This window comes from Aulonocara sp. 'chitande type north' Nkhata Bay, linkage group LG15 (assembly GCF_057382095.1).
Source record: "Aulonocara sp. 'chitande type north' Nkhata Bay isolate Kocher_YH1m ecotype deep benthic linkage group LG15, A_spYH_male_GT1.1, whole genome shotgun sequence".
Taxonomy (NCBI): Eukaryota; Metazoa; Chordata; class Actinopteri; order Cichliformes; family Cichlidae; genus Aulonocara; species Aulonocara sp. 'chitande type north' Nkhata Bay.
The window spans coordinates 34483920-34556008 of record NC_141358.1 but is presented as its reverse complement, the minus strand read 5'-3'; the positions used below and the strand labels follow the sequence as shown (position 1 = coordinate 34556008).

Genomic DNA, 72089 nt, shown 5'->3' with positions numbered 1-72089 from the left:
AAAAAGGAAACTGGGCCCCGTGAAACCAAGCTAGAGTCACCGACAGAGGCAAAAAGAGAAAGAAAAAGCAAATAAAATAAAAAATTCCCCTCCATACTTCCGCACACTACTGTGAAAATAAACAAACCTCGTTATTCAATTATATTTCTACCTTAAACATTCTAGTTTATGACAAAGACGTAAAAAAAAAAAAAAGAGGGATGAGGGGGGGACGTCAAACTTTTGACACAATCCTCCTCCAACGAGTCTACATCTGGGCCAAGTTTCATCTCTATCCGCTGCAATATTCATCGAAATTTATAGAACAATTATGTGTCAAGGCTTGCTGTGTGCCTTTCACAGTTGCACTCAAGAGCAGAACTCGGGCACATCAGGGAATAATCCAAACGGTGATTTTATTAAACCACAACAACATACAAAATACCACGAGCAACAATACAAGGAGGAGGGGGGGGGGATCAAGCCTTCCACTTAACTCATTCACTGCCATTGACGTCTATAGAAAAACTTACGTTGACTGCCATTGACGTCTATAGACGTCAATTGAAAAACTTACGTTGACTGCCATTGACGTCTATAGACGTCAATTACGTTTTTCAATGGGAGGGGCTAGAATACAACCTCAGGCAACTTGAAAAACTGAAGCCCACCAGCAGTAAAAGTAGACCTGCAAGGAGGTGCAGGGTTTGCGCACGTAAGGGATTGCACAGTGAGACAAAAATGTGGTGCAAGTCTTGTTGTGTGCCCTTGCATCCCGGAAAGTGTTATAATGATTACCACACAAAAGTGAATTATTCATTGTGAATAAATGTTTCACTATGTACATTTTATTTTTTCATATATTTGTAAATAAATTGTTTTGATAAAACATAACCTTTCTCAGTGTTATTTCTGTTTTATAGAAGTGAAAAACTATTTTATATGTTAGAGGTGTCACAAAGCAAGAAATATTAGTGTCAAAGGCACTTTTCTGCTTGAAATGTATTTTTCACAAAAAGCTCGTTTTCTCCCTTTTTTTGGTCAAAACAGGCATTTTTGGTGGAACCCACCTCTCTTCTACAGCTGATTACTAAAGAATGGAAAATGGTAGAAACAAGCTTTTTTTTTTGGATGAAAGAAGAGAGTCTGTTCTTCATTTTGGTAGGTTCAGCGTTTATATGATCATAACACACAGTTTTCTGTGGCTCTTCAAAAATGAGTAAAAATGCTCAAAAACCCTGGCAGTGGGGAGTTACCTGATTTGAAAATGGCTGGCAGTGAATGAGTTAACAGGGAAATCATACTGTTAGTGTGAAAACACCCAGAAGGAATAACATGATCAAAAAACAAAAACTCAACAACATATATACGCCAGGTTATTAGGGACATGAGAAACACCAGGGAACATAGCTGAACAGAATCTTACTAACGAGACAAGGAAAAGCAAAACTAAACACAACACACACAACATATACAACATATCAAATAATAAAATTGACAACATAAATAAAACAGGAAGTAATAAACATAGACTAGGACTAAGACATATGAACTGAGTGGAAAAAAAGGGACACTTAGAAGCACAATGAAACAATATTATAGTGAAAAGACTAGAGACAGCCCAAATATAATCCACATCTAAAACTCCAAAAGAACAAGTCATAAGTTTAAGTTAGAATGGAAACGTCCTAAAACTGAAAATGCAGGGTCAAAGACCCAGGACATCATGTTCATGTTCTTTTATGATATTTATTGACTCAATGTCATAGTGTTTAGCTTATTTGCATGACAGGTCTAAAGTTCCATGGCTTTGAACAGCCGGAGAATCCAATTCCCAGCCCAGAGCAGCTAAACGTAACTTTTAACATTCTGTCATTCTGCTTCTATATCAAAAATCCACTTAAAATAGTCAAAAAAAAAGAAAAATATTATTTGTCACTTTCTGATAAAAACACTTAAAGTTAAATGAAATTATTCAACACTATATACATTATTCACAAGGACACAAAGACTTCAAAATGATAAAGAAAATGTTAGAAAACCCATTTGTTGTCTTGACAACGTACATTCATCTTCACACAGAGAGCGGTCCCATTCTCCAGCCTCTGCTTTCCAAAACTGCTCTGTGTTCATCTGGAGGCACTGTGTGTGAAACCACCTGGAATAGCTGTCACACTGGATGTTCAAAAAAACAAGTATCTTATCACCTCATTTTAGATGACTATATTGATTAATCTGCCGTTAGTAGGTGTTGGACACTGTGTTCCTTATCAAATATTCAAAAGCCAAAAAAAAAAAAAAAATTACATGCAAGCTAAGGGTGAATTTTCCCTTTTGCTCACTTACATCACTACGAAAAATAATAATAAAGGCAAGTATACAAAATAGACTTTCTAAAATAAATTCCTCAATTATAAATAAGTCTTACCCATTTGGTGATTGAAGGCCCTGGAATCGGTGGTTTTCGAGTAGAACACATGGAACAATTGTTCTCTGCCTCAAACACTATTAGAAATATCTTTAAGTTAGGAGCTAGGACATATTAACATACAAGTGCTTTCTTTCTGCTTTAACAGTTCACACACCTGAGGCTTCCAGTATTTTTGTAGCAATTGCTCCACGTTGCTGTACCATTGCCTTCATCGTTGTTCGAAATGTAAATTTGATACTTGTCCACATCCTCGGTGTGGCATCCTTCACATACAAAAGCAGTAAATGTAAATTAGACTATTAAGCAATATCACAAAATAACCACCACCAATTACTTTTTGATACTCAATTATTATTACATAGGCCCACCTACAGTACTTTCCCAGTCCACCAATGGACCCTGGCCTACATATTTGGGAAGCACTGCTGCTCTAATGGAACATTTTTATTTATTCACTATACTACATTTACGGTATTTTTGAAAACACAGAGTCACCTGTGCAATACACAGCACAACGATCAAAACCTTTTTCACATATGTGGAAAAAAAAAAGGTTAAGTCATTCAGTCACATCCACTCTGTGATGGCTGTATAAAAAAACCTTCTCCACTTTTTAAAGACTCAGTCATCAACATGTTTTTCACTTCTACCAAAACCTTACTGACTTTGGAAAGGGTACTGCGAAATTTAGCTGTAGAGTATGAAGTGATTGATGAGGTTCCAGTGGTTTCACCTCACTGTGGTGAACACCCTTTTATCTGTGATGGAATCACAGTAACAACAACTTCTGTTTCCTTTCTTTTCCACAGCGCAGTGCCTATATGCCTACTTTTAGAAGATATTTAAAATTTCTGTCAAGTAAAAGTGCTTTCATTCTGTTTTATCATATGGAAACACATAAATTACTATACTGTAACATACCCTCATAGAAACCTAAAATATTTAAAGGCCAACTAATGCATGTATGGTTTTTGTGCACAGCATTGTGACTTTAACAATTTAAAGTTGGGAACGTGTCACGAGTTTCGTGTGTTTCATTTTGTATTCCGATTTATATTTAAGTCCACTTTGTTATGCTAAGGATTTATTCTATAGTGCCAAGGTTGTTCTTTTTAGCTTTTTGATTATTAGAGTCCCTCTTGTGTTTTTGCCCTCTGTGTGTCTGTGTTTATCTTTGTTGCGAGTTCTTGTGTCTCGCTTCCCTCGTGTTTCATTCTCTTCCCCCTGCCTGTCATGTTTATCGATGTTTCCCCAGTCATGTCTGTGTGTCTGTCTGCATCTATGTGTTTGTGTTCCCGCTACTTCCTGTTTTACTTTTGTAGTCTCCTGTCTGTGTGCACCATGTTTTGCTTTGCTTCTTTTACTTTGAAGGTACCTCGTCTCATGCGTTATGTTTAGCTTTCCATTCTCTGTCTCGTTGTGTGTAATTGGTCCCAGCTGTGTTCACCATCAGTTTCCCGTTCCCTCATCATTGTCTGTGTATTTAAACCCTTTGTTTTCTTCTGTTCAGCTTCACGATCTCCCTCATGCCCGCCTGTGTGTTCTTTTCATAGTTTTCCAGTTTGGTTTTGTATTGACTCGTGCCAGCAATAAAGCTGAGTTTTTTGAGTTGAAGTTTCATGTCCTGGAGTCTGCATTTGGTCTTCCCTTCCTGCCTGCTGCACACAGATCATAACAGAATGCTAATTTCCTCAATTTGACATCTGTGTAACCTACCGCAATGAAAAATTAATCAGCAGGGGAAATCTATTAAAAGGAAGACTACTAGAAATGGAAGAGAAATAATTTTCAGCACAAGAGAACACAGTGTTGCACTTTGTTTAATACACAGCTTTCTGACTTAAAAATGCTCAGGTTCTTGTGATGTAACCGTCTCCTTTCTGAACTGTGTATGAAAGACAGAGCTGCACCTCTAGTGATCATTATGTTAGGACTGATCATTATGTTTTCATTAAAGTTTATAATGATTGATTTACCTGTAATTTATACACTGTGTTGCCCTTTCTCTCCTTGTGGTCTTCTCTGGAGGTGGCTCGTATATTTGATCCTTCCGTATCTTCTGGGCTCTATAAGACATGCTGTGACTTTAATTCAAGCAACAGTTGACCAATAAAATATTGTTTAATGAAGTGGTTCTTATACTTTTCTTGCTAGGCCCCCCTTTGGTTTTGTTTTCAAACTACCGTGCAGTTTATTTCGTAAACAAATAAAAGTAAACTGCAATAAATTACAGGTAGCAATAAAATAAACTACTAACTCTTTTATGCTACGCTCACACCTACATGGGTATTTTTTTTATAATGCAATATTTATTTGCTTTTAGAACAAAGGGAAACTGTCTTTTACAGCACACCAAAAACAATATATTAGGTTTCTCGAGAACATTACAGTACATGGGTATTTTTGAAAACGCAGCTTTTTCTGTGTTTGGATCTTGCGTCCACACATAAACAGCGTTTCGAATCACTGAAAACTGAGATTTTGTTTTTTCAACTCAGTTTTTGCGTTTGTGGACGAGGAATACGGAGTTCATCACGCAACGTCAAAGCTGTGCGCCACGTTATTGTTTACATGAGATAAATTTCTACAGTGGTAGATGGCGACAAAATACTGTTAATCTTAATATCTGCAGTTTTTTGTTTTTTTTACACACACACACACACAGTCCCTCTATTTAGAAAGACAGAGGCGTCATGGTGTAATTATTTTACATGTAGTTGCTTTTTTTCCTGTGTAATAATATTCAACATTGCTATCAATACGTTTTTCAAAAAATACCTCTCTGTGCAAAATGGGTTCAAAAACATGAACAACTGTGAGATACTGTTTGTCTGTAATTTGGGCTGGAGGAACAAATTGTGACGGATCAGACTGATATTATTTGTATCTTTACTGTATAAAGAGCGAACATCTCCAAAATGTCAGGAGTAGTTAGTCAAGAAGTAAGAAGTGTTTATAAACTAACTTTTTGACGTCACACTGTGCCGAAAATCTCAGTTTTCAAAAATACCCGTGTACGTGTGGACGTAGCCTGAGTTTATTATGCTAACATAGTTGTGTTGCTAGTGATCATTTGGACTAGCTTGTATATAATGATGTGCTACATGTAGCACATCATTATATACAAGCTAGTCCAACTTCAATAACCCTACAAAAGTCATTGCTGTTTAGTTTTCCGTCTTTATTTATCCTGTTAGTGATAGCAGAGCTGTATGTTTTAATTTTTTTTTTTTTTTTTTGTTGAGAGAAGTCTCTCAGTCAGAACATGGTATATTACGTTTAGGTGGAAACTATTCTGTTTTCATGGATGCGTGGATGTTAAACTTAATTGTTGCACCTGTTAAAGCAGCAACACAGATCATTTTATTAAAGATGAAGGAATTCAGACAGTTAACTCTCAGTGATGCCGCAGTGTTCGTTTGACTCTGGGACCTGAAGCAGAGTTTTCTCCCAGATTACTCCAAGGCTCCTGACTACGGTAGCTGTAAAGCTCCAACAATCCATCAAGCGGTATGGCTTCATAGCTTACTAAAGTCGTACTAAAACAGATTCTTGAGTGCTGTGTACCACGGAAAATCTGTTCAAGGTCAGTAAGCACAACCAGAATTCATAAGGCACACTGTCGATTTTTGAGAAAATATAAGAATTTAAAGTGCGCCTTGCACTGCGGAAAATATGGTAGTCTTGACATCAATGGAAACTGAATTACCATAATTAGTAAATTCATAAACCAAAAGCAATGATTACCTTAGGTCAACTTCTTAAAGTTGTAGTTGGATCCTCTGTCAGATTTCCTTGTCCTTCACTATCTGCAAATGAGTCACACAACAGTTCTCTGCATGCCCTCTCAATTTCCCCTATAGTTTCTTCCTCCTTATCAATAAGACAAATCTGAAACTGCTGATTTTTTTTTTTTTTTTTTTTAAGTCACTTTTACATTATCATGGTAGTCTCAACAATGACATCAGCACATGCCCTGGTAGAAAAGTTGTAGATTCCAGAACTTATTGCCGGGATTGCAATTGAGTACAAAAATACATATGCCACAATGAGGATATACACAAATGTTTTAAATGGAGGTCCAAATGCTGTTTCTCGGGTATACCTGAGTTTTGGATCAGAGAGAGCGCTATGTCCAGTCTGAGCCTGGCAACCCCCTCCTCGTCAACAGGGTAGAGTATATTGGTCCCTGAAAGTATTTGTTCTGCAAGCTGAACATTGTCTACATCTGTTCATTCAGGTACAATACACCATGAGCATTTTACTTACCTTGCATACAAAGACGCCACAGGATGTTAGGTCCTGCTGTTTTGGATGGGCAACAGTTGAACACGTCCATTTGCCAATGGTTGGACATTTTCTCCTAACCAGAGCGGTGTAAAAAAAACCCAAAAAACAACAACAAATACACCAGGTACTGAATGTTATTCAGTGCAGCAGCCTTATGTAATTCACATGTAGAAAAATGACTGCTGTGGTTAACATTAGCCTTTTTTACTTACCTTGTTACATTCCTGCACTTATCCATTTGTGCTTGTGTTGCCCCAAATGGGTCAACAAAGACAACCCGCATCTCTTTTAGATACATTATCTTGAAAAACAAATGGAGATCATGTTAAACCTAGTAATTTCATTTCAAATTCTCATGGTTGTGTGATGTCTTATGTTGTGAAAGCAGTTTCACCCCGGTTCGTTGATTCCTCAGGCCTCCAGAAAGAACACCGGGACTCAGTCAATTCACAACACTTTTATTAATCCACACTCATTGATTACACCTTCTAGAAGGGAGATGTACAGGACCCCGGAATTCCTCTGCAGATCTCAACTCCTTTGTCTGTTAAACAGTTTTGTATATGTGACCCACCCCTTCTAAGCCCTCTGCCAGGTGCCATAAAACTAAGCACTATGTTTACATGTTTGTGTGTGCGAGCATGTGTGTCATGCGTGTGCGCATTCCTGTGTGTAAGTGCATGTGTATACAGTGTTGGGAAGGTTACTTTTAAAATGTATTCCATTACAGAATACATGCCCCAAAATGTATTCTGTAACGGAGTAACTGTCAGGTTTCAGTTAACGGACTCAGGCGCAGACCGGGACTCCTTACAGGATTTACAGATTTTATTTACACAACGACACCAGGTGATGCTATTTACAAAGTGCTGGAGGGAGGGGAGGGGGGTCCAGGGTTCCGGGGTATGTGAGGGAAAAGACGGGAATCTGACGTCCTCCAAAGGCTCTCTCTCTTCACTCCCCACACTGGGGAAACACCATCCACTCACTCGTCCACGGGATGACAGGCAGGCAGGGAAAGGTCCGGGATAGATCTGTACACAGAGATTATAGTTAGAGGCGAACAGACGGAACGAACTCACAGATCCTTATTTACAATCTACTGAGCGACTGATGCTGATAACTCAACGATCCAGCGACGAGTGACACAGTGCTGCTGTCTTAAATCGGCCTTGTGATTATCCCGATCGGCAGCAGGTGCGTGGGCCAGGGGCGGGAGCCCATAATGAGCATCGCCCCGGCAGGAGAGAGAGAGAGAGAGAGAGAAAACATGTTGCCTAATACAGAATCAGCTGGTGAGGCACAGGGACCATGACAGTAACGGAATACGTTACTCAATGACAGTAACGTATTCTGAATACTTTGGATTACTTAATATCATGCTTTTTACAACAACGTGAATGTACTGTTGCTGTGTGATTTATTACTATTACTGAAGGTCCGCGACTCCGAACTGTAGTAAAGGGACCTCTGACTAATACGGCGGGGTCCCTGTCGGCTTGTAGCCGAAAAATAGCTCTACTTTGTTGTGTGGGTCAACTTTTCTTGCGAGGGACAGAGAGAGGCGTTGAAAGGCTGCTCCAACGGAACTTATTGTTTTCGGAGGAAAACACGAACACGGTGTACAGTCGAGTCTTAATAGCTTACTTACAACTGGGCTCGTCAGGCACTCTTCTTGGCTGCAGTGGTTATTATTATATTTACATGCTTCCAGCTGCCGTTTTTCCTCGATGACAACTCGTACCTTTCCACTCCCCTTTTTCTCCCTCCTCGCGCTCACAGACCCACAACGTGTATGGCAGTCCATTCTCCCTGCAGCACGGACTACACTGCCCATGATGCTACATTCTTTAGAGCTATGCTTGTAGCATTCTGCCTGTTAGCTTAGTAATGAAACCTTTCCATTGCCCAAAGACAGAGGTCATCCATGCTTCCAGCAGGTTATCCACTCCCGAATGCTCATGCATTGTGATGGACAACGTCCTCAGGCCTTCCAGCGCTCGGGTCACAGAGCCATCGGGAGCTGTATTATTTGGAATAAAGGTGCAACACATATCCCCAAACATCGCACAAACACCCCCTTTTCCCCCCAACAACATGTCTAACGCCATCCGATTTTGTACTGCCATTAAAGATGTTGGACCCAACTGCTCAGCAAGCCCTTCAACTGCGTCCCTGGTAAGGTTTGCCAGTCTCAGGACATTATAGTGCACATAATTAATACGATCCACATTCTTGCTAGGAGTTACTGGAAAGAATGCAGAAATTATTGGGTGATTTTCAAACCCTCCAGCAATTTGGTCCACTGACTTAAATTCATTAGGCACACCCCTAGGAACCCCAATGGCATCTATATATGTCGGTGATCCTATTGTAAGGTCAAACGATCCTGGTGACTGTTTGGCCAACACATGGCGTCTCCGCCTGGCTGTCAGATGAGCGGTGCCGGGCTTACCCAGCCGCACCCACTTTCCACCTATTAAAACGAGAGGTGCACCTAAACGTACCATGGCACAGAGACCAGAAGTCCCACTAGGAATTCTGACATACAATCTGTACCCATCACAATAATAATACAAACCAGCACGTGCCCACAGGCCTATGTCGGTACCGGTGTCTCTTGATGCCTTTCCTCTGGCCAGGTACGTCCAGAGATGGGCAGTAACGCGTTACTGTAATCTGATTACTTTTTTCAGGTAACGAGTAAAGTAAGGGTATTACTATTGCAAAAACGGTAATTAGATTACTGTTACTTTCCCGTAGGAACACTGCGTTACTGAAACCGTGATTTTTTTTTATTTTTTTTTTGGCGACAATGTCTCATGACAGTGACGTAAGCGGCTCACTAAAAAGAGCCGGCTCTTTCAGCTCCGAACCGGCTCTTCGGGTTGTTTTGTTGCTTTAATTAATTTATTATTAACAATAATATAAAATTATGCACAAAAGGAATTACTAACGTAAAAAAAAGTGGTTTTATTTATATATGTTTATATATAAATATATGCAGTGGCCCCTAGAGACAAAACACGTACAAACTCCAAAACACATTTCTAGCATGAACTGAACTTCCAAAGCAGAGCTACTAGATCACTTAAATTACACAATTGAAAGCATGTGTGCATTGTTTGTGTGTTTATACACAGGCACTCATATATATTCAAATAATTAAAAAAAAAAAAGTTCATTTACCTGTTACTACCACACACCAAATCCGGTCGTTGGTACTTGCTGGCTTGTGTAGCCACTAGGTAACAAAAGCTCAACACTGCGCCTAGCATCCTGGAGCACTTCTGTTGTGTTTTGTACGTGTTTTCAGTTTTTACGTGTTTTGGAGTTTTTCCGTGTTTTGGAGTTTGTACGTGCTTCAGAGTTCGTACTTGATTTGAAGTTTGTATGTGCTTTGTCTCTAGGGGCCACCGTAAATATACTTTTATTTATTCACTCCACATAAAATGCAATAAATAAATCATATAATACAAAAATCAACTATTCACATTTCAACTTTTAACTATTTAAATTTTCAGCTTTTTCCTTTTACAAATTTAAAGTGAAAACAACACAAAACACTGCAAGACACAACACAATTAAATATAAATTATAATATGAAAACAAAAAGAACATGCACATTCTCTGTCATATGGACCTGCATGAATAAACTTTCTGAATCCTTTATCACCTGCAACCGAAAATAGCTGTGGATGATTACTATACCTTTCTAATGTGACGTTGTTGTCCCTGGCTCTCTTTCTCTCTCTCTCCCTCTGGCTCTGATCCTGTGCTACTGAGTGTAACTACTGCCCCTCCCCCCTCTGCCCAGCGTAAAGCACAAGGCTGGCGTGCAGAGTGAAGCGGGAAAAAAGTGCGAGAGAGAGGGTGAGAGAAGAAAAAAAAATACAACCCACGTGACGGCTCGCGATAAGGAGCCGGCTCGCGTCGTTCACGTCAAAGAGGCGGCTCTAAGAGCCATTTCGTTCGCGAACGACCCATCACTATTTTTGATGTACTGCAGATTATTTTTATAAAATCCCAGGCCAGGAAAATCACCTTCATGTTTTTCTGTGTTTTATCTTCAGCTACTTTGACACAAAGGCATCTGCTGTGATGCTCACACCTTTGATAAAGTCTTGCGTGTGTCAGCTTCCTTTTAATAGATACAAAAATATGTAAATGTATTGATCTGAATTATAATATTTCTGACTGTCAAAATTTCCCAGATTCAAATCGAATCGAATCTAATTAAATCGAATCGATTCGGGACCTTGTGAATCGGAATTGAATCGATTCTAGAAATCAGTGACGATACCCAGCCCTAATTTTCACCTATAAACACGGACCCCGAGACAGGCGCGCCCACGAGTGCGCACAAACACACAGCCTCAGGCGCGCTCCCGTACACACATACACGTTTTTCCAGCCACGTGGGCACTTCCATCTAGGAGGTTACGCATGGCGACACAACATTTCTAAATGTAATAGAGGTATTATTAAGGCATAACTTGAACTCTTAATTTTTTTTAGGGCCCAAACATCTATTTTGGTACCACAATTTGTTAAATTTACAAAATCCAATTTTTGTCAGGTTTTTCTACCTGGTGGGGACACAGCTTTTATGTCTTTTCACAAACCACCACCAGGTGACACTGTTGCACGTTTACAACCCAGAGTAATCAAAGCTGGTATAATGAAAAAGCTTTCAAGTGCTGGTTGGATTTCAGAGAATGGTGTCTGCTACATATTTTCATTTATTGATTTTTATATTGTTTTTGTTATTTTGTCATTACCCCTTGTATTTGTGCACTGGCCTGCTTTCAATAAAAAAAAAATTAAAAAAAAAAGTTTCAACTAAAGAGCTTAGCTTCCCAACTTATCTTTCAGATATACAGTATAAAAAGAAATACTGAAATATCAAAATACCACAAGGGGATACAAAATACTGAAGATTTAATATGTATAATGTGCTCATACATTTAACATTCTGCTTCATGTGGTCTACCCTTTTAAAAAACAGTGAATGTGAGAAGACATTAAGACAGTTTTAATCACTTTGGTATTTTAGACCCCAGCCTAATCAAGACTACTTCAGTACCACAATTTTGCCTTAATTGTATGATTAATGTGGCCAATATTATCCAAATGTAATTTATCAATATTTTTTATTTATTTTAGATTTTGCAGACCCCTACTAATCATTATAATTAGCCTCCCAAATTCAATAATAATTTAAAAAGACACCACCAATCAAAAACAAATTCTCCATCTCATGCTTGCATAAACTCAAAGTATTAATACACTAAACCTAAAGGCACACATGGACTGAAAAGAAAATTTAGTATAAACAAGTATGGTCACATGTTATACTCGCATGGTTATAGAAAGGGTTCACAGACCCTTTAATTCTGTCCACAGCAAATTATATAGCTGCAGTTAAATGTGAGAGAAAACTCCCTGCTCAAACTTAACCTGAACAGCAAAGAAAACAATCTTTTCAATACTAATGTACCATTGCAGTCATGGCTGTGTGTAGATGGGCAGGAAATGGTGGACCCAAAATGCAGACTCACGGAGACGAAAGTGAACCGAAAAAGCAGCTTTATTGCTGAACACAAACTAACTTAACCTGAGAATACAAACTGAGGAAATAGCAGGCAGGATACACGGGCAGAAACACAGCAGGGTGAGGGTACGATGCGACACGGAACTGAGGGAGATGCCGACATAAATACACAGGGGAATAACAAGGAGCGTCAGAACACACGAGGAACACAGCTGATACAAATCACAAAGACGAGGGCAAAGCAAGAGGCACAGAACTTCAAAGTAAAACAGAAAACACACATGTGAAGACAGACTGAGAGACATGGGCTTAACAAAGGGACCTGACTAAACTGGAACAGAGGGAGCCCACAGGCAGGGATGACAGGACACAGAACAGAGGGGTCACAGCATAACACGAGCCCGCAATAATAACAAAGAACACTGGGTCCCCGACCCAGCACCGTGACAATTGCCTGGTTGAAATGAACAATCCTTTTTTTTTTTTTTTCTTTAAACAGGAGAAAATTTTAACTGTAACTGGAGCTGTTTATGTTCCATTTGTTTGACATTAGCTTGTTTTCACTGACTCTCACTATATAGCATTAATTCGGTTTTTCACGTAAAACTTAACTCCCTCCCAACGTCTCTCTTTCAGTGCTAATGGTGAAGTCTCAATAAATTTGAGACACTGTCTTCCCAGGAACCTTTCCAGAGCTGATGTACTCCATTAGTGTCTTCTCCACAGCCTTTATTTCTGCTTCAGTCCACTTCCTTCTTGTGGTTTGTGATGCCCCTGAATAAAGTGGACAGTAACAGTGTTATTCAAAAAGAAGAGCATCAAGTTGGTGTGTAATCACATGACTCCCCTTATGACCAGATCTGATACTTGGAGTATGTCGACAAGTATAACAAAAGCTATAGGTACATTTGGACTATACTTTGTACTTGTTGGTATTCCTCAAGTATAAGTACAAGAAAATGCCCATAATGCATTGCATAAAAGCTTCACCTCTGACATTACCTCCACAGCTGCATTTGTGACAGACTGACAAGTTATAGCGTGAATCCATGATATGACTGCAACCTACATCTGGTATCTTTTTCTTGTGCTTAACCTGCAATAGCCCTTATGTTAATGGTAATACTTTAGCAACAGCAGAGTAATCCACAAGTTAGCAACATACCTGAAGATTTTGTCGATGAGAGTGCAGCAGCAGATGAGAGTGCAGCAGCAGATGAGAGTGCAGCAGCAGATGAGAGTGCAGCAGCAGATGAGAGTGCAGCAGCAGATGACGCAGCATCTGTCACACTCGTGTTATCCTCATCTTCACTGTTTGATGCATCACTGTCAACAGCTACGTTCTCTGGGAAACACAGCAACCATTTGGAAAAAAAAAAAAAAAAAAAAAAAAAAACAACAACAACCAACATTACGACTGCTCCTAAGCAATGTTAAGAAGTATCACACAATAGGGTATAGGGAGAGGAGGATAGCTGTAGTTAAAGCTCTGTATACGTATTTGTCTGAAGGTTGTCAGTCATCCAGATAAAGTTTTCTAGAAACTGCATCAATTGAACTTCTTGTTAGGTTAAAGTGTTTTATTACTCTACCAGAGAGTTTCTTCAGTCTGCAGAAAGTTGGTAGAACACAAATGTATCCACCAGGTGGGTTTCATTTCACACATGACCTGAAAAGGCTTATTACAAATGAGCCCTTTTCAGTCTCCTATTTGAGGCCTCCTACCAATTTTCCTCAGAAAGAAGCTCCTTTCATGAGTAATAAAACATTTGTAGACAGTGTAGAAGAACAGAACTTATCATCCACCGTGCTTACGGACGCACAGTCTTAGCTACTCTACACCAATGGGAGCTCTCATCCCTCATGGGCCATCTGCATAATACTGCATGATTTTTGAAATACTTCGATTTTAAATACACAATTTATTAACACATTTTTTTTTTTTTTTACCTTGTGGATCAAGATTTCTTCCTTTGAAATCTGACAGCTGTCCTCGTTCCATGGCCATAAGGACTTTGCTTATCTTGGCCAGCTGTAACGTCCCCAGTCGGTAATATTTGCGATGCACTCGAATATCATGGCCAAGGAAGTCTGCCAGATTATCCATTTCATTGTCTTTTAAGTTAAGGATCTTGGACATGGTGGCCATGTGCTTCCTTAATTTAGTAGAGCACAACGCTTCTGGTTGTTTTGCTCCACAGCTCTGCGTGATCTGTCGAACAACATCTGACCCTCTGATGTGAGTAAGTGCTTTCGGTCTCGCAAACATGAAAGGATTTTCATCTAATACTTCACAATTTCAGCGAGTGTTCACGAGCAAATCCATTGATGTCATCATATCAGGTGTGAGGAGTATGGGGACTTTTCTTCCACGTTTGCCTTTTACGGAGCCCCGCAGGGGACATGGGAGAAAAAAAAATTAAGACTGACTTTTGCGAGATCTCGCAAAAGCGAGATCTCGCAAAAGTTTTAGCCGCAATCCTCGCGTTAGCTTCGAGCTAACAGGAGGTCGAGACCTACTACAGCCGGGAGGAACACAGCTTTCCCGGCACATCGTGCTTCGACCTCCCGGTCGGCTTCGAGCCGGCGTCCGAAGAATGCGGCTAAATCTTTTGCGAGATCTCGCAAAAAAAAAATCTGACACCATTTTCAACTTGCCATTTTTCTGTCCTTGGAGCACCAGTCGCCCTGTCTCACGCATCTTCTGTCTGATATAATCATGTTTAGTGACATCATGCCAATGCTTATTGAAAAGATGCTCCCCAAATTTCAGTATGCAACTCTGTGCGGACAACATTTGTTATCTCATCATCATGCATGACTTGTACCAATTTCCAAAATTGTACATTGGGACTGGCTCTGCATATTTACATGGAGCCTGGACTGTAGATGTTCCTGGCCTTAAAGCTTTGACCTTCCTGCTGAGATGACATCTCTGCATGTGCCTCCATAGTGACCTTCTCTTGAAGCAACCCTGACAATTAATACAGTGCAAGTAATCACTGGCTTTCACAGGTACACTAGATTGTTGACGAGGTATCAGCGTTCCTCGTCCTTTTTTAATCACCTCATTATGGGCACGGTTCCCTTGATTTCTTAATAAACTCAACTGTATTTTCTGCTCTTTAGACCCTACTTGGAAAGCCATTGCTTTTGCCACTTCTGGTTTATCTTTGTGTTTTGATTGCAAATGGCGTGCCATCTTGCTGAAAGGTTTACAGCAAAACTTACAGTAGAACTTTTTGTTGTACAATCAGCCACCATGTTTCTTCTTCCTTAGTGTCATAACCGTCACGTCAGAACAATCAGGTGAAGAGGACTCTCTGGTGTCATCAAATGAAGCAGATGTGTTTGTGTCTTCTGCAGCATTTGAATTTGAGGAATTGCATTGAGTTAGGGTACACCTTCTCTTCAGTTGTCGGACATCTTCCTGAGAGTTACCTGAAGTAGTTTTCCGTGCTTTTTTTCTTCTTACTTTTGTGTCGTATGATACTTTCTGCAGAACTGTCACTTTCTTCAGCAGTTTGAGGAGCATATTCTTCCTCACTGATGTCAGGACTTGATATAGATAGGCATCCAAGCATTTGTCTGGTAAGCTAAAAAAAGAAAGAAAATAGTTAAATTTTTCCACTCACACAAGCATTTAAAGACCAGAGGTAGTACAGTAGTAGTTGTAACAGCTGTACTGGTATTGACAGTGGTATTAATACCATTTACCGTACCACACATGTCACAACTTAATTTGAACTAGTCATATTAAGTAATCTTTCCTCTGCTGCATCACATTTACCAAACAACCCTGGGTGGCTTTGTCTGGATATGCTGTCATTACCCAAAGACTGTCAATACAGCTGTGGTGTCACACTCATTAACAGTCACTTAGTGTTAGCTTAGAGATTACATTGTCCCAGATGTTTAAAACTAACCTGTTTCTAGGAAATTGCTGAACTTCGTTTTCTTTTTGTATATATACACTAATGTTTATAGAAATTGATTTTCTTTATTTAAATATATGATATAATTTTTTACCTGGACCAATAACCTTTGAAGAACATTGTTTTATGATTGTAAGGTAGAATAATATCTACTCATCTACTGTGTTCCAGGTAAACTGAAGATTTTAGTAGTGCATTGCATTTTAGGATTGTCAGGGGATGAGACTGACAAATGCTTAATTAGTAGGCGACAAAAGCATGACAGTCAGTTGTTGAGCTCCTTTTGTCAAATTCAAAGAAATAATTTTTAGTCATAGCGCATAAACAATAAAATGGGCATTTTGGAACCACCTCACAAGAAATAATGATCCAAACGATCCTATCACAATGAAGAATCCTGTTGCCTCACTACACAAAAGAGACTTTAAAATGTGTCACAGATAAAATATAAGTAGGCTTAAAAATAACATGTATCACCTTTTATGAGAACATACAGAATATACAGTTGATTCATTTTAAGTCATTACGTACTTTAAGCTATTCCTTAAAATCTTTTATTGCAAACTAAATGCAATCATACATTACTACCTATGCAAATGCAATGCTAATTGAATTTAAACTGCTGTTATTACTGTAGCTGTAACACCTTGAAAACCTTTGAACTTGAAGCACTAAAACCTCTGAACTTCAGACACTAGAAAAGACATTAAACATCAGTGTCCCTGACAATATTGATAAATGAGAAACCCCTTGTCTCAAGCTTACAGTCGTTCTATCAAGGCTTGCTCTTAATCCAAGAAGGTGACATGATTGTACAGGATAGTTATTGTAATTTTTTTTTTCACAACACTTAGTTGTTAGTTTTAAATTTGACTGTTACCATCTATTCACTTTGTGCTCTGTGCACAAGAATCTGAGATCTGTTGTGGAGTTATACGAATAAACTTACAATAACACTGTCTGTCCTTCTGAGCTCAGGTACACTTGTATCCATGTCAGAATCAGCTGAAGTGGGTTTAATGATAATGGTACTGTTGCTGTCACTGGACAACTGCTGTTCCATCTGAAAAGTAAATAGAAAAAGATACAAATAACAATTACAGATTAATATAAATTCCAGAATAATTATTGCTACAACACAGATTTGTAAATGTGTTAATGCATTTTTGCAGCAGTTGCTCTAGCAATATCACAGTTGTTGTCAATTTCAGATAAGATGGGTCACAGTTTTGATTTGGCCAGCAAAATATAAACTCTAAACAAGGGTTTGTTTTTGTCATTGTGAAAGGCTCACACTTTCCGGCAGGGTGGAAAGACCTTTCTGAGTATTACACTGTTTAGCATGTTGAGTTATCATAAAACTACTTTCTCCTTGTGCTTCTGCACTGTACATAAAGCACCATTCTTAACCGCACACTTTATTATCAGCAGTTTGACAAGCTGTCACCACAATACACTACTATGTTCACCTTCCTCAACCTAAGCAAGTGAAGAAATAAAATCATACTGTAGCGTATGAAAATCATCTTCTGTGTGACTCAGTGTAGCACATCTAAGCTATACTACTGCAAGATGTAATATACCTAAATCAATAAGTACACATATCAGACAACCTCCTCTCCTTCAGCTCAAACCACTGCAGTGTATTTATTTTCTTTGTTAGAACCTGGAAAAAGTCTTACAAAGCTAAGACAGACACTGCAGCTGAAGCCAGAAATAATCTTTACCATGACAGAAAAAAAAAAAAAAAGGAAATATTTCAGCATTACACCATTTTGTCTAAAGTACATTATTAGAAGATGTAGTAAAACTCAGCCACAGGGGGGTGGGAGTACGGACTCTAGGGACTATATAATTGGTAAAGGGAGAGAGCTGGAAGTCATGATGGAAAGAAGGAAGGTAGATTAATTGTGTGTGCGCAGGAGCCCAGGTGCAAGGGAAGCAAAGCCAGGAGCATTGGAGGTGGATTCAAGCTGTTCTACCAGGGTGTTCATAGGAAGAGAAATGGAGTACGGGTAATCCTGAAGGAAGAGTATGTGAATAGTGTGGTAGAGCTGAAGAGAGAGGCTATGTTGAATGTTGTCAGTGTGTATGTCCCACAGGTTGGATGTCAGGTAGACGAGAAAGGAGTTCTGGAGTGAGTGAGATGAAGTAGTAGAGAGTTTTACTAGGAATGAGAGACTGGTGATTAGAGTAGATTTCAATGGACATGTAGTTGAAGAAAAGAGGTGATGAGGAGTTATTGGTTAGGTATTGTGTTAAGGATAGAAATGCAGAAGGACAAATGTTGGTGGATTTTGCCAAAAGAATCGAAGTGGCTGTGGTTAACTCATACTTCAAGAAGAGGGAGGAACATATTGTGATGTATGAGAGTGAAGATAGGTGCACACAAGTGTGCAGAAGGTGCATAAGAGACTGTAAGGTGGTGTCAGGGGAGAATGTAGCTAAGCGGCATCATATGGCAGTCTGTAGGATGAAGTTGGACGTAACGACAAAGAAGCAAGTGAAGGCAGAGGCAAAAATTAAATGGTGGAAAATGAGGAAGGAAGACAGTTGTTCATGACGGAGCTGAGACAGGCGTTGGGCAGTATAGAAGAGTTACCAGATGACTGGGAAAGTACAGCTGAAGTGGGAGGGCAACGGCCAAGAAAGCGCTTGGGGTATCCTCTAGACAGAGAAAAGATGACAGGAAACCTGATGGTATTGTGAAGTACAGGAAAATGTCCAAATGAAGAGGTTAGCAAAGAAAAAGTGTGATAGTCAGAGAGATTAAGGAAGTAGACATGAGCATTGGGAGTACAGCCAAGAGAGAGGTGGCAAAGAAGAAAAAGGCTTATAGTGAGTTGTATGTGAGGATCGAAGGAAGGACTTGTACTGATTGGCTAGACAGAGATCGAGCTGGAAAGGATGCGCAGCAGGTTAGGCTGATTAAAGACAGAAATGGAGATGTGCTAACAAGTCAAGAGCGTGTGACAGCAGGATGTTAGGGATAGAGTGAGATGGAGGCAGATGATCCGCTGTGGCGACCCCTAAAAGGAGGATCCAAAAGTAGTAGTACAACTGACCTTCGTATTGAGGCTACGGTGTAGAAACAAGGTCCTCTCCCTCTGGTCGTTTAACTTTTTACTATGTGCCCTCTCGTAGCGTTGCTCACATACACTATGTCTCCTGAGTTTCTGGAGGCTAGGCAAGCCACGACTTTGAACCTGCAAACAAAGAAATAAATCAAAACCCTTGTTTTATTGTTTTTTGGTTTATTAGATAGTGGAGAGACAAGACAGAACAAAGAGGGAATGACAAACAGCAAAAAGCCTAGGTACGAAAAGAAGCCTTACTGCTGAGACAAGGCCTAATCATACCTTGTATTTAAACAACTGTATTACAATGAATGATTTGTTTTTAACGTTGTCCTCAAACATTTTAATGTGGCTGACATTTGTAATTTTTTTAAATTAAAATTAAGAAAAAACATAAAAATCAAGGCCACAATTTGATTCCACTTAGCTCTCACATCACAAGATGTACATATCTTGACATAAATAAAATATATGGACCCAATCATGAAAACAAATACTAAGAATATTTATCACATCAGAAATCATGAATATGTATCTGCAGTGCATAAACTAATTTACTACCTTTTATATTGAGGTCCAAACTGGAGGAGTTTGCCTACTTAATCCTTCTACCAATTTAACCGTCTAAACACACTGCAGTCTAACCTTTGCTTTAAGCTGAATGAACTGTACATATTACACATCAAACTATCCCAGAATGTTTATTTTCAACGGCAAAAACATAATGTGTGCATGTGATATTTTCAGCAATCATTCTTAGTCATTCTAGCATGATGTACACTGAATGAATAGTGAAAATTTCAATATTAATGGATTATTAATTGCAATATTGGCTTGACAGCTGTATAATGTGTAGATGAGAACTCAAACAACCCTAAACTGCTCCTTAAATAATAATGTAAAGTGAATATGTCAGCGTTAACAATGTGCAATGTCTATCACAGCTGTTTAAGTGCACAGCTGGTTTACTGGTCCATTTTAAGAACCAAAGAAAGATGACATATCCTACCTCTTTCTTGTGTGCAGGGTTAAAGGCATCTGTCCCATCAGCAACTGCAAAATTAAAAATTTTGACTTGGTTCAAGATGAACTAATAGCAAGTTGAGACTGTCTTTGAGCAATGTGTTTAATTTACAATATATTGAGTTTTGCCTTAAAATAGCCTAAACACTTGAAAGGCTGAATTTATTGGAAAAGAATAGTTGTTGCACAACCTCTACTTACACCAAATTTATTTCTAACAAAAAAAAAAAATATTTCATGTTATTTACCTACAGTGACAGCAGAGTATCTGCTGAAGACACATCTGAATTGTAGCTTTTCATTTCTCTGGTGATTTGCTGTTCTACCTCAATGAGAATTATAACTGCATTTATTTGATATATTCAGGTTTGGAACCAATTGTACAATTTGCAATTTAAAAATGACAGAAGCCAATTTACAGTTTTACCAACAATGAAGGAAAAAAGCAAAATGTAGGGTAATACAGAGCTTTGTTACCTGTGCATTCAGCACTGCCATTGGTAGATGCAAAGCTTGGGCCATCCTCCTATCAGCACAAGTGAAACAGTTAGTCAAACTTTAAGGATCTACATAATCAAATTTCACTGTATTTCAGTGAGCTCCAGTTGTACAATTTGGCAGTATATTGATGTATGTTACTTTGTCATGGTGGTTATCATTACCCACAACATTTCCTAATATTTTCCTGTCTGTGACATCTTTATGAAAGTACAGTCATTGCCAATATACAGTCAAGTGACAAAGCTACTAACTTAAATTCTGATGTATGATTAAAGCAGTACAATGACAGGGGGGGGAAACAGGACGGAGGGCTCAAAACAAACCAAACAAAGAGCCAGAAACAAAAAAAAAAAAAAAAAAAAAAAAAAAAAAGTGCAAACACCGGAGCCCGGAAAGCAACATAACAAAACACAGGCTCACGACAGGCGCAGGCGGCCAGGAAAAACAGTTCACACAAAGGTCAGGGGGCCGGCCCGGAGGCTGACGGCCCAAGAGCCCAGAAAACAGTTCAGGGGGCCGGGCAGGCGGGAGGCACCGGCGGCGACGTAGTTCAGGGGGCCGTCCATGACGGCAACGACGTCCAGTCATCGGCCTGGAAAGCGGCCGAACAGGACAAGCAGGCCGGACAGGACAAGCAGGCCGGACAGGACAAGCAGGCCGGACAGGACAAGCAGGCCGGACAGGACAAGCAGGCCGGACAGCATGGGGACCTCAGGCGCAAACGAAGCTAGACGGAGCGAGGCTGGCGCTGCAGGCGACGGCTTGGGAGCCGCTGAGGCTGGCGCTGCAGGCGACGGCTTGGGAGCCGCTGAGGCTGGCGCTGCAGGCGACGGCTTGGGAGCCGCTGAGGCTGGCGCTGCAGGCGACGGCTTGGGAGCCGCTGAGGCTGGCGCTGCAGGCGACGGCTTGGGAGCCGCTGAGGCTGGCGCTGCAGGCGACGGCTTGGGAGCCGCTGAGGCTGGCGCTGCAGGCGACGGCTTGGGAGCCGCTGAGGCTGGCGCTGCAGGCGACGGCTTGGGAGCCGCTGAGGCTGGCGCTGCAGGCGACGGCTTGGGAGCCGCTGAGGCTGGCGCTGCAGGCGACGGCTTGGGAGCCGCTGAGGCTGGCGCTGCAGGCGACGGCTTGGGAGCCGCTGAGGCTGGCGCTGCAGGCGACGGCTTGGGAGCCGCTGAGGCTGGCGCTGCAGGCGACGGCTTGGGAGCCGTCCCTCGGACCCTCCAGCGGAGACAGAAGGCTGAACGGGCCACTCAGACCCTCCAGCAAGACCAGGTTGCAGAACAGATGCCTGGAAAACTAAACAATCCAAAGAAGCAACTTTGCTAACAGTCTCTGTATTAGCTGGCTCAGGTGAAACAGATTCCTCAGAGTGAAACACAATGTTATTCACAGTGGGTGCGATGTCAGAATGTCCAGAGTCAGAATGCTCAAATGGAGCGTGCAATAAACAGTCACCGTCTCCCCCGAGAGGAGTTTGTTCAACGGTTCTGGAGTGGCGGCGGCCTGAACGCAGTTTCCTTTGGGATGAGGGAAGAAGAACCGGTGGAGAAAAAGAGACCTCCTCCTCATCCTCCGACCACATAGCCACCAGGAAAAAGGCAGGCGAACGAGAACCCGGCTGTTGTGGGGAGGGAGAGGAAGTCCGTGGCAATGTTGAGACAGGGGGAGAGTGTGTGTTGTCCTGGGGCAGCGGTGGGGAAGATGTAGTGAGTGAGAGAGCAAGCTCACCAGCCTTGACTTGCTCTCTGCAGGCAGTAATGGTGCCATCCAACTTAGTGTCCTTAGCAAACTGAGAAAGCTGAGGGTTATGACGAATGGTGGCATCTACTGCACTTAGCCCGACTGCCATAGTCCGTATATCCTGTGACTGGGCAATGCGGTCGAGCAGACTCACCATCCGCATCATCTCGCCGTTGAACTCCGAGGAAAAAGAGTCTGCAGGGTCCATGTTCTGGTTGCGATCTTCTGTTATGTGACGGCTGTGTGCAGGCAGGAAAAGGACCCAAGGTGCAGACTCCAGAGACAAACGTAAACTGAAACAGCTTTAATGCTGAACTCAAACAGAACAAAAGTAAGAATCCAAATAACTTATACAGGCAGACAAAACACACAGCAACATAAACGGTAGATCGCAACACAGAGAAACACAGGGCTTAAATACACAGAGGGAGCAATCAGGGAATGGGTAACAGGAGGGAAACACAGCTGGGGCAAATCAGGCCTAACGAGACAAGGGGAAGCGAAACCAGATACATTAACCTCAGACAAGGACCTTCAAAATAAAACAGGAAACATGACACAGACTGAACTAAAGACACAGACTCGCACGCACTGCAACAGAGGGAACAGAGACGTGGGACCAGGGCAGACACAGACACTGACTGGACACGGGGATATAGCAACTAAGGATGCACAGAGATGCGAACTAGACAAGGGGATACAGGTGACAGGGGAGACAGAGCAACTAGAGAGGACAGAGACATAAACCATAAGACAGAACTCAAAGAAACCAAAGACTAGAAAGTATAAATAATATAATAAACTCAAAAACCCTGGGTCAACGACCCAGGCATCCTAACAGATTCAGGTGTGTTGACCCAAGTTGAGATCTAAAACCTGCAGGACACCGGCCCTTGAGGCCTGGAATTGCCCACCCCTGATCTACAGTCACATAAGTCTAATGACTGTAAAAAAAAACAAAAACAAAAAAACCCTCGACCTTAACATATGTATTTCAAATTTAAAAATGTAGTTGTCCTCTGCTGCCCCTTCTACCGCTTCCGTAGCTGCCGCCATTGTTGGAAAGTGAATTGACTGGGCCGCACTATAAATTCTGGGATAGACTGGACCACGAAAGATACACCCGACCCATCCTTCAAATCCAGGGAAATGAAGGATGCATTTGGAGAAGCCCTCGAATTGGGAGTCTGGCTGTGACGTAATTGGCCTTCAAATGTGGCTTAGGAATTGGGACATAAGGTCTTTATGTATGTGTTGTTGACTCCTAAATTTTTTTGGGACTATGATATAAGACATGTAGCATCAGTTCATCCAAAAGAGAGAATGAGTATATCAAAGTTGTCTGTGTCTCTGTCCAGTGATAAGCTGAAAGTATCTCTCCAGAAGGTCTTCCAAAGCTACTCTGCAGAATGTTATTGAAATGGACTGTAGAAGCACAAGAGAGCCATCACATATAATCATCACTGGCCTTTTGTTTGTCCTACTTCTATACATCCTATAATCTCTTTTTGAAAAGCCTGAAGAAAATATGTCACAGACACAGTAGTGTGGTCACATGTCACATATGTTGCAACTGGTAGTGGTGATGATCCCTTGAATGGATTTCTCACGATGACTTCACAGACATAGTGCGGAGTAGCAGAAGAATTATCTTTACAGATAATTCTTGCTGTCGCATCAAAGGAAACAATGACTTCTTTGCACCTCTAGTAAAAGACTGAAAGAGTGTTTATCCCCTTAGGATGCAGGAGCACGCTTTGAATGACTTCATTTGGAAATCCTTGCTGTCTGTCTATGAATACTTGGCCATCTCATTTGAATGAGGTCTTTTTTTTTTTTGTTCTGTGTGACCATGAAATATTTTAAAGGACATCTTTTGATGGCGCCTCATCCCGACACTCTGCTTCTTGTTCTGGGATTTTATGTTCTGGGATTTTAGGATGAGAATCCAGGTAAAGACTTTGTGGTAATTTGGGTTCCAGTTTTTCCACTATGACATTTCTGGACTCTCCACGCACCGCATCTTGTTTTCAGTTCTTTTGTGTTGTGGCACATCTCACCTCCTGGGAAAACACTTCAGGGTTTTTTCATTGTTTCCCATAGTCACTGGACAATCCTGAATACGGCAATATGCCGTACAAGAAAATACAGGTCCCTTAGTCCTTGACTGACTGGTTTTGATGTTCTGCCTCTTAAATACCAAAATGCAAAAGGGGTGTACTGACTTTATGCCAGTGGCTATAACATTAGTCCACTGCAGACCTTGGAAAAGCCTCCCTTTCTGTGTTTTTTTGCCATTCTTTCTGATCAATGACAAAAAAACCCAAAATGGTTGCTGTGGCAAAGAGCATTTGAAAAAAATCCTCTTCGGCATTACTGTCAGCACTACTATTGGTCGATGAATTTGTATTCCACTCCATCAGTGTGTGGCTGTTTCAGTTCAGCAGAAACATTTTGGACATTGCCATTGTCCTCACTGGCCTCCAAAACATCCTTTAAATAACAGTAGATTTGGCAAATAAACATAGTTTGTAACTAGAGACACTGTGTTCATAGAGGGAAAGTCATTTAAAATCCAACCTGTTTGAGGGAATACAGAGTCATTCTCTTCCTTTGAAGGTGGAGACATGTTCAAGTTGCCAGTGTGAGTGTGAAATAATTAACAACTTAAGAGCATGCTTTGGTAAAACAAGAACAAATTGTTTAAATTATTTAACATAGCATAGCACCTACTGTATAGTACAAATATAATAGATATTTAAATTACAATTTTTATGGATTTCTTTGGTGCTGTTCTCACACGAGCAAGTTCATTCTCACCACAGTTAATGCAGTTATCAAAACAGTTAAGGCATATTTCATAAGTTATGCTCACAAAATACAAAGTAAAGTAAAATTATTAAAAGCTTTCGGTCAAAAATGGAAAGTCAGTCACTGATTTGTCTCAGTGAATGGTGAATAAAAACCCTTTTACTATAGTTTTAAGACTTTTAAACCAAACGATTTCATACTCTAACTCAAAGCTGTCTGAATTTGGAAAGAGTACTTCAAAAATGTATGCCTAATGTAGAGTAAAAACTGCTATTAAATATCACATATTTATTTGAAAACTACAAAAGATGACATGTAGGCTTTTTGTGTAACTGGTGGTGCCATGACATGCATTTGTGACACAAGAGTATGTATATCTCAGGAATTCATGGAAACATGGAGGCCTGAGCTAAAATTGTTTGTTATGATTGTTGACAATTGGTTGGTACATAGTCTGCAAAAAGACAAATTCTAAACTCTTGGAAACTAGTTTCTTCAGCACCACACTGTTATGATGGGTGAGCTGGCTGTATATGAAAATAGTCTTCTGCAGTAGTGAGAGAATGCAAGTAGTGCAATTTCACACCCACAAATATAGAACATAGACACAATTTAGATTTGTTTGATACAAGATTTCAATACTAGGCAGTGCTAAAAGTATTGCTGGTTGACATAATTTACATTTTCTCAAAATTTTTGAAATCTGTAAAATGTGTAACTCCCAAACAGAAAAAAAATTGCTTTGATGAAACAGAAGTGTTGAAATACAACAAAAGAATAATCGCACTTTTTGTCAGGGTATGGCTATGTGGTAGGCAGGATGTAGGATCCAAGCGCAAGACACTCAACGGAGAAATAAACTCAAAGAGGCTGCTTTATAGCAGTTGAATAATTTTCACAAAAATAAACTTAAAACTAAAAACTCTGTAATACCGTGACTGGGAAACCTGGAAACTAGGGACAGAAATCTCAGGGAACACAGAAGGAGAAACACACAGCATGGTGAGGGGACAACGTGAAACTGACAGAGAGAAACACAGAGTTAAAATAAACTGAGGGAAATGAGACACATGAGGGGAGCACAGCTGGGAGCAATCAACATGATGACACCAGGGTGAAGCAAAACTAGACACACTAACATCAGACAAGGGACTGTCAAAGTAAAACAGGAAGAATAACACAGATGTGGACTTGACACTAAACACAGGGAACATGGAGCACGACTGGAGCAGTCGGAGCAACGAGCAAAAACAAAACAGAGTCCAAAAATACAATTCTGGAGGCCGGCCCGAAGGTTGACTGCTCAATTGTCCAAAGCCAAGAAGCTCCGGGGGTTGACCAGGAGGGCAAGTGAAACAGTTCAGGGGGCCGGCCTCGTGGGGAATGGTGGCGACTCAACAGTTCAGGGGGCCGGCCTCGTGGGGAATGGTGGCGACTCAACAGTTCAGGGGGTCGGCCTCGTGGGGAGGGGTGGCGACTCAACAGTTCAGGGGGTCGGCCTCGTGGGGAGGGGTGGTGACTTAACAGTTCAGGGGGTTGGCCACGTGATAAGCGGCTGCAACTGAAGAGGCCAAACCGTGGGGACCGATAAAGTGTTCCAAACCACGCCGCTCTTTATTGATCTTTGCGTCTAGGTCTCCAATAAGCAAGACTATGTCATGGTGAGGGATTTCGCGTAAGGCTTCATGAAGGTGGTTGTAGAAGGTCTATTTGGCAGTGTAACATATACTTGGAAGATCGTGATCTTCGTGACGTTTGTGCGAAATCAGGCTGTGAGTCGTTGACAGACTTCCAGCCTACGAGAGCTGTCCCCACCTTCTTGGACATGACAATGCCTACTCCTCTGATGTGTTCCGGTACTGTGTACCAATTGAATTCAAGCAGCAATTGGGCCAGTTTCCTGCATTGGAGGAAAGTTCTTACATTCCATGCCTCAATTCTTGTTAGTGACTTTGCGTTGAAGACAGAGTCTCGCGTTTAGTCACTAAACGCTGGCCAGTCTAATTTTACATTGGTAGCAATATTAGCTATATTATTTACAGTTGTTGCTGTTTTCTAAAGTTGCATGTACATCAGCTATACAGATACAATGGTCCAGCCATGATGTACTATGCCAGGCTTCACTTATGTATATGTAGCTATCTGGAGGCAGTAACAATTTGATAGAAAGGATAAGATTATTATCTTCACAGAAATGGATTAAGTGGTTAGCAAACCGAGAACTGATGTCTGAGTGGCATTAAAATCACCCACAACATATATACTGTAAGTATCATTATCTTGAATAAATGCATTAATAAAAGCCAGACTACTGAGGTATTCCTCCTCATTTTCAAAAGATTCATAGGGAGTAAAAACATTAAGAATAATAAAGCTATTATTATTCTGTGTATATTGTATACCAATACACCAGTCTACATCCAATCTAATGGGCTTTATCACAGGGTCTATTTTTTGTCCCAGAGAACAGCAACCCCTTCTGGTATTGTGCTTCTGACTATAGTTGTGCTGGGATCAGTTGTTGATTCCCCCCACTCCCAAAATCTTGCATTAAGGCAATTGAGTTTTCCCAAGTCCTGTTTGGACAACCCTGTCTCTTGCAAACATAAAATGTCTGCATTCCGACTGTCTATAACAATCCATCGAACTTTATCCCCTGCACTCTGTCCTAAACACAAGCCACGACAGTTGTAAGATAATCTCCGAAGATACATTAGCACCAGAAGGTGCAGTTATCTCCCCTGCTGGATCCACTGTGCTTGACCGGGCCTGTGTGGTTCATAAAAACACCAGACCAGAGCCCCTGTGGAGCCCCTGGTGGAATTCAGCAGTAACCTTGAAAGAATCGAACCTGCTCTCTATAAGATGCTCAGTAAGTAAGATGCTCAGCTTGGACCTCAGACTGACACTTAAGAGCAGTCGCACGTTGTTTGACCTCAACGTCGTTGGCCAGAACGATTGAAACGAGACAGTCCATGGGCCGGTTGCAGAAGATTTTGCTGCTTGGTGTGATAAGGCATTCCTTTCATTAAATGTGTCAAAAACAAAAGACATGATTATTGATTTTAGGGAGTCTTCTTATAGCCCATCACCTACTATCATTAAAACTGCTGATATTGGGATTGTGGAGAGTTACAAGTATCTGTGGGTTGTTCTTGACCACAAACTGTGTTTTAAACCTCATGCTGATGCCAGTACCAAAAAAGTTCAGCAAAGTCTGTTCTTTTTATCAAAAATGAGATCTTTTAATGTCTTATCTGAAATGGCCAGATATGGCAGTCTCGCTTCTGTCAGTCTGCCCCAGGGCAGCTGTGGCTACAACTGTAGCTGCCTCCACCAGTGTATGAATGTGAGAGTGAATGAATAGTGGTATTGTAAAGCGCTTTGGGTGCCTTGAAAAGCGCTATATAAATCCAATCCATTATTATTATTATTATGTTGTCCTTGTTTTACAAAAGTTTTACTAAATATGTTTTCTTTCTGTATCGCTGCCTGGTTTGGTAACAGGACTCTGAAGAACAAGAATTGGTTGGGACTTTTGGTAAAAACTCCCAGCAAACTCTCAAGGCGTTTGCAAGATGGATTTTTGGCCATTTATAACAAGCACGTGCTGGGAAAGGCTTATTCTATTAATTGTTTTAACCATCCACTTTACAATGAGTTTGACCTCTGGCCGTCGTTTTAGAGTACCTGTGAGGAATACCAAAAGACTCCATATTTCCCTTATCCCCACTGCAACCCGTCTCCTTAATGGCAAATAACTGTCTTGTACCTTTTTATTATTGTTTTGTTTACTCTTATTGTTGCCCTTGCAGCTAAACTACACTCAACAAAAATATAAACGCAACACCTTTGTTACTGCTCCCATTCCCCATGGGATGGACGTAGAGACCTAAAATTCATTCCAGATACACAATATAACCATCCCTCCCAAACAGTGGTCACAAATCAGTCCAAATGTGTGGTAGTGGGCACATCTGCTATATTGAGATAATCCATCCCACCTCACAGGTGTGCCACATCAGGATGCTGATCTGACATCATGAGTAGTGCACAGGTGTACCTCAGACTGCCCACAACAAAAGGCCACCCTGGAATGTGCAGTTTTTTGCGCTATTGGGGGTCTGGGGACCCAGAACCGGTCAGTATCTGGTGTGACCACCATTTGCCTCATGCAGTGCAACACATCGTCGCATGGAGTCTATCAGATTGTCAATTGTAGCCTGTGGAATGTTGGTCCACTCCACTTCAATGGCTGTGCGAGGTTGTTGGATATTCGTGGGAACTGGTACACGCTGTCGTATACGCCGGTCAAGCACATCCCGAACATGCTCAATGGGTGACATGTCCGGTGAGTATGCTGGCCATGCAAGAACTGGGACATTCTCAGCTGCCATCTGCCCTGAACAATGTGAACCATGATTCATCCGTGAAGCGCACACCTCTCCAACGTGCCAGACGCCATCGAATGTGAGCATTTGCCCACACAAGTCTGTTACGGCGACGAGCTGGAGTCAGGTCAAGACCCCGATGAGGACGACGGGCATGCAGTTGAGCGTCCCTGAGACGGTTTCTGACAGTTTGTGCAGAAATTGTTTGGTTGTGCAAACCAATTGTTCCAGCAGCTGTCTGGGTGGCTGGTCTCAGACGATCTTGGAGGTGAACCTGCTGGATGTGGAGGTCCTGGGCTGGTGTGGTTACACGAGGTCTGCGGTTGTGAGGCCGGTTGGATGTGCTGCCATATTCTCTGAAACGCCTGTGGAGACGGCTTATGGTTGAGAAATGAACATTCAATGCACGGGCGACAGATCTGGTTGACATTCCTGCTGTCAGCATGCCAATTGCACGCTCCCTCATTGCTTGTGGCATCTGTGGCATTTTGCTGTGAGACAAAACTGCACATTCCAGGGTGGCCTTTTGTTGTGGGCAGTCTGAGGTACACCTGTGCACTACTCATGATGTCAGATCAGCATCCTGATGTGGCACACCTGTGAGGTGGGATGGATCAGATGTGCCCACTACCACACATTTGGACTGATTTGTGACCACTGTTTGGGAAGGATGGTTATATTGTGTATCTGGAATGAATTTTAGGTCTCTACGTCCATCCCATGGGGAATGGGAGCAGTAACAAAGGTGTTGCGTTTATATTTTTGTTGAGTGTAATTTCCCCTGGTGGGACAATAAAGTATTGAATTGAACTGAACTAGGTTAGTTCACTGAGGATTAGGGTGTTTTGTTTTTCACTGTCACCCTTTAATAAATCACTTGTGTAAAATACAGCTGAGCTCATGGTGTCTGCTTTTGGATCCGAACCTCTCGTGCTGGCCCCTGGCTGTCTGTGACAATGTTTTGCAAAACCCTCTGCACTTCTACATGACAGTCATGATAATTCAATTCAGTCATAGAGCTGAATTAAGCTTTTGACCCTCATTTCATGGAGTGCCAACTCTTTAATGAGCACATAGCAATGTATAAAAATAATTAAAAACAGCTTTATTTAATCCTAACAAAACCCATCTTTCTTTACCACAAGAAAAATGGGGCTACACCAGGCTCTGTGTAACAGTTAACATTATTTCTCTAATTTAGGATTATGTGTATGATAAACTCATTGCTTAGATATTAGTTTTCACAGACAATCATTTTCACTACTCAACCTAAATTTCTCATTTATATATTGATCAAACTTATTTTGATTTATCTTTGTTTCTGAATAAAAATGCTTTATTATGAGGAAATAAAGAAAAGCTCTGTTTTAGCACTCTGATCATTCTTACTCACATTAGGCTGTGATGTAGGGGTGACCAGGGAGGGAATTAGAGAGTCTTGGGGTTAGGCTTGTGCTGCGAAATCCCTGCTGCCACGTGGTTATGAAATTAACCACTGGACGGGTACAATTATGTATATAATACATTATAACTTCTATGTAAAGTGTACTTTTTTGTATGTTTTTGACTTGGGGGTAGATTATGAAAAAGTAAAATACAAACCTAACACATAAGGTTATTCTTATTCTGATTTTAATTTAGGAACAAGCAGAACATCTCTCAATATGTTGCACACTTTCTCATGGTTCTTTGTCTTGGTCGCAGCATTTTGAGTTTCTTGTGTTTTTGTGATTGTTATGCATTATGATCACGATTTAAGGTTCATTAGCAGTCTATGTTTCTGAGTTCCTTGTAATCCCTGTTTAGTCTTCAAGAAGTGAGGGTCAGCAAGGGTTTGTGTGCAGGGACCTGGGTGTTGTCTGCTCCAACCATAAAGCTGGCTGTTAGACTAGTGGGAAGAAACATCGGGAACAACATCTCAGAAAATATCAAAGCACTTTTGCATATAGGGTTCATTTCGACTGATTGCCCAGATGGTTGAAGTTTACATCACAAAATTGTTGCCTAGAAAAAAAATATCAGAAGTGTATTTGCTGACACAAAAACAGTAGTATTTTAAAAGATTACTGACAGTCTGGGTTCCATTAAGTCCAAATGAGCTTTGGGTATTGAGAAATGCCCACTAAACAAATCGGCATTGACCCCGCCTTGTTACTTTGATGAGCAAGGTTGAAATTCATGAACACTGCATCAGCGCCAGGAGTGTCAAAATGTTTGAACTAAATATGTCAATATTTTATGGAAATTACAAATAAACACATTTATTTAATGTTTCAAATGAAATAAATCGATATTTAATGAATTATTATTTTCTACCTTCATTATTAATAAATGAAATATTAAATTAACTGTGTAATTATTTATTTATATCCTTTTGGCACTTGTAGCCCTCCATACACACCGTTCCAAGCTCCTGCATGAGAATGTGCCGATACACACTCCATACCAGTTGGTGGCAATGACAAACTCTTTTGTTGTTTGCCAACCGTTTACAAACAAGAAGAAGAAGCAGAAGCCAGTTTAGACGTAGAAGAAGACAGCTGTAAGCCCGCGCAGCACAAGTCGCTGTGGCTGTACAAGTGGGTTTCTTATTAGAAAATGTTCGTGTGTCTGACAAACGGTATGTGAGCCTTTACATTATTACAGCGAGACAGGATATGAACGTAATTATCAGCGGGAGAAACTTGTTATACAACTTTTAGTATGCAGGGTGTTTACGCTAATAGATGACATGTAAAGTGGTATTTTTGTTTGAAATCAATGTGACTGACGTGTACTAATCCAATTACAAAGAAGTGCCTTTTGTAACTCTCGGGTAGACAGTAGGAGTGTCTATAGTTAAAATCTCTGTCTTTGCCTGATGAGCACCGGGAAGACATGGGAACATTATTTGTTGCTTTGTCGCGCAGTTTTAGGCAGTTAGAACAAAGGTGATAACTTCTAATAGAGCAGTATTGCATTTGAATTTTATTTGTTTCCTCTCTCCCACACGGCTTCTTTAAATGTGCAATAGCTGTGTTGCAATTATGTGTTTAACCTAATCATATTTTCTAACGTTACGGGTTTTTAATATTAATATTAATATTGAGAGTGGGCCACTCTGCTGCCAATAGACCTGTCCACGTTTGTATTCCATGTCTTTTGTGTGCAGCTAGCCAGCAGCTTAACATCTTTGTTTGACTGCTGAGCACGCATAAAGAGAGATCTTTAACTGTGAATGCACATGGATATGGAATATTTAAAATGATGTTTAAGACCAGCACACAACGTGTTTGTAACATTAGTCTTTATAAACGTCAGTTTCATTGTTTATGTTCTTGCAGGGATTCAAATTGTTGCATCATGTTGATAAGCCCGGAACAGGAGGCACTGATTGATCGGGTGTTTGAAACCTATCTGACAGATCATCATCACAATGACATTCTTCAACTTATTGAAGAGACTGAAGATAATGAAGACACTCATCGCCCTCTAGTGGTTAATGCCATGACATTGTTTGAGGCCAATATGGAGGTAATGTTAACACAGGTTTCTGTGTTTGGGATATAGATAAAGTAAGCTCCTTGAGATTTGTATGTCTGTTTAAAAAAAGAAAAAAAGAAGTCATGTGTCATGGTTAAACTCAGAATAGTATTATTATAATCCCGGTTCCTAAAATGATGGGCATTGGAGTGTAAAGTTTAAATAACACAGAAGGCAATGATTTCTAAATCTCAAACCCACATTTATTCACAAAAGCACCTCAAAAACATATCAAATGTTTAAACTGACCAAATTTAACATTTTAAGTTGGGAACTGTAGAAAAAAAGGCTGGAAAAGTAAATGATACTAAAGTGAAGCAATCATAGAAACATTTTGCAACTAATTTGATTCATTGGCAACAGGTCAGTAACATGATTAGGTTTGAAAAGAGCTTGGAGAGCTAATGTTTCTCAGAAATAAACATGGGCAGGGTTTCACCATTCATCCGCCAAACACTATGTCTACAAATTATGGAATATAGACTTTTTATATCTCCTTATAATACAGTACATAATATCAAATAATTCTGAGGAGCAGGAGAAGTCTTTGTGTGACAAGTCTGGAAGCTTGTGATCTTTAGGCCATCAGGTGGCCCTGCACTGTCAGCATGTGCTTAGGAACACTGCCAGAAAACACTATTTGTGAGTATAGTTCATCATGCCATCAACAAATGGCATGTGGAAAAACTATTTGCTTCCTGATTTCTTCCTTTTCTGCATATTTGTCACTTTTAAATGTTTCACATCAAAGTTTTATTTGTCTTAGTTAGGGTATATTGACGGTGGGGATACTTTTTTTTCTGTTAAGCCGGGCTTTCTGGGTTAGCCTCTGTGAACGCTCATATAAAAGGGGTCTTCTTCAGTTCATTAATCTTTTTATACACAAAAATCATCCCTAGGAACACCGTCGAACATGAGACAAGAGATTAATCCTTTTGGGACTTAGGGCACAGAGTGGTTACTTATTAGTTAATTATTATATTGCTGTTTAAACTGGATAAATTTAAACATTAAATGCTACTATCCCATATCTTAATAAAGGAGATATGGTTTTACAGTGGACCAAAGTGAAATTAAATATGTTAAAATTAATTAATTTTCAATTGACTATACAAAGATATTTTACTATGTATAGTTAGAGGATATTGCAATCAATTGAAAACTGATAGCATAGTTTAAAAAACAAAACAAAAAAAACTTATTTTGGGGTGGCGGGGAGTGCTGCTTTTTGGCACCAGATTATTAAAATAAATTGCAAACGTGATATACTAAGATTAGGGCAGACAGCTTGAGTAACAAAACGATAAATCATCTATTCATTTTCTTCTGCTTATTTGAAGTCAGCAGGCCAAACAGGGAAGCCCAAACCTCCCTCTCCCTGTCCTACCTTCCTCTGGTAGGACATGTCCAGCTGGAACAGCTTACCCAGGAGGCAACTGCCTCATGTGGCTCCTTTTAATGTGGAGGAGCAGTGGCTGTACTCTGAGCCCCTCCCCAATGACTGAACTCCTCACCGTATCGGTAAAGGATCCATCCAACCCTCAGAGAAATCTCATTTACGCCACTCGTACCTGCGATCTCATCCTTTCGTCTTTAATAGAACGAACAGTAATATGTTAACAAAATGATCAGGCCCACATGATCAGATTTGTTTCTCAACAATGATGCTCCATCTGGTAAAAAGACAAAAAGTATCTTATTTTATGGCTTAGCTGACATGTCTGTACTTGGGTTTTTTTAATTTTTGCATTTTAAGAAAAATTTTCTTAAAATGTTTATTTATATATTTTTAACAGATGCAGTTAAACTATTAAAAAGGAATTTTCTAAATTGGAATCCAGTGAGCAGTTCATTTTGAAACATTGTTTTTCTTTCTTGAATATTTAGCCTCTAAGTATTTCTTATCCAAACACTCATTTATTATTTTGACGTACTTACACTTCATTATTTAATGTGGATTTGCACTAATGTCATGGTTATTGTACTGTCTTCCCACAGATTGGGGACTATTTCAATGCATATCCCACTGATATCCTGGCTATATTTGATAAAGTATTAAACAGAAAAGCCAAAGCGGTAACAGACGACGGCTCACTCAAACATAATGAAGGGCAAAGAAAACAAGACCAGAGATTGGTCCACACTCTTCATGCTCGCATCACAGGTTAGTCATGCAGTTATACTAGTTACAGCTCTCAATTTGGATTGTGTGTCTATGTCAACCAAAATGCTGTCAAGCCTAAATAAACTGAGTTATAAATCTATGCTATAGATCCGGTCACTCTCTATGAAAGCAGCACATAGTTTCAAAAGCAGTTTTTTTTTTTTTTAAAGATGGTGACCAAGTTTGTTATTGTATTTTTCAGGAAGCTAAGAAAAAGCCTTTATATCAGTCTGATTTTTAAAATATTTAACTGGATAAACTGTTATTTTAATTAACTAGGAATAGTTGCCTTTCTTTGTCTGCATAAAGAGTTTGAGTGCTTAATCAGATGTGTACATTTTAATAAAGATAACAATACAATTTCCCAGTTTGATAGTTTAGCAGGTGCATTCAAATTAAATTAAAGTTTATATTAATATAAAATATTTCATGTTAATGTTATATTAAAAACAAGAAGCACTCTGAGTACAAACCTCTGCCTTGGTAGCTCAATCTCTCTGGGGAGTATTAACTTCCAATTTTAGTTTGTATATGTTCCTTTTGTTTCTGAAATGTAAAGGTGAGGTCAAATGTGATGTATTTAGTTGAAAACTATAATGTGATATTTAGAATTCTCATATGATTTTCTAAATATTGCCAGTTTGACCCTATTTGACCTTGAATCCCCAAATATCATTTTCTAATAGTTTATATGTTGTCAATGCAAACAGTGGCAGTAAGAATCTGAGAGTCCAATATAGGCTTATTATCACTTTGACATTTAGATCAGTTTGACTGTGAAGGAGAAGTCAGTTATTTCAAATCTTTATTCGGCACATTACTTTTTCGACTAATAATTGACCTTGAAGACGCTGGTAAATGCAAGCTACATTTTAACGCAATGACCCCACTCTGTACTCCTGCAAACTTTTATTCGAATTCATTCAAAACCTTTTGAGCTGTTGTATTCACAGAGGCACACATGGAGCAAATGGTACTGAAAATATAACCTTCTTGGCAGAGATCAAAATTTTACACAGAATCCCAACTTGGAAACAGAATTCCAACTATTGGAAACATGGTTATGCCGTCACAAAGAAAAATATATTAGAGAATGACACTCAAAATGTTTTTAACCTTAGTTCCCAGATTTCAGCGTGCAGCTGTACGTTAGTTGTTGCCTTAAGCTCTAAGTCCAAGTCCCCACAGTTATATCAGTAAAGCTGTCCAAATAACCAAAACTGGAATTATGTATATATCTAATGCAGGGGTGTCCAACTCCAGTCCTTGAGAGCTACTGTCTGCAGCTTTTAGATGCATCCCTACTCCAACACAGCTGAATCAATCAAATGGCTGAATTACCTCTTCAGCATGCCATCAAGTTTGGTAAAGGCCTGGTAACGAGCCATTCATTTGATTCAGGTGTGTCGGAACAAGGATGCATATAAAAGCTGCCGGCCAGTATCTCTCGAGGACTGGAGTTGGAGACGCCTAATCTAGTGTTTATGTGCTTGCACTTAGTTTTTGCATCTCCTATATGGTGTACCTAGTTTTATAAATCTGAACATTACGGCTAACAGCTATATTCTCCCATTTTAGTGCAGCTAGCCAAACAACAAAGAACTATTGACTGCTTAAGAGACAAGCAGTGAAAGTGGACAGTAGATCCTTGGTTTCCTAAGATAAAACTCATTGCTACAGCCAATGGTAGTACAAAATTGACCCCCTCTTAGTAGAAAATAAGACTAAAAATAAGGAGCCACCTGAGTTATCGGCTCTGTCACTAGTTAGCTAACATAAAGTAATGTTAGACTAAAGTCTATTGACCACAACCAACCAAGCTGGTCACGTCATGTTTTGTACTGACACAAGATGGCACTAAACATGTTCTATCAGCATTTCTCTCTTAAATCCAGCTTCACAGACAGTGTTACATCAGTATCAGTTTTTCAGTGCAGTGCTCCAGAGTGTAAATTACCCTTTATACTTGTAGCGTTTCATGTCCAGTTTAAAAGCAGTATGGGAGTTAGAGCCTTCAGCTTTCAGGCCCCTTGTCTGTGGAACCAGGCTCAGGGAAACAGCCATCTACTGTGACCGTTTCGGGGTCACCCCCCTTAGCAACAACAACTACAATCAGGCATTTGTGTCGACTGGTAATGAGTCTTTTACACCACTGTAGATGAATTTTGGCCCACTCATCTTTGCAGAATTGTTGTAATACAGCCACATTTGAGGGTTTTCGAGCGTTGCTGCTCTTCACTGTTGCTTGTTTGAGTCACTTCACATAACTTTTTTTTTCTCCTGTGTCCAGGTCTGCCAGTGTGCCCAGAGCTGACAAGAGATACAATTCCTAGGACTAGAGATGTAGGACACTTTTTGTCTGTAACTGGTACTGTAATACGTACCAGTATTGCCAAGGTAACAGCATTTCATATATGTACATGTGCTATTCAATTAAATGGAATGCTGCTTCCAACACTGCAAAAAACATGAGCAGTATACATATAAGCCACCAGTTAATAGTGGAGTAGAGATTTAGACGCCCACACATCGTGTCAATATTTGAATTAAATATTTGTGAAAGGACCCAGTTGATACAACCCGTCTTTTTTGGGTAGGTCAGGGTGCAACATGTGACCATCATTTTTTTATCACTTGGTCAAAGACCTAGCATATAGTGTCATCATAAGACTGCTTTAGTGGGAAGTCTTCCATGGAGGGAATTTCTTTAGCTGATGAGGCATCACAAGAAGGCCCTGCCGTCTCCTCCAGGCCAGAGTCAGTGTTCGATGACCCCACGTCACCGCTTAGTGCAATGCAGACACTACACATCATTACTGGTTGTGAATGCATCCCCACACACTGCCCTAACAGGGGTCAGTGTCCACTAAGGATTTGGTAGACCAGGGTGTGCGTGCAACCCATATCCACCATAGACTGGCATGTACCCCCTTCGCACCTTACCGTTATGCTGTACGTACCTCTTAGACCGAAGGAGGGTGTTGGAGGGCCAGCAAAATGGAACATCTATCTCACACGTCTGTGGGCGCTCCCAGCAGACGTGTCCTGGCCCCCCCCCCGCACTCAACACTCCTGCCCCAGCGGCTCCCGGTGAGTGGAGGATGGTGTCTGTAGAGGGGAAAAGGGTTAGATGAACCATCAGGTGCTGCTCTGCAGATGATGCACTGCAGCCTGCTACTGATGCATAGCGGCTAGCTCCACCACCATCTTCGCCAGCACTTCCACCAGCCGAATAGGTTGCGGTCCATCATCCCATGACTGGGTTTCGGCATCATTGTGACAAAAAGACCCGAAGCACACAGCATTGCAAGTCGATTGATATTATACATACAGCACACTTTTTGGTTTGTACAACTTCCCAGCTGTCCTCCCGTCAGGTCCCGGCATCCTACTGAAATGGGGAAGGCATGATCAGGTGATTGAGAACACCCCCGTTCTCTGCGGCCTGCTGGAGCGGGGGGGCTAGGAGGAGGAGTTGGCCGTCCGACTGCGGTCTGGAGTGTGGGGCTTCCCTGCTGTTGCGGAGTCGGGGCGGTCTGCCTCTCCCCACCGCAGGGAAAAGGGTAACACCACCTGGGTCTGGGTGCAGTTCCCCCCTCCAGGGGCAAGGGTACCTAGACCCGGTTCGTAGAGTACGCTTGGGGAGTGTGATCGTGTGTACAGCGTCTCTTTATGTCTGTCTCCACGTTGGTTGAGTGTGGAGTAAGTGCATATGAGAGCATGAGGGTGGGAATGGATGTTTGTATCTCTGTGTGCCTGTATGTCTGTGTCTATATGTCAGGTTGGGTATCAGACGCCACCTCTCTGGGGACATCTCAGGCCCTCCAAGGTTTGGAGGCCTATCTCCCCCCACCACCACTTCCCCTGCCAGTGGCGGACTCCCTCAGGTGTCGGTGCGTTGGTGGTTCTTTGTGTCCGGGGATGGGCGTCCAGGTACACACCGGCTCACTCCTTGGCGGCCGCTTATCGGGGCCTGGAGCCTGGGGCTCGCTCGGGCCACTTCGGAGGTGGGGTGCCCCCGGCCTCTCGGCCTGGGGCTCGGTCACTCAGGCACGGCTGGCTGCCGGCGGAGCTCACGGGCGCGTCACTGCAACCCCCCCTGGCTTCTGCTCCGCGGCTGCTGAGTGAGCCCTCATCTGGGACTCTCCTCAGCTCTTTCTGGGACAGTGGCGCGGCTGCCCCTCTGTCGGTCTTCCTTGGTCTCTTGTGTTCTGGGGGCCTCTGGATGTCTGGAGTTTTGATCTCCTCCATACCTGCTTCATGCCCTGGAGGACGGGGCAGTGGCCCCCCCACACCCTCTAGCAGATCATTACATGAAGGAACCTTTTTAAAAAAAAAAACAAGCGCGTCCATGCTCACAGGTGTACACACGGGTGATCACACCCACAAACTACACCCTTTTTGGCTCCTACCTCAAAGCACACTGTGTTCTGTCGATCTTACGTGCTGCACAATAATGTTTAATATTTAGTATTTACTGTCATATTCCCATATATCATTGTGATGCTGTTTATTCTATTACTCTTGTTCTCTTCTGCTTGTTTTCTTTTTTCTTTCTCAACAGGTGATCCAGGTGATTGATATATGCATTTTTTTTAAAAAAATTTTCTGCCCATTCTGTTGGTTTTTGGTTTTTGCCCTTCTCCCCCGTCGTCCCTCTTCTCAGCTGTTTCTCTTTCCCTCTTTCTTTCTCCCCTTCTTTCCCCCAGTCAAGTCTGTCCCGTATTCAGCAAGTGAAAATAAAATAAACAATAAAAGGTGAATCAAATGGACCATTATGGCAAGGCTGGGATGGTCAATTTGGTAAAGTAAATCCGTTGGGCATCTTTCTTTGCCTTTAGACAATAATTCTGATGGCAAAAGAGCCAAACGGGACAGGCAAAAAAAAAAAAAAAAAAAGTGATTGAGAACAGCTGTGTGGGTTAGCCTCCCCTGATGTCCCACCCTAAACCCACTGCTCCATGCCTCCTCTGCAGCTTAGCCAAAACCACACCTCTCTACAGACAACTTCCAGTTTTTATTCTTATTCATGACCATTGTTAGTTATGTGTAAATGTTTCTTAATGTCAAACAAGCCTTCTACAGTTAAGCTTAACTGTTGAAACAGTTATTCGATTAAAAAATTGAATGCAAGTTAAAAATTCAACGAGACACAAAAAGTCACTTTGTAAACTTTGAGGTGGTGTTTGGACAAGGAGCAGAGCCTTACGCAGATCCACTTTGGTTTCTTTGAGTTTTACTGACAGCCGTGTCTTTTTCCTCCTCTCGTAGGTTCTGGAATATGAGCGTGATTACATGTGCACAAAGTGTCGTCATGTTTTCACAGTGCAGGCAGAATTTGAGCAATTCTACACGTTTGTCCCACCCGTAGCCTGCCCTAACCCCGGTAGCTGTAACTCATATAAATTCACTTGTCTGTCTGAAGGATCTGAACCTGCTGCTTGCAGGGATTACCAAGAGATCAAAATTCAAGAGCAGGTTAGGCTTTTAAACATGAGCTTCTTGATTTTATTTAATTAATTTATGTATTGATTTTAAAAATTTCTAAACATAGTTAAAGCGTTAAGTTATGTTGTTAAAACTTCACATGCTGAGTGCGTAAAATGTCATTTTTATCGAATTGTACCCATCTTACAACAGGTGCAGAAACTTTCAGTGGGCAGTATTCCTCGTTCTTTACTGGTAGTTCTGGAGAATGACCTCGTCGACAGTTGTAAATCTGGTAAGAAACATTAATGTGTAAGAACTGTCCAGATACGCTTCTCCTGATAGCTTACAGTTTGTGGCTCAAGGCAAGTTGAGTTTAAAATGAGTAGCAAAGCAAACATAAGTTTGTCACTGGAAATCCACATCAGTGCTGGAAATGTATGTTTTCTAACTCTTAATAGATGTTTGTAGTGAAAAACGATGCAACAAAGGTAGTTGTATTATGATTACTTTGCCAAAATCAGAACTGAAAATAAAATTTTAATAATTAATCTCATGTATTGGCTTTTGGACTGTATGCTCCCAGGAGATGATGTCACTGTTTATGGAGTGATGTGTCTGCGCTGGAAAACCTTTTATGATGGTGCACTTTGTGATGTGGAGTTGGTCCTCAAAGCTAACAATATAGAGGTAAACAACCAGCAGGCTGCTGCTGGACAGCTTGTAAAGGATGCTCAGGAAGAATTTGAAGAATTCTGGAATAGCTACAAACATAATCCTATAGCTGGTATGTATAATTTACTGTGTAAGACTATTATATTTGTGTATCTTGCTCTATATCCATTTATTTTGTGTCCCTCTCTCTTATTTGTAGGTAGGAACCATATCTTATTGAGCCTGTGTCCACAGGTTTTTGGCATGTATGTAATTAAACTGGCAGTGGCCATGGTCTTGGCTGGGGGAGTTCAGAGAATAGATTCTTCTGGGACCAAAATTAGGGGTATGCAATTTTTCTTTTTTAAATTTTTAAATAATACATATTAATATTCTTAAGTATCTGCAAAGAATGACTCCTACAAACCAGTAAATAAACTTAAAAAAAAACCCCAAAACATTTCTAAGCTGTGCCTTTGAAGTGGAATCTGGCCCTTTGCAGTTCATTTTCTTTTGAACCAACCATCAATCAAATTTCTGCTGCTCATCTGGGTTCTGGTTGTGGCTGGAGCAGAAAAACTGAAACTTCCCTTACCCCAGCCACCTCCTCCTCCTGGGCCTTCTCCTGGTAAGACAACCGGAATACTTCACCTAGGAGAAGTCCATGAGGTATCCTAGTCAGATGTCAGAAGAACCACCTCCTTTTGAGTCCCTCACCCTACCTCCAGGGGAGAGCCCCGCTACGCTTTGCAGTAAACTCATTTCTACTGCTTGTGTCTGGAACCTCATTCTTTTGGTCACTCCCCAGAGCTTGCAACAAGAGTGTAGGAACATAGGTTGACTGGTAAATGGACCACTTTCGTTTTATGCTCCGGTCTCTCTTGTCTACAACCGATTGGCATAGCATCCGTATCACTGCAGACACCTCTCCAATCAGTCTGTCACTCTCGCACTCCCCTGTCCTCTCACTCGTGAACAACAGATACTTGAACTCCTCCACTTGGGGCAATAACTCATCCGTGTCCTGGAATCAGCACTCCACCCTTTGCCGACTGAGAACTTAGACTTGGAGTTGCTAACTCGCATTCTCGCCGCTTCACACTTGGCTGCATACTGCTCCAGTGTGAGCTTGAAGTTCCTCACCTGATGAAGTCAAGAGAATCACATCATCCTCAAAAAGCAATGATGAGATTTTGAGGCCACCTGTGGGCTCACCACCCACAGGAGGGGCCACAGAGATGGTCAGCCCACAGGAGGACAGACCCATGTTGCTTTTTCGGGCCCTTTAAATAGCTTCATGAAAATTAAAATTGTGACTGTCTTGTGACAGAATGTAAACTCTGACAAATCAGTGCCTCTATGTTGTTTTTTGTGTTTTACAAATGGCCCTCTGTGAAATGTGTGTATTCATGATTTGCTCCTTCTAGGCGAGTGTCATATGTTGCTGGTTGGTGACCCAGGTACAGGGAAGTCTCAGTTCCTGAAATATGCTGCCAAGATTATGTGTCGTTCTGTACTCACAGCTGGAATTGGCTCAACAAGTGCAGGTAGGTCCTGCTTTTCCCTTTAAAAAAAAACCCAAAAAAACCCCCCAAACAAACAAAAGAAACTATATATACACACACAAAGGAGACACAAAATGCCGCTTCTTATTATTAAGGGGAAAAAAATATTGTATCACATCTCGGAAAACTGAGTTCAGTTTCTCTAGCCACACCCAGGCCTGATTACTGCCACAGCTGTTGTCAATCAAGAAATCACTTAAATAGAGCCTGCCTGACAAAGTGGAGTAGGTCAAAATATCCTCAAAAGCCAGACATCATGTTGCGATCCACGGAAACTCAGGAATAAGTGAGAAATGAAGTAAGTTATAAAGCCATGTCTAAAGCCTAGGGACTCCAGCGAACCACAGTGAGAGCCATTATCCACAAATGGAATGATCCAAAACACACCAGCAAGTTCACCTCTGAATGGTTTAAGAACAACAAAATGCAGACTTTGGAGTGGCCTAGTCAAAGTCCTGACCCGAATCCGACTGAGATCCTGTGGCATGATCTTAAAAAGGTGGTTCATGTGCGAAAACCTTCCAATGTGGCTGAATTCTGCAAAGACGAGTTGGCCAAAATTCCTCCACAGGGCTGTTTTTTTTAAATTTAATTTTATTGTTATTATTTTTTTTAAAAAGGTGTTGTTGCTGAGGGTGGCCCAACCAGGTATTAGGTTTAGGGTGTCATCAATTTTTCACACAGTCACGGGTCTTCATCCAGGTCTTTTTGCGTTACTGAAGTTCACCAGTGCTTTCTTTCTTTCTCATGAAAGAAGGGAATTTTTTTTCAGTCCAGTGTCCAATTACTTGTGATCCCTTATAAAAAGAAGGTGGCACATGTTAAGGAGCAGAAGCTCCTAAATGATCAATCCAATTCGAATGTGGATACCCTCAAATGAAAGCTGAGAGTCTACACTGTCCATGTCCATTATAACTATAATTGGAATGTTTCAGTAAACAGGTGAAAAAAATAATAATTCTTTTGTGTGTGTGTTTGTACCTGTTTAGACATACTTGTGGGGACCAACAGTCGTTGTGGGGACCAAAATCCTGGTCCCCACAAGTTTGAAGAGAATTTTGAGACTCAAAATGTGGTTTTAGTGTCAGGGTTACAGTTAGGTTATGGTTAGGTGTTTAGAAATTGTGGCTCAGTTTGTATTTCTTTAAAACTTCGGTGCACGGTCTAAGGGTTTGGCTGTAGCATCCTGTTACCCCTTGGTTCCTCTTCTTCCTTCTACCACCATTCTCCTCCTCTTCTTCGTCATCTTTTGTGCATACCATTCTTGTGTATTACTGATATTGTTCATCCCCCCCCCCCCCCCCCCCCCTTTTTTTTTCCCCCAACACTCTCTGGAGGCGATTCAGCCACAGATTTCTTGAACTTCTTGATTTTAGTTTTTTAGTTTTATTTTTTTTCATTAAAAATTGCAATTTCCAAACTCATGTGATTAGTAAATCACCGAATATAACAACATACTGTTAGTATTTAAACTCTATTTGTCAGCCAAATGCCATGCAGTTTCTGTGGAGGGAGCCTGTGTTTACTAGGATTTCTCACAACAGCTCTCACATCCTTAACCTTTTAATTAATTTGTTTTTTTTTTGGTAGATTCATACACATGAAATAAGTCTGTTCAGGGCTCTCTTGGTGTTTATTTCACTTTCTCACATGAAGCACTTGTGGTGGTTTTTCACATCTCCTCATCTCTGCTCCTGTGGCACCGAAACAGTAGGCCTTCAGTCAGTTTTCTTTTTTTGAAGCTTCCTTTGTTTATTTCACACTCTTAGTCTATTAACCATACATCACATGGATGTAACCTATGCCTTTATTTAGGTCAGAACAAAGATTAAGAACAGACAAACCACCAATATACGGGCAGGTCCTCCAATCTTGGCTCCTGGAGTATCACAGCAGGTCATCCACTCCATCTCCCATCCCTCCCCCTCTGGGTCCTGATGGATTCATTAGTGTCACATATTCATTATATATCATAATCACAATACCTCAGGCAACCAATACAAGAGACAACTAAAAAGCAACCCCTTTCACCCATACTGTATATCCATCCATCCATCCATTCGCTTCCGCTTATCCTTTTCAGGGTCGCGGGGGGCGCTGGAGCCTATCCCAGCTGTCATAGGGCGAAAGGCGGGGTACACCCTGGACAGGTCGCCAGTCTGTCGCAGGGCTAACACACAGGGACAGACAACCATTCACACTCACATTCACTCGCACATTCACACCTAGTGACAATTTGGATTAATCAATTAACCTATCCCCACAAGCTGCATGTCTTTGGACGGTGGGAGGTAAAATCCTGCTTAAACGTTTAAAAAAAAAAAAAAAAAGTAACTTACTGAACTGTAAAAATTTTAAAAAAGGAATATATTTTCTAATACTGTATATGTGGTCCTCTAATTCAAGAAGAAAAAAAGTACAATCCACATCTCATATGGGTACATTCAGGCCTAACAGAACACAAGTGTTTAGTCGCTCTATCCACCCCCTCTCCCTCCTTCTCCGCTGACCGACCGACCACCCCGGATTAACCTGCAAACCCATGATGATCAATGCTCCTTAAAGTGGGTGTACCACTGTACCACTAAAGTACACGACTCCGCCGAACGGATATAGGTGTTGTTGAAAAACGCACTCTCAAACGGGCCCCAGTCTCCCCTACATATATCATCCACCTGTTTGGCATAAACCACATTTTTTTTTATCTCCAGAGAGAATTTCCCCATAATCGCTCAGGAGGCTATGAAGGTTGCTGATCATGTGCTTCTGTACCAAAAACTGCCTCAGTGTCTCAGGTGGTTGATTTGCCCTCCCCTCCAATGAAATTCATACCGTGAAATAAATCTGTTAAGGGCGATTTTGATGTTTATTCCACTTTCTCCCATCCCCTGATCTCTATTCCTATAGCATCAAAACAGCAGGCCTTCAGTCCATTTTCTTTATTAAAGCTTCCTAATTTATTTATTTCACACTCTTCCTCTGTCAACTATACCTCTATAGATATACCTATGGCTTCTTTGAGCTCAGGAGTTTCACAGCAGGTCATCCACCGCACCTCCCCTCCCTTTCCCTCACCTTGGGGTCTTGATGGATTCATTAGTACCATATATTCATTATACTTCATTTTCACAATACCTCCGGCAATTATTACAAGAGACTTCTAAGAAACAACACTCTCAACCCACATGTATGATCCTTTAAGGCAAAGAGAAACAAGAGTTTTTACAACCCGCATCTCATGCAGGTACAGTGGGGCAAAAAAGTATTTAGTCAGCCACCGATTGTGCAAGTTCCCCACTTAAAATGATGAGAGGTCAGTAATTTGCACCAGAGGTACACTTCAACTGTGAGAGACAGAATGTGAAAAAAAAATCCATGAATCCACATGGTAGGATTTGTAAAGAATTTATTCGTAAATTAGGGTGGAAAATAAGTATTTGGTCACCTCAAACAAGGAAAATCTCTGGCTCTCACAGACCTGTAACGTCTTCTGTAAGAAGCTTTTCTGTCCCCCACTCGTTACCTGTATGAATGGCACCTGTTTGAACTCATCATCTGTATAAAAGACACCTGTCCACAGCCTCAAACAGTCAGACTCCAAACTCCGCCATGGCCAAGACCAAAGAGCATTCGAAGGACACCAGGAAAAGTATTGTAGACCTGCACCAGACTGGGAAGAGTGAATCTACAATAGGCAAGCAGCTTGGTGTGAAAAAATCAACTGTGGGAGCAATCATCAGAAAATGGAAGACATACAAGACCACTGATAATCTCCCTTGATCTGGGGCTCCACGCAAGATCTCATCCCGTGGGGTCAAAATGATCATGAGAACGGTGAGCAAAGATCCCAGAACCACACGGGGGGACCTGGTGAATGACCTGCAGAGAGCTGGGACCAAAGTAACAAAGGTCACCATCAGTAACACACTACAACGGCAGGGAATCAAATCCCGCAGTGCCAGACGTGTTCCGCTGCTGAAGCCAGTGCATGTCCAGGCCCGTCTGAAGTTTGCCAGAGAGCACATGGATGATACAGCAGAGGATTGGGAGAATGTCATGTGGTCAGATGAAACCAAAGTAGAACTTTTTGGTATAAACTCAACTCGTCGTGTTTGGAGGAAGAAGAATACTGAGTTGCATCCCAAGAACACCATACCTACTGTGAAGCATGGGGGTGGAAACATCATGCTATGGGGCTGTTTTTCTGCCAAGGGGACAGGACGACTGATCCGTGTTAAGGACAGAATGAATGGGGCCATGTATCGTGAGATTTTGAGCCAAAACCTCCTTCCATCAGTGAGAACTTTGAAGATGAAACGAGGCTGGGTCTTCCAACATGACAATGATCCAAAACACACCGCCCGGGCAACAAAGGAGTGGCTCCGTAAGAAGCATTTGAAAGTCCTGGAGTGGCCTAGCCAGTCTCCAGACCTCAACCCCATAGAAAATCTGTGGCGGGAGTTGAAAGTCCGTGTTGCTCGGCGACAGCCCCAAAACATCACTGCTCTCGAGAAGATCTGCATGGAGGAATGGGCCAAAATACCAGCTACTGTGTGTGCAAACCTGGTAAAGACCTATAGTAAACATTTGACCTCTGTTATTGCCAACAAAGGTTATGTTACAAAGTATTGAGTTGTATTTTTGTTATTGACCAAATACTTATTTTCCACCCTGATTTACGAATAAATTCTTTACAAATCCTACCATGTGGATTCATGGATTTTTTTTTTTTCACATTCTGTCTCTCACAGTTGAAGTGTACCTCTGGTGCAAATTACTGACCTCTGTCATCATTTTAGGTGGGGGAACTTGCACAATTGGTGGCTGACTAAATACTTTTTTGCCCCACTGTACATTCAGGCCCAATGGAGCATAAGTGTTGAATCTGTCTATCCAACCCCTCTCCATTCTTCTCTGCTGACCGACCGACCATCGCGGATTTGCCTGCAAGCCCATGATAATCAGAGCCCCCACTGCATGCTCTTTAAAGTGGGTGGCCACTAAAGTACGCGACTCCGCTGCATGAATGGCATATAGATGTTGTTGCAGCCGCGCTCTCAAATGAACCGCAGTTTCTCCCACATATATCGTCCCACACCTGTTACATTGAATGGCATAAATTACATTTTTTGTATCTCTAGAGAGAATTTCCCTCTAATCGCCTAAGAGGCTCCACTGTACAGATTACTTATGATGTGCTTCTGTACCAAAAACTGCAACAATGTGTCAGGTGGTTCGTTTACCCTCCCCTCCAATTTAGCTCTAACCAAAAGGTCACCCAAGCTTTGGTTTTTCCTTAAGCCTCTGATCATCCGCGCTTCGAATGCATACCCCCAGGTCCGCATTTCACAAAGATTTTGGTGGATACTGCTGAGAAATGGCGTGTACTTCTTGTGGAAAGTACTAACAAAGGGCAAAAGTCTCTCCCCTCCCGTTATGTCCTCGATGGTGTTTTAATTAAAAGGAGTCCGAAGTTCAGTATCCATCCGCCGAGCATCAACTCGCTCTCCTGCGCCACCCCGCCCCTCCCGAAAATCACCCCGTGTCCATGCGTTAGGCGTACGAAGTCCCGAGAGCGTCTCCCTGTGTATCTTCCTCAAAAAAAAGAGCGTGAGTCCCCCCTCTTCCTCAAACTCCTAAACAATGTGGAAGTAGCATTGCGAAAATCCACCTCCTTACTGCTTATTCTGTAAAATCTCAATATTTGAGATTTCACTATTTCTCGAAATGTGTGTGGCGGGTGATAATTTATGGAGGAGCGCATGCGTGTCGGTGGGTTTTAAATAAACTTTTGCATGCAACCTCTTGCCATCCTTCTCATCCTCAAAAAAGACCGTGGTGTCCAAGAAATTGATTTCAGAGTCGCTGTGCTCCTGCTTAAGTTTTATAGACGGGTGATGTGTGTTCAAGATGTGTACGAACTGTTGGAACGTATCCTCCCTGTGACCCCATGCGCCTATGATGTCATCTATAAAGTACAAATAAAACACCAGTTGTAATGAGCACTTGGCCAGCGCCTTTCTGTCTCCCACTCGCTCATATATATGTTTGTGTAGGACGGTGCATATCTCTGGCCCATAGCCGTTCCTTCCATCTGCAAATGAAACCTATTGTCGAATTGGAAATCATTATTGACAAGACAAATCTCCAAAAGCCAGAGAATTGCCGCGTCAGGGCGCACAGCATCCGGGTACCGCTGAAAGATGTTACTTACGACTCTGTCCTGTCTATGTATTGATATTAGTGTACAGACTGTCTATATCTATTGTGAATTAAAAAAAAAAAATGATACGTGTCCTTAAGATAACTTGGATGTTTATTAGAGAGGGCTCTCAGTGTACTGAGAGATGTTATGTATTGCACCACTGCAATCGGAGACTATAGGTCTTCCAGGTGGGATCTCAGAATAGGATAAGCGTGGGTGGGGATCATCAGGACCTAAGAAATAGTCGCGCTGTTTTGTGGAAATAACTCTTGTGATGTAGTGAGTGGACAATCCTCCTAATTTGCTGCTGCACCTCGGGCTGGATTGAATTTGAAATGCATTTGTAATATTTCTCATTTCCCAGTTGTCTCTGGGCTTCCAGTCTGTACTGCTGCTTGTCCATAATTACAATTTTTGAGCCTTTATCCGCCGGTTTAATCACGATGTTCTGATTAACTTTTAATTCTCTAAGCGCCCGTTCTTCCTCCACCATAAGACTACCCTCCCTCCCCACCTGCGGCCTTAACGAGTGGAACAACCGAATATCTTTTTTTATTAGCTCTTTGAGCGACTCGCTCAACGCCCCCCACTCCAGTTCCCACACAGATGGTAGGACGAAGGGATCCCTGTGGAAGTTGTCGGTTTCAAAAAAGTTTTGTAGTTTCGGTCTTCTATGGTACCAATGTAGGTCCCGGCGAAACTCCTCACGTGAAAATTTTTATGGCGCTGGAATGAAAGTCAGGCCCTTTTCTAATAAGCTTATTTGTGCTGCAGACGGAGTAAAGAGTCTTGATAAATTTAAAATATTAGAAGAGGAAGACCAAGTTAAATCTGGTGGGGGAGTGGAGTTTCTCCCCAAACACCATAGGCTTGTTTGCTTTAATTTTCCAATCCTGTAACTTGAGGCTTGCTCGCGCCCGATGGTATGTAGGTGTGTGCCACGCGACCCCGCCATTCCCCGCTCCGGCACCTCGCCCGGTCATCTCCTCGTCCCGTGTCAAATCTACCTGGAGGTGCTCCATCGCTTGCATTTTTTGGCCTTAAGGCTTTAAAATCGTCAGCAGACCCGTCACCTTCCCTGCCGTCCTCACTCAGGTGGAAATTTACATTTAATTTCAAATGGTCGGGATCTGTGCGGTCCAGCGAGTCACTGCTCATATTGGCCGCCTGGTCATGTTGTTGCGGGACCTCGATTAGCATTTCACCGACTTCCTCTTCACCTGTTTGAGTAATAGTTTTGATTTTTAACCATTTTTGCTGATTCGCTGCGGACGCGTCCTCCACGGGTGGAGCTTCCATGTTCATTCGCTCGCCTATGGGAGGAGACGAAAAAGGGCCTGAAGGAGCATCGCAGCAGGAGCGGCCCGGGGGGGGGGGTCACAACCCGCGGCACCCACAGAGCATGCAGAGGGAGAACACAGAGAAGCAGGCAGAATATCATTATCCACATCTAAATCCACCGCTACATTCGATCTAATCCACCCAAAATTTCTCCCACTGGTCTGGTCTCGCGTTTCTGACATTTTGCGGATCTCCTGCTTCCTCAGAGGGATACATGCTACTGGGGCCAGGAGAGAACGAGGGATTAAATCATTTCCTGAGAGACGCCCAATCCTGTGGGCCTCTCCCAGGATAGGTTACCATTAAGTCACATGGGAACGCCTATTGTGCTCCCATGCAACATGCTCCTCTCAGGTACCAAAAACAAAAATCCTAAAACTGTGTGGTGTCACTCCTACCTTGTCATGCATTCTACTCGGGGTGTTACTTAGATATCTCATCTGTGTGAATAAAATGAGACTGTTCAGTAACAAAACTAATCAAAATATCAAAATAAATCTGAAAAAAGGAAAATAAGGGGGGGGGATAAAAAAGAACTAAAACTAAAACCGAGACACTAATTAGTCACTGGTTAGGGGAGTGGGGTCCGTGAGGGAGTCATAGGACTGTCGCCGACCAAGGGGGAGAACCCGAGGTCTGAACTGAAACCAAGATTCACTTATTTATACCTAAATAGAGAACATTAATAACTAAATAAAAATCCATATGACAAAAAAATCACTAAAATTATGATAAATAAGTAATCAATATAAAAACCAAGTAGAAAGGGACCCCCCCCCCCCGGAGATATCACTGTGATGCATTCAAGCACCCTCGGAAAAAACAATACCACTTCTCTTCACCTGTCTAGCTTTACAATATGAATGCACACCATATTGACAGCGATCTCAATCACAAGGAAATGTTTGGGGGAAGGCACTCACCCTAATAAAGCCAGGAGTCTGGCCCTGTCGGTCAGCGGAAGGCCCAAAAACAAGGAAAGCAGATTGCTTATGTGCCATTTATAGTTTCTCTTATTTAACTAGGCTTTATGATCCCTAAGCTTCTCCTTTTCTTCTCTGTCCCACCGAATTAGAGGAATACAATATCTCCTAGAGTTTTAATGTGGCCCAATAAGGGTTACTTCCTCTAGGGGTCTCACAAATGTCTTTTAAAGCCTGAGGGTTGACTAAATAAAGATGTTAAATTTTAGATTTTAAACATCCCAGAGCAGGCTTATTTCTCCTCAGGGTTTGTCATAAACTTTATCAGGTCCCCAAAAAGGTTAGGCTTAGGGTCATACAGCCTGAGTAGGGTTATCTTCTAAAAATCTCACAGACTCTGAGGGTTCTTTTAAACAAAGAGGTTAGGTGTAGGTCTTTATACGTCCCAGAATGGGACTTCCTCCTTGAGGTTCCCCCATGGTCCGTTCCCAGCCCTCCCAAAAAAGTTAAAAATTCGGGTTATATTCTCTGGGTCGGGTCATAATTTCCTGCAATTCTCTCATCCTAACCACTATTAAAAAAGAAAGCAATGGTTTCAATCTATTCATTTGATATCACCCAAACAGTTTGTGTAACCTGGGGAGGGGCACAATATGACCTTGAAGGAAACAATTCTTTTTATTAAAAATGTCTTTTCAGTTCATTTCAGGGAGTATGTCAGACACAGACCCCTGGCACAGCTGGTTAGGGTATTTAGAAGTTCTGGCTTAGTTTGTTTTTCTTTGAAACTTCGGTGCACGGTCCTAGGGATCGGCTGCACCATCCTGTTTCCCTTTGGTTCCTCTTCTTTCTGTCGCCATCCCCCTGTGCATACCTTCTCATGTATTGTTAACCTTGTCCATCACCGCCATTTCTTTAATCCTCTCGAAACACTGTGATCTCCGTCAAAGTATGGTAAAGTACGCCCTTTAGGTCTCCCAACACCCTCTGGAGGAGATTCAGCCTCCAAAGATAAAGTTTTATCATTTTGGTTTTTCTTTTTCATAATAAAAAACATAATTTCCACACTCATGTGGTTAATAAATCACAATATGACAACATATTGTTAGTATTTAAATCTGTTTGTTCAAACAAATGCTGCCATGCAATTCTGTGGAGGGAGCCTAGAGTTACTGGGATTTCACACTGTGTCTCACTTTTCTTTGACACACTGTGTGTGTCTTTTCTTTGACCTTTAGTGTTTTGATGGTTAGGGTTAGGTTAAGCGGCTAGGGAAAGCACTATGTCAATGAGATGTCCCCATAAGGATATGAATACACCCATGTGTATTCATATCCTTGTTAGGATTAGTTAGGTCCATATATATTTGGACACTGAGACAGGTTTTTTTTTTTTTTTTTTGTTTACTGAAACCTATTCCAATTACAGTTATATAAAATTATTGGGCACATAACCAATGTGTATTAACGAAAAATGAAAGGTAGGGAAAAGTATTGAGCACATGAAGAAAAATAGGTGCAAAAAGGAATGGGAAGACATGGCACCAGCTAAAATCTGTCAGATTAGAAAACAATCCTGTCACTTAACACTTGTGAGTTAATATTATCTGGCTCTGTCTCAACTGATGGCCTATACAAAGGTGTTGTATTTGCAAGATTCCACTTCTCAGAAGGTGAAAAAACAAAATATCGCCATGACCAGATACTCCCCTGCAAGATTTCAGACAGAGGTGTAAAAAGTAGTTTTATGAGCTAACCCTAACCCGAGTTCATAGATGGGGCCCATTATTACACATAACTTAATTTATGGTCATGTATAGCTTGACTTCTTTGTCATGTGTGTTTGTAACAACTTTCAGATGCTGTTCATCTGTTGTAAGCAGTTTTTTAGGTCTGCCACTTTTGTCCTCTACTTGTCCCCTTTCTCACATTGTTTAAGACACATTGAAACCTTTTCGAAATATTGGGGTGGAGATAGCTCAGTACGTAGAGTTCGCTCCATGATCGGAAGGTCGGGGGTTCAAATCCACCGAACGGCTACCCTGAGGTGCCCCTGAGCAAGGTACCGTCCCTACACACCGCTCCCTGGGCGCTTGATTGGCTGTTCACGGCTTCACTGAGGGTTAAATGCAGAGAGTAATATCCCAACAGGGGATTAATAAAGTATACAAAATATACCAGGTTTTGGGCTAACAGCTCTTTTAGAATCACCTTGTTGATGCAAAAATACTACTTTTTGCTTTTCAAACTGTGTTGTTTCTTTGAGTAGACACAACAGTGATTCATTACTTTACATGTTTTTGTGTTAAGTGGCTTAACAAACAATAAAATATTCCTCTGATACATGGACTGGACTGAAAATGAGGTAAAACACATCCAATTTACCCCAAAACTTTGAAAGGCCCGAGAAGTATCGCTCATGATGATTTAAAAAAAAATACAATAAAATCTGCCTTGTTGGAAGCAATGTCAAGAAATGAAGGGTGACTCGGACATGTGATTAACTATATATTTTTACATATAATACCAATGTATTACTTCATAAAGTGAATGTGTTTCCAAAGGACTGACAGTAGCAGCTGTGAAGGATGGAGGTGACTGGCACCTGGAAGCAGGAGCCCTGGTCTTGGCAGATGGTGGTTTGTGCTGCATTGATGAATTCAACAGCATCAAGGAGCAGGATCGCATCAGCATCCATGAAGCTATGGAGCAACAATCTATTAGTGTTGCTAAAGCTGGGTAGGACTCTCATGCATTTACATATAAATTCACATCACCAGAAGTTAGGAATTTCAAACACAGAATGACCACGATCGTATACAGTGCTGTGGGAAACTCTTTGTCCCCCTCCTGGTTTTCTTTCTTTGTTTTTGTTTTTTCATCTTTGTCACACTTGAATGTTTTCAATCAGCAAACAAATTTTAATACTAGACAAACATAACTTAAATAATGATTTCATTTATCACAGGAAACCTGCCTGGCCCTGTGGGGAAAAATAACTGTCAAATCATGAATTAAAGAGAACATGAAAAACTAATTTACATAATGGAAATATAGCACTGTCTGTTAAGCTTGATTTAGGAAATAAGTGCTTAAGGTTTTAAAAACATGTTTAGCGCCAGCTTCTGTCAGTACCGAACATGTGGTTGGTTGGTTGAGGCTAATTGACACACATTAGTTTATGTTAGTTAACTACTGACAGAGTGTCCACTTTCATTCTTTGTCTCTTTAGCAGCAAGTGGCTCTACGCTGTTTGGCTAGCTGCACTCAAACAGTGCACCTGTTAGCTGTAATGTTTGGTTTTGTAAAGCACTTTATGAATGAGGAGTGTGTGGAGGAAGAGAACCTGTTTAGGTTCTCCCTAACCCTAGCTGAATCCAAACTGGGAGCTGGTTTCATAGAAGAGGGGCCTGAAAACTGAAGGCTCTGCCTCCCATTCTACTTTTAAATACTCTAGGAACAAGAAGTAAGCCTGCAGTGTGAGAGCAAAGTGCTCTAATGGGGTGATATGGTACTATCAGGTCATTGAGATAAGATGAGGCCTGATTATTTAAGTCCTTGTATGTGAGGAGCAGGATTTCAAATTCAATTCTGGATTTAACAGGGAGCCAACGAAGGGAAGCCAATATAGGAGAAATCTTCTCTCTCTTTCTAGTCCCTGTCAGTACTCTTACTGCAGCATTCTTATTATAGGATATACCTTACAATTTAAAATGCCTTGAGTTGTGATTTGGGGCTATATAAATAACATTGAATTGAATTAAAATAAATTGAATTTTGGATCAACTGATGGTTTTTAGTTGTAGAGTTTTAGGACATCTTCTTAATAACAAAATGCATTAGTCCTACCTAAAAATAATAAATGCATGAACTAGTTTTTCAGCATCACTTTGAGATAGGATGTTTCTCATTTAGAGATATTGTGAAAGTAGATGAAATCATTTAATATGCACATTGAAGGCTATATCCTGGTCAAAAACAACTCAAAGATTACTCAAAGTGTCAGCTGAGAGGGGTTTCAGGGAATACTCTTAAAATGACTTTTTTTTTTTCAATGCCGTATATCAGCAAAAGACTCTCAAAGTGTTTTTTGTTGGTTTTGGGGCAGACACAGTCTCTAAGGAGATGCAGGTTTTGGGGGAATACACTCTAAATTCAAAATTGCTGACCAGCAGGTTAAGACTGACCAAATATGACGTTTCAGTTGTAGACCTTTGCCTTATTAATATTTACTTACTTTTGATAATGTCGTTTATTATCATTGGCGTCTTATTGTCTTGATTTTGCTATTGTTGAAACTTTTTTTTGTTTAGTATTGTTTATTTTAACGATTTATAAAAAATGACCTCATTTTTCTGTTCTCAAATATTCTACACTACTACCAAATATAATCTGCATTGGGCATTAATTAATTCTCCTACTGAAGTAATTTTAGTCATTATAATATCTATGCAAACTCTCCTTTAACAATGTCCACTTTTAAGTATGTTCATAAGGTTCTGGCATCTAGTCACGGTTATCAGTGGCTCGTTTTGTGTTTATGACCTCGTCCACTCATGGGTGTTTAGCAGGGTTTCCTTTTTTTCTTGTTCTACTTGTGCCAAGTGGCTCATTTTGTTAAGACCTTGTTTATGACCTAGTCTACTAAAGGCATGCTCATTGGTATTCAGCAGAATCTTCTCTTTTCTTTATCCTATTGGCTCATTTTGCTGAAGAGCTACATGTGAGCTGCCAGTTTGGATAGAACATCATTTAATCCAGCCGACAGTTTTTTTGTTTGGTTTGTTTTTTCTGGTTCTCATCAACGGGGCCTCAGGACCAACTCACTCCACTTTCCCAAACAACAGCTCAGCTCATGGGTCTCATTTACAGTCTTCTACATTCCTCTCCTTCCTATTGTTTAAACATTTACTCACCTTGTAAGTTTGTAAACATCTCCTAAGTAGCACTGAGATCTTAACAACTCTTTCCTTTCCCCTCCTTTTTTATTTACACTTATTTCACACGACAATACTGTACTCAAACTCTGACAGTAATATTATACAGCTTTTTTTTTTTTATACATTGTCACAAAACGGCTGTGTGCAGGCAGGAAAATGACCCAAACGCAAACCTTACCGAGGCAAACGTGAACTCAAAAACACAGCTTTATTGCAAGCGTGGAGGTGAAACAAAGAACAAAACTAAACTGGGAAACTAACAACAACAAACTCATGGAAGACAGGGAGAATAACACACAGCTATGAGGGAAGTGGGAACACATGGGGAAACAGCTGACACACATGAACATAATGACGTCACAGGGGAGGAGTAAAACTAAACCCATTGAACGTAGAACATAGGACCTCTTCAAAATAAAACAGGAAACATAATGAAACGCAGACATGACAACATGAATTTCACGACAAAAGACATGCAGACATGAAACGCATAAAGGACGAGGGAAACTTAACACAGGGGTAGAAAACACAAGGGGAATCTAATACAAAATGAACCTTGATAAACTAATAAATCTCCTAATCCACATACTGGATTATTTAAATGGATCATTTTAATTTAAAAAAAAAAAAGTGTTTACTCATCTGTTTTTTTTTCTCGTTTTTTTTTCTGTGTGATCCGCTGCTCTCTCTTTCTGCAGCATGGTGTGTAAACTGAATACCAGAACTACCATTCTGGCAGCTACCAACCCTAAAGGCCAGTATGATCCCAACGAGCCACTGTCTGTGAACGTAGCTCTGGCCAGTCCTTTGCTAAGTCGTTTTGACCTGGTTTTAGTTCTGCTGGATACCAGAAATGCAGAGTGGGACCACATCATCTCCTCTTTCATTATGGAGGACAGCGGTAGAAGACATGTTTTTGAGTTTGGAAGTGAAATATGACTAAAACAATAAAGTCTGTTGTTATAAATAATTGATTATTATTGTTCTCTCACATACCCTTCAATGGGGAGAACGTGGTAAAAATGCCCCTTCTCTTTTTTTCTTAAGGACTACCTGATCAGTGTTCGAGTCTGTGGTCTATGGAGAAAATGAAAGCTTATTTCAGCCTGATTAAGCATTTAAAACCAGTGATGTCAGAAGAAGCCAACTGTATACTGACACGCTACTACCAGCTACAAAGACGGAGTGATAGCAGCAGTGCTGCCCGCACAACTATACGCACATTGGAGAGTCTGAGCAGGCTGGCTGAAGGTAAGATGAGAAGTTTGACTTCAGACTAGTTTGGTCATATTTATTCATAAGTCAAGTCATTGATTGTGGTCAGGTCTAAAACGAGTCTTCTGATAATATTTTACACGCTGCTCTTGCAGCACCGAAAGGCATACAAGATGTTTTTTGTTTTTGTGTTCTTTCTTCCTGTTGTTGCTGCCACTTTAGTATAACTATATCTATCCCTGTAGCCTCCTTCCTCTGCTTGTCCATCACTAGTATGTTTGGTTTGTAGCCGTCCATTTGTATGTGGAAGTCCACATGACTTAGCTTAGCCTTTCTCAACCACCCTAGGAACTGCATCACATTTTGGCCTTCTGACTTCTCAAACTCTGCTCAGGTGTTCATGTTCTTTGTTATGGCGTTCCACGTATGCCCTGTTTGCTAGAATCTTGCACCCTGCTGTTATGTGCTTGATTGTCTCAGGGGTGTCTTTGCACAGCATGCTTTGCCTTAGGGCTGGGTATTGTCACTGATTTCTAAAATCAATTCGATTCAGTTAGAGGACTAGATCTTGAAGGTTAAAGACCATTCACAGGAGCAAGTGGAGATTTTTTTTTTTTTGTTTAATCAAATATTGTAATTGGTTACTAAACATTCATCATATGATGATTTAAAAGCAAAATGATTTTAAACTAAAGTTTTGTTAACTATGAAGTTGCTGATGATATGTAATAACAATAAAGCTTGTTGCATATACAAATCTGAAAAAAGTGGAACGGCAGCAGTGGCAGAAAACTTTTTTTGTTAATTTTACAGCCCATGCCAAGCTCATGTACAGAGAGACAGTTACCATAGAAGACGCTGTCATTGCTGTTTCTGTTATGGAGTGCTCTATGCAGGTAAGGCTTTTATTTGTTACTTTGAAAATTAAAACCTGTCTATGAGGCTCTTTCAATTTAAAGGGTTTTGTATTCATTGTATTTATTTTAGCAGGAAATCCCAAAAGGTTTTTTTTTTTTTTTGCCTGTCCCATTTGGTTCTTTAGCCGTCAGAATTGTTGTCTGAAGACCAACAAGGATACCCAATGGATTTATTTTGCCAAATGGATCATCGTGGCATTGCTGTATTGGTCCATTTGATCGACCTTTGTTTTTATTATTTATTTTATTTTATTTTCAGTTGTTACAGACGGGACAGACATGAGTGAGGGATAGGAAAGAGAGAAAGAAAGAGGAAGGAAAAGAAAAACAGAAGGGGAGAGGGACATCTTCACAAGCATATCCTATGTGGAGATTGAATAAAAATTAGTTGACACTAATTAATGGCACAAATAATCCAGTAAACAATTGCAGCACAGTAAAAAAAAAAAGGAATCCTCTTTGAGCCATTACTTGTGTAAAGTATTTTCCCAAAAGACAAGGACACAGACAACAGGTAATACTGAACTAAATGTAAAACCTCAACCTTTTTCATTTTTACCTAAACCGTGTGCACAAAACTCTGGAGGGATCTAAATGCTAACGTAGAATCCAGTCAGGACGTCTGCTACTGCTGTTTGCTCGTTTTGTTTTATGGGCGATCGTTTTCAGGCTTCAAGTAGCACCATTATACCAACGTTTCACATTCTAGACATTGTTTTAGGTGTATTTGACCAAAAGTTTGACTGAAAATTCACATGCAAGCTTTTTTTCAAGGCTGTGGTATTTGCCCGCAAACAATACCTTTCAGCTAGCTAAAACAGAATATTATGCTATCACCGAGCAACATGGCTAATGCCTTTCACACAGCTTTGTCTCAACTCCAAAGAGCTACAGAAGTAAAAGCTCATAATAATAATTGAAACAATCTTTGAAAAAATGACTTACCAAGCATGGCAAACAACTCAAATATGTAGAGCAAAATGTTCTGAAACGGCTTCACTTCAGCTTCGATTGGAGCCTATGGTGCTGGGGGCGGAGTCTGTGAATTTACTCTGTTGGTGTCATAGCCCCTCTAGGAGTTCAGAGTTAAGAGGTCAGGAGTTAATGTTTCCATTGTAACACCTCCAGATTTGACAGAGAAACACTCATTTTTAACACTCTATTTTAACTACTATCATTTTACACCTCAGAGTTACATTAAAAGAATGTGACTCTGCTTAGAGTAAAATTAACTCTACTTTTGCAAGGAGACTATTAACACCAAACATTTAACACTTTTGAATTTGCTGTGTAGGATAACCACATTTACTCAGGGCCTTTTTGATGTGATGTTCTTCTGCTTCCCTGGCCGTTGTGTCAGTGGGGTTGGCGTTCGCTCTGTGTTGTAGTGTCCTGATGACTCCAAGTTTATGCTCCAGTGGAAGATGAGAGTCAAACCTTAAATACTAATCTGTATGTAGGGCTGTTCGATATAACGATATATATCGGATGACGATATAAAAATGTCTATCGTTTCATTTTACGCAATCATTTGTTTTGTGGTGTCGCAAAATAAACCGTTTATGGCAATATTTTTTCATCGTTTTGATGGTCACTGTAGTGGCTATATTAATTTCTTAAAGTTCTCTCTTTCTCTTATATTTAATATAACCACACTACAGACGGACAAGCGCCTGTTTTTATGCATTGTCGTTAGCAACAACGACGGTAACACCATCGCGTGTCCACTTGTTTATTTTCCACATAAACCTTTCACAATAAAGCTGAAGATCCTATTGAGACTTTTCAAAATAAACTGAATCACGCGAAAGAGCAGATTATTTACGGATGAGAAGCAAAAAAGAGCCGTCAGGTGCTAAAAAATAAACCTTAGACTCAAACGTTAGAACAGGCTTTTCCCGGCAGCACGTCGTGTAATAAATACTCACAAGGAAAACGGCGGCCATTACAACTTATGTCTAAAAATGTATCGTTTCATGCATCGGTTAAACACTCGAGTCCAGGTACACGACGCCCAGCTGGAAACACTTCACGCAAGTCGAGCTGCCCGAGATTCACATAATTTACAGAAAATGTAAAATTTTTGTGATTTATATCGTTATCGGACGGTAGATGTCTTATATTGGGATATGAGATTTTGGTCATATCGCACAGCCCTATCCGTATGCGTATGTTTACAGTACACATCAACTTTTAAATGTCCCCCATTACTGATGGCGATCTCACAGTCTAAGAAGGCTAACCAGCAACTTTTCATATCCTCCCTGGTGAATTTGATGTGGTTTTCCAGCGAGTTAATGTGATCCGTGAATTGTTGCACATCCTGAAATTTGATTTTCACCCAGGTGTCATCCACATACCTGGACCAATGACTTGGTGGTTTTCTAGGGTCGGATACCATAGCCCTCTTTTATACTTCTTAGGAGAAACAGGAGAAGTTTTGCCAGAAAAAATTGTTGTTATCGGTTGACTGTAGTACTGATCCTGGCATTTATGCTCAGTCAGGGCAAACACGTTTTCACACCACTTGTATGTACTATGATCATTATACTAAAATAATTAGCAGCGGTGTTTACTAAAGGTAGGATACTAAAGTCTGTGCAATTTTTTTGAATGAAACCAGCTGTTAAGTTTGAAAAAATAAATTCCACATCTGATCATTTCTTGCCTAATTTTTTGGTTTTCATTGCCTTTACTGAAACAGAATCCTAACATAACCGTGTCTAAAACAGTTTTACTTGCTGAAAATCTACTCACATTGAAGCTTAGACTTGATGCTTTAGCCTAAAGTTGTATACAATACTGCAAGCAATCTGTTCGTTGTATATTGTGTTGAAGCTCCCACTTTAATTGCAGCATTGGTCTGGCAAGACTCCAATCTGGCCCACTGGACATCTCTGAAAATGTAGAGGAGGACATAAACTTTGAATTGTATTTCCATAAATTTTGGTGAAGTGCTTATAAAGACTCTCACAGCTATTCATACTACACCAAAGTAATCAAGAAATGGATAAACAATTAAACGAGTGAAAAGTTATCACTATCTAAGAGTGAGTGCTGACAGAGCTTTCATAAGTTACAGCAGCATTCACTTGTTGTAAATGAGTGATGAAGTCACACTTCTTTTTGATATACTAATTTTCAGCATTCTGGCCCACTTAAAAGTAAAGTGGGCTGTATGTGGACCACAATGTAAAATGAGTTTACAGATGACATTCTCACTTCTAGTCTCCTTTGTTTTCCAGCTGGTTGATATCATTCACTTTGTGGTGTGTTGTCATCACGCTGCTGTGTCAGTCTGTAACTGCATATTACGTTCTTCTTTTAGGGTGGCGCTCTGCAGGGAAATGTGAATACTTTATTCACCTCATTTCCTGCTGACCCTGTTGAGCAGTATCAAACTCAGTGTCAGATACTGCTCGAAGGACTGAACCTCCCACTGTTCCTTAAGAAGGAGCGAGACAGACTATCCAGGTGAGTAAATTGGTGTTTTGTTTTGTTTTTTGTTGTTGTTATTTTTTTTTAATTTGTTAACTTTCAAAGATAATCCCAATGTTAGATTATTACCTCCTGCTACACAACATTTGAATGCATAAGCAGTGCTGCTAGTAACTGTCTCTTTTCTGCAAAGAAATCCCCCATGACATCAAAATCATGACCTAATGATTTGACGTCCACTGATAATCTATAGTCTTTTAGGCCCCATTTTCTGTCTTTACTTGTATAAAACGTATACAAAAACACATAAGATAATTATTCTTTGACACTTAATGACATGATTCTTTGTGATGAATGTAGCCAGTGGAGTTCAAATTGGGAGCAGATTTGAAATGTTTATTTATGGATTCAACTTTGTGCACATGAGTGTTTGGAGCTATCATCATTTTAACTGCAGGCTGTTTTTCTCTTAAGGTCAAAAAGCCAGACATCAGAGTCTCCTGAATGTGATTCATCAACTACTAAACTGAAGCATCTACTCAGTGACGCAAACTCCAAAACACACACTAGCAATTTGGAAAGTGGTAATACAGTGAGGAGTGACTCGAACTGGTTCCACACCTCTCTGTCACTGTCCCCAAATGATAGGACCTCACCCATAACTACACCTCAAGAAAATACAAAAACTATTTCAAGTGGGACAGACGTGTGTAAAGTAACCAGACAATCAAGCTGTCGATCTGAAAAGTTGACTTCGAGAAGGACCGTTGCTCCAGTTGTTTTTGGAAATATTACCTCTGTTTCAGAACAAAACATACAAGGTAAGAAAAATGAAAGCGTTACAGAAGAAATCTCTAAAAGCCAAGAGGAGATACTGAAATATGAGAGAAAGAAGCATGAAGCACATCCAGAGCCATTGGGATATCATTTTCAAAAGGTTTCTAGAAGCACAATGGACTCTAAGAATATGGGAGATAAAGGCATTGGGCAACTGGACCTGAAACATCAGCGATTTCACAAAGAGGTTGGAAAAGGACACAGAGAAAGGCTGGTGTTTGGGGATGAAAGTGAAAATGTACTAGAGACAAACCTGTCCACTGACAAAGACAGCTATGTAAAGGAGGACAAATTGCACCTGACTGAAAGTAGGAAGAGCAGCGCTGTTCCAAGGGAGAAAATGGCAGTCGAAGCTGAAACACACATAGACTTGCGTGGAAAGTTGTCAAGATTCATGTTCAAACCAAGTAAGATGAGAACTTCAGTTGACAACCATAACAATAATGCCAGTCCAGAAAAGCAAATGACAGTGAACGTTAACACAAAGAAACCAATTAGTCATAATGACGCACACCTGTGTCAGAGAACCAGAGTCAGCACTGGTGATGACAGAGATGTATTTACTTCCACCCCACTTTCAAAATCAAGTGCTTGCATCACTAATCAAACTACATTACAATCAGAACAGATGAAGACCAGTATAACTTCCTCAAGCTCAGAAATTAAACTCTCAGGATTCTCATCTATCTGGACAAGTGAACCCACAACAGCTCAAACAAAAATGGAAAAGAGTACGCTTAAAAAAGGTGATGCTGATTGTTTGAGAGCTAATTCAAAAGTCCACAAAATTCTAAACATCGCCAACCACATAGGCAAGAAGTGCCAAACCATACCCCCAGCAACAGATTACACACCAGCAAAGAAATGTGAACTAGGGATGAAGTCAACGAGTACAACAATGTCCGAGTGCAAAGTAAAACAGACCAAATTCAGTCATACTGAAAACAACACTGTAAAAATGGTAACTAGGGATTCAGTTAACTGTCAAAGGACTGCCAGTCTAAAGAGAAAGTGTTTTACGAGTCCTCAGGATAGTAATAGTAGTGGTTCCAAAGGCCTATTCTCAGGATTGTCTCTGTTTGAGTCTGCCGAGTTAAATAATGATGTTCTTGACACTGACTGGGACCAAGAGGTTTTGAAAAAAGCCAAAGTCTGAAATCACAACGTTTGTGGATAAAGAACTTTTTTCCTGAAGAAAACATAATCTGGTTGTAGGAAATGAATAAGTTTGACAGAAAAGTTTCCTGGGATATAAACTTGAGTTTAGCTCTTTAGCATAGTGTCTAGTCACACAGTTTTCACCAGCTAGCTGCAGTGTGATTTTTTTTTATTTTTTTTTTCTACTCCTGTACAATGAAAAAGTACTGTGTTCATAATAGTAAGATATCCTTCCTTACATGTGCTCAATACAACTTTTTTTTTTTTTGTTGCTTGTTCTGTATTACACCTACGTGTAACACGTTTAACACCTGTTAAAAGTGAGTTGCTCACTGAGATCTTTATGTACAGCAAATAAAATAAACATAATGTGAGACACATCCATGTGTTTTGTTAATATTTTTCTTAAAGGCCTTTATTTATAATCAGTTTTAAGTGAACCTAAAAAATTATGTATATATTTTTTCAGCTTTTTGTTAGCATTGTTTTAGCCTATTATGTGAAAATATGTGTTCTGGAACACATATTTTCAAACATATAATGTAAACTGCAATCAATTTAAAAAAAAATGTTATTCAGAGAATATTTGGTAATGTTTAACTAGGCACCTGCAACAAGAGATAAGGCCTTGATTATACTTTCTGCAAGTTAGCTAGGATCAACTTGGGTTCACGTCTGCAAAAAATTTATCATCACACAATGAGCATGGAGTTTATGTGACTACGCAGACTGGTTCACCGAGACGTTATATTACAAAGGACAAACTGTGTAAGCGACCCAGACACCGATCATCAAGCATACTTCAAAGAAATATAAGAGGAATGACTACTCTGCCATTGCGCCCTTTAGCTATCCCATCAACACTGTATAATTAAGGCTTACTACATGGGTCAGTGCTCATACACGGGAGCCAAGATTCAGAACTGGCTAACAGTATGCTGCTCCTGAACTTTGCTGACTTGTATTTTTAAAATGTGCACCATTTCCAATACCAGGACCAACTTGACACATAGCATTTCAGTGTTTGATTGATTGATGGTTTATTTAGAGTACATGAATACATATATACAAAATGGAGCATTTACTCCCACTCCCTTCACATATTTATAGCTCAGTCATGTAGTTATGTAGCTTCTTCCTGAGTATATGTAATACACATTAACAACAATATATAACAGTGATGACTTGTCACATTGAAAACACCTCTTGTCATTTAATGACCCCTCTCATCCCTGTCATGAACTTTTAATAATTTCGACTGTAAAAATAAGTTTGTATGAAGAGGATATTGAACTTTATGTGTAATACCAATTGTCCTTTTTTTGTAATATGAAAAGCGAATTTAGTGTATTTTTATAATTATTTCCCCGTACCTCTACACAACAAGTTAAATACGGGAGAATTAGAGAACAACACAAAATCCAGAGAGAATTATAATCTAGAACCTGTTTAATTTTGTTCATGATTGAGGTGCTCTTGGACACTTTATTTTGTTTTTCGCTGTTAGATGAAAGTTGAAGTAAATGACCAAATAACAGATATTAGAATCCCAACATTTTTGCAAATGACATTTGTAGATCATGTTCAAGAGAAGGTTACGTTTCTGGTTTTCCAGTTGAAAATTGATGCGCAACATGGGAATGTAGTGTACATGTCAGGTGTGTGCTTGCTTAGCCATGATAACCCCTAACTACTAGTAACTACTAGTACTTTTAAAGATAGATGGATCAGTATGTGAGCGTTTAATACCGGCAGTTTATAACTTTGAATACGAGCACATCTCATTTTCAGTAATTTCTGCATTTAACCTCGTTGGCTGTCTATGTACAATTTAACCGATGTGGGTGATTTATTTTAAACCTGAAATAAGATGTAAAATTCAAATGAAGATGTTGAGTGATGTTGTAACTAACGATAGTGACCTATGTCAATGTTTACGTCAGCTCACTGTCTTTCAACACCATGTAACTCTCTCAGTTGAATTGGGATTTGGGTTGTTGAGATTGAATCCCTCTGGTGGAATGGAGCTGCTGGTCCTTCTTTTCCTCTCCTTTATCTTTGAGATCATCAGGTAAAATATCTCCACAATGTTTAAAATGACAGAAAACACAGCCATTGCTAACATGAAGATAATAAAGACGCTTTTCTCTGTGGAGCGACTAATGAAGCAGTGTACCTCTGTCTTACATGGGTCCTTGAAACAAGAAACCTTATTTGGCATAAGTATGAAGCCATAGAGGTAGTACTGTCCTACAATGAATGCTACTTCAAGCAAAATCTTGAACAGCAATTGAAACGTGTAGCTGACCAGCAAGGCGCCTTTGAGGTGCACTTTGCCATGTTCATTTGAATACTTGGGGGCTTTAATCATCTCCTGCTTTTTCCTTTTTTCCTCCAGGCGTCTTCTCCGTTTGTTCTCTTTACGAATCACTAGTAAGACGTGGCCCAGATAGATAAGCGTTGGCGTGGAGACAGTGAGAATCTGGAGCACCCAGAAGCGTGTATGAGACAAAGGAAAGGTGTGATCATAGCAAGAATTCTTGCATCCAGGCGTTAGGATATTACACTTCATGTTTGATTGTTCGTCTCCCCATATTTTATCGACACCAGCTGCCAGAATGAAGATCCTGAAGAGAAAAAGAACACTCATCCAGACCTTTCCCAAGAAGGTGGAGTGAAACTGCACCTTGTCTAACAAATCAGACAGAAAGGACCACTCCCCCATAATAGCAGCCTTTAAGAGAGAAAACAAAACACAACAATGAATATGCAGTTGTGTGACAAAAGTCCATCTCGAGAAAAAGACGAGCAATATATAGTCATATTTGAAACTGGGTGGATTATTTAAGGTGATATATTCATACAAATTTCAATCAAATGTATGCTGAACAATGATGGATCATTCAGGAGTTACATGTATTATTATAGTAATACAATTATGAATACTGCTTATTGATCATTCAACCTCCACTTTATAATACAACCCATGACTTCTACATTACCACGTATATTTTTCTGAATTTAGGCTTCTCAATTCTCATTAGCTAAAACTTGAACAAGGGAGTAATTGGCACACTTTAAACATATAATATTACATATATAATACAATATTTATATATACATGTGTCTCTGTATATACACATACATAATTTGTAAAACGTAATTAAATGTATAATTATTTTTAAGTACTACTTAGAACATAATTTTTAAATAAATGATTACTTTTTGTGCAATTCAAATGAAAAGAATATGCTGCCTTCAAGGTTGTCCTGAAGCCAAAGTCCTCCTGTTGGAAGCTATCTCCACCTGTAATCACAAAAGCTGAAACAAATTACAAATTTTGAAACTGGCAAATAGGCAGAATGGAGAAGACTCGACCCACTCTAGCCTGCCTGGCTTCCTCTCTTGCTCACTGTCTGTTGTTTTGGACGGCTGAACCCAGGCATGTAATTCAGCTACCCACACTATTTCTCCTCCTTACATGTTCACCTTTCTGTCGTCCTCTCATTTACATACATATATTCTGTCTTGTTTCTACTGAATTTTATTCGTCCTCTCTCCCAGAGCATACCACCACTCCTCCAGGCTCTTTTCCACCTGCTCCCTACCCTCATAATGATGTCTGTTACCTGTATAGTTCACAGAGACTCCTACCACACCTCATCAGTTAATCTGTCCTTTATCACTGCAGAAAAAAAGGGCTTAGAGCCGATCCCAGATGTAATCCAACCCCACTCTTCATACATATCCTGTATCACTATCACATGCTTCTCTGCTACTCCTGACTTCCTCATGTCATGTTCCTCTTTTGGCACCCAATCATATGCTTTCTCCTGTTCCACCAAGAGACAGTGAAATTTAATTTACTGCCACAGATATTTCTTTGCTGATAGTAACCAAACTAATGTAAAGGAGTAAAGAAGGATGTTATAAAGGTTTTCGATTCTGAATTACATCGACAGTATCCGATTGTGTGTATGTGTGAAATCCGGTTAAAATTAAATTCCTGAACACTGTCAAATATAATCAGAGAATTAAATTCTGTTTTCATAATACAAACAAAGATTAAGTTTTATTTATACAAAATTGACTCTTCTTGTTTTGAAAACTTTCCTACCTCGCTAAGAGTCCTCTCTAGTCCAGTCAGTTCTTGGGTTGTAACTCAGATTATTCTCACTTCCTTGTTATAATTCAGGCTAATCTTGCTAAATCATCAGATTCCTCCCTGCTCTGCCTGACTGTCCCACCCACACTCTTTACTGATGTCACTACTGTCACCCAATTATAATGACAGGGACAGCTTCACCATTTTCATCCAGTTTGGAGTGGCTAACCAACAGCAATTATAATTATTAACGACATGGTAATGTATCATATTCATATTATTTCGCTAAAAGGATGTAAGCTGTGCAGTATATTTTAACAATACCTCATTAAGAATAATTTAACCTGGTTTTTAGCTTGAATAATTGAAACAAACTGGAAAACTTAAACATAACTTTTGCTTTATCATGTCAAATGTCACCATTTGGTTACAGCACATAAATATTAGTTTTTGCAATATTTTTTCATGAATCCTGTTTCTTTTTGTGAGTTATCAGCAAACTGAGATTTTATTAAACTGGATCTGATACTATGGGCAGTTTTTGAGTGAAGAATACAGTGAGAACATTTTCAGTCCATTCAGTAATTCATTTTCCATTAAATATATATATATATACACACACACGTGTGTGTGTGTGTGTGTGTATGTATGTATGTATGTATGTATGTATATATATATATGTGTATATATATATATATATATATATATATATATATATATACACACACACACACACGTGTGTATATTGTTACGCCCCTAGTCTAGGCGGGTAGGGACGCACATAAGGTTGGAGGAGAGAGAGACAAATCCCCGCCCTGGTTCCCAAGCCAAACATCCAAACCAGTTGTGAGTAAAAAAAGTGATTTTATTTAAGGACAAGAAGCATAGCTCCAGGGTGAGCCCAGGCCAAAATAATAAACAAAACCAACTAAGTCCCACCAGAAAAGACTAACTAAACCCTAAGAAAGAAAAAAGAACAAACAAATGACAGAGCTATCCCTCGCTCCCTGACCAAGAAAACAGGAGAAAACGATTCCAAAAGAAAAGGCAGCTCACCCCTTCCGCTTCAGCCCACGAGTGCCTAAGCTCTCAGCTAATGCACTAGGAGCGGCTTTTACAATTCACACTCCCACAAATACACAAGATAAACACAGGCTGGGAAAACCAGGGTCAGGACTGCGACGGCTGTCAGGCTACTCGCTCGTTCCACACTCACTCTCTCTCTCTCTCTCTCCCTGGAGCTGTCAGAGCGGCTTTTTGAATGTGGTCACCTGTTCCATGGTCCAATCAGCTGCTCACTACTCTTCAGTAGGGGAGGGACCTGTAAAGAGTCTTAAACACAGTAAAGAGACACAGAACAAACAGCCCACACAGTGTTCTTATGGCCACAGCCGTAACACCCCCCTTCCCAAAATCAAAGACATCTCCTTTGTAGATGTTTTGGACAGTCATGTTTAAGGGAAAACACGGGATAGGGCATCCGCTAACACATTCTCTGTGCCCTTTTTATGACGGATTTCCAAATTGAAGTCCTGCACCAGGAGGGACCACCTCATCAGCCTTTGGTTCGAGTTCCGCATCCGCATTAGGAATACCAAGGGATTGTGGTCGGTATAAACAATCACAGGCGAGGGACTGCCACCGACATACACCTCGAAATGCTGCAATGCAAACAGCAGAGAGAGGGCCTCTTTCTCAATCGTGCTGTACCCTCGCTGATGGACATTGAATTTCTTTGAGAAATAGCCGATTGGGTGATCCACACCATGATGGTCTTCCTGCAGCAATACGGCACCTGCCCCGTTTGCACTGGCGTCCACTTCCAACTTAAAAGGGCGTGCAAAATCAGGGGCGGCCAGCACTGGCGCACTGCACAGGAGAGTCTTAACAGCCCGGAACGCACTCTGACACGCAGAGGTCCACACAAAAGGTCTCAACACACTAGTGAGGCTAGTGAGAGGTGCGACCACGTCCGCGAAGTTTTGACAGAAACTCCGGTAGTAGCCCACCATGCCGAGGAAACGGCGAAGCTCACGCCTAGTCTGAGGGGCAGGAAAATCCAGTATGGCCTGGATTTTGGCCGAGATAGGGCGCACTTGCCCCTGACCCACCTGCTTTCCTAAGTACGTTACCATGGCTTTACCAAAATCACACTTGGCGAGGTTGAGGGTGAGGGATGCCCTGTCCAAGCGGGTCACTCTGCTGTGCCGAAACCACCTCCTTTTTGTTGATTTCCAAAGACAGTTGAGGTGTCACTGATGGGCTAATAGGCAGCATCGCCTCAGAGTCGCCCGTCAGTGGAACACGGGTTTCAGATTCAGACTCCGGCCCACCACCAGCACAGAGAAAAGAATCAGATAAATCCACGTCACCGTACTTGCGCCTATGCGCACGAGTTACCGCGCAAGCAGGAAAAACAGAGGAGGAATGCTCCTCAGCGACAGGGTTAGGTAATGAAATATCAGGCACCGGTATCTCAACCACTCTCGGGGTAGAAAACACTTTTCCGTTAGCCAAATCATTCCCCAGAATCATCGCAACTCCGGGCACTGGCAACTGGTCGCGCACGCCAACCGGTACCGAACCCGAAACGAGCGGCGATTGAAGAAACACATTGTGCAGTGGCACACGCAGTACATCCATTTTTACACCCCAGACAAGAGCATCCGAACCACAAAAAGAGTCATCAGAAAAAGGTAGAATACCCTTCAAAATAAGAGTCTGCGCGGCCCCAGTGTCACGCAGAATCATGATCGGCACCCGATCCTCCTCTTTTTCATTCAACGAAACAAACCCCTCCGACACAAAAGGGCGGTAGCTCTCATCAAAGCCTTCACTTCCCACTCCATTGCTAGGTGAAGTGGAAGCTGACATAGAACGAACGAAACCCACACTTTTCGGCTTCCTCACCGTGTTGGCCTGCTCCCTGCGCTGTAGTGATGGGCAAGCAGCAACGAGGTGCCCGATTTCATGACAATAAAAACATTTGCGATCTGACATAGGAATAGCAGCAGAACGTGTCTGGCGCTTAGGGGAAACCCTATAACTTCTGACAGGACGAGGTGAGGAAGTGTACTCACGGCGCTCTGTCGAAAGTGCAGCACGATGAGTTAACACAAATTCGTCGGCAAGGACCGCGGCTTTAGACAGTAACCCAACCTTCTGCTCATTAAGATACACGACAATGTTTTCAGGGAGACATGTCTTGAACTCTTCCAGCAGGATCAACTCCTTTAGCTGAGTAAAGTCCTCCGCGTGACTGGCAGCCACCCACTTGTCAAATAAGACAGTTTTCTCACGTGCAAATTCCACAAACGTTTGACTATCAAACTTGCGACAGGCACGAAACTTCTGTCGATACGCCTCTGGGACAAGTTCATAAGCCCGCAAAATAGTGGATTTGACAACCTCATAATCCAAGCTGTCCGCAATAGAAAGACTCGTACAGACCTCCTGCGCTCTTCCTATTAATTTGCATTGCAGCAACAGACTCCAGACGTCCTTTGGCCATTTTAAAGTGGTTGCGATGCGCTCAAAAGCAGTGAAATATGAGTCAACCTCTCCTTCCCTAAAAGGAGGTACCAAAACAATCGGTTTGCTAGCGTTAAACTGGTCTATGGTGGGAGTGTCGGGGAGTGTACTTACAGGAACGGGAGCAGCGTCACTCGCTCGAGAACGATCAAGCTCCATAGCTCGAATGCGGAGATGCATGAGCTCGACTTCCTTAGCCTTAGCCGCCAACTCCACCTCCTTCAAGCGAAGGGCAAGCCTGAGATCCTCCGTCACCAAACCCGCCCCAACCTGGCCAGCCGGGTCAAATACAGGAGACTGAATGGCGACAGGAGCTTCCGCCCCCGACGGCATCCGCCCCTTGGAAGGCTTCGGGACGGCCCCAGCAGCTTCCGCCCCCACTGCCGTCTCCAAACTCCCAGACCCACTCGGCGAGGTTT

General features: G+C 41.0%; 2 protein-coding genes, 1 long non-coding RNA gene and 1 pseudogene across 6 annotated transcripts; 1 reads left to right on the top strand and 3 right to left on the bottom strand.

Annotated features, from left to right (window-relative positions):
• Positions 1–4203: 4203 nt before the first annotated feature.
• Positions 4204–8641, bottom strand: LOC147313483 (uncharacterized). The gene is made up of 3 exons (XR_015124936.1): positions 6680–8641; positions 6158–6219; positions 4204–4476 (listed from the first exon to the last, which is right to left on the bottom strand). It is a non-coding gene; the product is annotated as an uncharacterized LOC147313483 (long non-coding RNA).
• Positions 8642–23834: 15193 nt separating this feature from the next.
• Positions 23835–25053, bottom strand: LOC147313482 (uncharacterized; annotated as a pseudogene).
• Positions 25054–32237: 7184 nt separating this feature from the next.
• Positions 32238–64414, top strand: mcm9 (minichromosome maintenance 9 homologous recombination repair factor). Of its 4 annotated transcripts, none has more exons than XM_086263053.1 (15): positions 32238–32349; positions 33053–33242; positions 35250–35415; positions 37706–37812; positions 40687–40893; positions 41056–41137; positions 41429–41629; positions 41717–41842; positions 42924–43043; positions 54094–54268; positions 57168–57370; positions 57517–57720; positions 58498–58580; positions 61930–62075; positions 62514–64414. In XM_086263053.1, exons 2-15 carry the CDS (start codon positions 33072–33074, stop codon positions 64030–64032), a joined length of 3510 nt encoding a protein of 1169 aa, XP_086119179.1. In that variant the 5' UTR covers positions 32238–32349; positions 33053–33071; the 3' UTR covers positions 64033–64414. The 4 variants fall into 4 exon arrangements, with proteins under 4 accessions (XP_086119179.1, XP_086119178.1, XP_086119180.1 ...); XM_086263054.1 differs by lacking the exon at positions 32238–32349 and adding an exon at positions 34592–34772 and having other exon boundaries at positions 33119–33242; XM_086263052.1 differs by lacking the exon at positions 32238–32349 and having other exon boundaries at positions 32973–33242.
• Positions 64415–65063: 649 nt separating this feature from the next.
• On the bottom strand, positions 65064–68239 carry LOC147313480 (gap junction Cx32.2 protein-like). The gene is made up of 3 exons (XM_086263051.1): positions 68152–68239; positions 67257–67340; positions 65064–66768 (listed from the first exon to the last, which is right to left on the bottom strand). The coding sequence occupies exon 3, from the start codon at positions 66757–66759 to the stop codon at positions 65989–65991; it is 771 nt and encodes a 256-aa protein (XP_086119177.1). The 5' UTR covers positions 66760–66768; positions 67257–67340; positions 68152–68239; the 3' UTR covers positions 65064–65988.
• Positions 68240–72089: the final 3850 nt, after the last annotated feature.

What these genes read in the sequence shown, in the direction of transcription:
- mcm9 (XM_086263052.1), top strand. Translation starts at nt 32,973, where the DNA reads ATGATGTTTAAGACCAGCACACAACGTGTTTGTAACATTAGTCTTTAT. An exon ending in TTCTGGGACCAAAATTAGGG is followed by an intron (nt 41,843 to 42,923) that starts GTATGCAATTTT and finishes TGCTCCTTCTAG; the next exon opens with GCGAGTGTCATATGTTGCTG. An exon ending in TTATGGAGTGCTCTATGCAG is followed by an intron (nt 58,581 to 61,929) that starts GTAAGGCTTTTA and finishes TTCTTCTTTTAG; the next exon opens with GGTGGCGCTCTGCAGGGAAA.
- LOC147313480 (XM_086263051.1), bottom strand. Translation starts at nt 66,759, where the DNA reads ATGGGGGAGTGGTCCTTTCTGTCTGATTTGTTAGACAAGGTGCAGTTT.